At 38.2% G+C, this 54813-nt stretch overlaps 2 protein-coding genes and 1 long non-coding RNA gene across 5 annotated transcripts; 1 reads left to right on the top strand and 2 right to left on the bottom strand.

The window, feature by feature from the left end:
• The first annotated feature begins 11594 nt into the window (after positions 1-11594).
• On the top strand, positions 11595-40334 carry LOC309858489. Of its 2 annotated transcripts, XR_014308216.1 has the most exons (4): positions 11807-11948; positions 19215-19281; positions 39510-39634; positions 40158-40334. It is a non-coding gene; the product is annotated as an uncharacterized lncRNA (long non-coding RNA). The 2 variants fall into 2 exon arrangements; XR_014308217.1 differs by lacking the exons at positions 11807-11948; positions 40158-40334 and adding an exon at positions 11595-11718 and having other exon boundaries at positions 39510-39637.
• On the bottom strand, positions 36737-41611 carry LOC309858488 (uncharacterized protein). Of its 2 annotated transcripts, XM_082751167.1 has the most exons (4): positions 41151-41611; positions 40038-40228; positions 38147-38287; positions 36737-37057 (listed from the first exon to the last, which is right to left on the bottom strand). In XM_082751167.1, exons 1-3 carry the CDS (start codon positions 41468-41470, stop codon positions 38196-38198), a joined length of 603 nt encoding a protein of 200 aa, XP_082607293.1. In that variant the 5' UTR covers positions 41471-41611; the 3' UTR covers positions 36737-37057; positions 38147-38195. The 2 variants fall into 2 exon arrangements, with proteins under 2 accessions (XP_082607293.1, XP_082607294.1); XM_082751168.1 differs by lacking the exon at positions 38147-38287.
• Positions 41612-46625: 5014 nt separating this feature from the next.
• Positions 46626-53852, bottom strand: LOC309858487 (complement factor H-like; the record flags this gene model as incomplete). The annotated part of the gene is made up of 5 exons (XM_082751166.1): positions 46626-47030; positions 47451-47633; positions 51586-51759; positions 52753-52929; positions 53641-53852. Coding segments are annotated over 5 exons (946 nt in total), but the record flags the coding sequence as incomplete, so codon positions are not given.
• Between the last annotated feature and the right edge of the window lie 961 nt (positions 53853-54813).

Raw genomic sequence — 54813 nt, 5'->3', positions numbered from 1 at the left:
GTATATGAAGTAATTCCTTACACTGAAGGCACAGTGATTCTATATTTTCTCGTAAAAGTTTCAAAATGTTCCTTTCATGTTTATTTCTATCTAGAACTGTGTTTCTGTAGATAGTGTGAAAGAAAACCCAATATGATTTTTTCCAATATAGATAACCAATTTTCCTAACATAATTTATGTACAAGATATTCCTTTTCATATTGATGGCCAATGTCACTTTTAGTATATCATAGTTGCCTACATAAATGGTCATGTGCAGGACACTGAGTTTTAGTCCAGTAACTAATTTTTGTCTTCCCACTGGCAATACCATACTTATTTAATTATCATGACTTTCTGATAGATCTTGATATTAGATTAAACAATTTCTCCACTTTATTCTGGAATATTTTAGAATCTTTTCTCCTCCAATAATTTGAATCTGCTTGTAGGTTAGGATATTTACTGAAACTACACTTAACATGTAGGTCAATTTACATTTTTTTTTCATTTCCACAAATATTATATAAATCCTTTTGGTTTTCTTTAAATTCTTCCAATAAAATTTATTTTATTATATAGGTCTTCAACCACTTTTTAAAATATTTATGCATTGCAAATTTATGTAATTTTTAAAATTACATTTTCTAAATCTGCTAATTGGCACAGATTTTAAAAAATTATTTATTATTTTTTATTTAAATTCAATTACTTAACATATAATGTTTTATTTATTTCAAGGTTACAGGTCTGGTGATTTATCAGTCTTATATAATCCCCAGTGCTCATTACAACACATACTCTCCCCAGTGTCTATCACCCAGTTACCGTATCCGTCTATCCCATCGCCTCCAGCAACCCTCAGGTTGTTTCATATGATTAAGAGTCTCTAGGTTTGTCTCCCTCTCTGGCTTCATCTTGTTTCAGTTTTTCCTCTCTTCTCCTGTGATACTCTGCCTTGTTTCTTAAATTCCACATATTAGTGAGATCATATGATAATTATTTCTCTGATTGACATATTTCACTTAGCATAATACATATCATTGGAAATGGCAAGATTTCATTTTTTTTTTTTTATGGCTGCATTATTCCACTGTGTATATATATATCACCTCTTCTTTATCCATTCATCTGTCGATGGACATTTAGGCTCTTTCCATAGTTTGGCTACTGTAGACATTGCTGTTATAAACATTGGGGTGCATGTGCCCCTTCAGATTACTCTGTTTGTAACCTTTGGCTAAATATCTAGTACTGACTTGTTGGGTCATATGGTAGTTTTATTTTTTACTTTTTGAAGAATCTCCATACTGTTTTCTAGAGCTTGTATTCCCACCAACAGTGTAGGATGGTTCCCCTTTCTCCACAACCTTAACAACATCAGCTGTTGCTTGATTTGTTAATTTTAGCCATTCTGACTTGCATGAGGTGGTATATCATTGTGGTTTTGAATTGTACTTCCCTGATGCCGAGTGATGTTGAACACTTTTTCATGTGCCTGTTGGTCATTTGGATGTCTCCTTTGGAGAAATGTTGGTTCACGTCTTCTGCCCATTTCTTGATTGGATTATTTGTTCTTTAGATGTTGTGTTTGAAATGTTCTTTATAGATTTTGGATTCTAGTCTTTTATCTGATAGGCTATTTGCAAATATCTTCTCCCATTCTGTCAGTTGTTTTTTGGTTTTGTAGACTGTTCCCTTTGCTGTGTAAAAGCTTTTGATCTTGATGAAGTACCAATAGTTCATTTTTGCCTTTGCTACCCTTGTCTTTGGCAATTTGTCCAGGAAGAAGTTGCTGCAGCTGAGGTTGAAGAGATTGTTGTCTGTGTTCTCCTCAAGTATTTTGATGGAGTCCTGTCTCACATTTAAGACTTCCATCCACTTTGAGTCTATTTTTGTGTGTGGTGTAAGGAAATGGTCCAGTTTCATTCTTCTGCATGCAGCTGTACAATTTTCCCAACACCATTTGTGGAGTTTGGCTTTTTCCCACTGGAAATTCTTTTTTGCTTTATCATGCTTTTCCTGCTTTATCAAAGATTAATTGATAATTGAATTAATTAATAGGTTTTTTTTCCCCAGTGGACAGTCTTTCCTGCTTTATCATGCTTTTCCTGCTTTATCAAAGATTAATTGACAATTGAATTAATTAATAGGTTTTTTTTCCACTGGACATTCTTTCCTGCTTTACCATGCTTTTCCTGCCTTATCAAAGATTAATTGATAATTGAATTAATTAATAGGGTTGAGGGTGCATTTCTGGGTTCCCTATTCTGTTTCCTTGATCTATGTATCTGCTTTTATGCCAGTACCATACTGCCTTGATGATGACAGCTTTGTAACAGAGCTTGGAGTCTGAAATTATAATGCCACCAACTTTGGCTTTCTTTTCAAGCATTCCTCTTGCTCTTTGGGGTCTTTTCTGGTTCCATACAAATTTTAAGATTATTTGTCCCATTTCTTGAAAAAAGTTGTTGGTATTTTGATAGGGATTGCATTAAATGTGTAGATTGTTTTAGGTAGCATAGACATTTTCACAATATTTGTTCTTCTAATCCATGAGCATAAAATGTTTTTCCATTTATTTGTGTCTTCCTCAATTTCTTCATGAGTGTTCTCTAGTTTTCTGAGTATAGATTCTTTGCCTCTTTAGTTAAGCTTCTTTCTAGGTATCCTATGGTTTTGAGTTCAATTGTAAATGGGATTGACTCCTTAATTTCTCTTCCTTCTATGTTCCTGCTGATGTATAGAAATGCAACTGATTTCTGTGCATTTATTTAACATCTTGACACTTTACTGAGTTCCTGTCTGAGTTCTAGCAGTTTGGAGTGGAGTCTTTTGGGTTTTCCACATAAAGTATCATGTCACCTACAAAGATTGAGAGTTTGAATTTAGCAGATTTAGAGGTCTTTAATTTCTTTTTGTTTTCTGACTGCCCAGTCTAGGAGTTCTAGTACTATGTTGAATTGCAGTGGACGTCCCTGCCATGTACCTGAACTTAGATGAAAAGCTCTGTTTTTCCCCATTGTGAATGATATTTGCTGTGGGTTTTTCATAGATGCTTTGATGATATTGAGGTATGTACCCTCTATACCTACACTTTGAAGAGTTTTGATCAAGAAACATCGCTGTACTTTATCAAATGCTTCTTCAGCATCTATTGAGAGTATCATAGGGTTCTTGTTCTTTTTTTTATTAATGTGTTGCATGGCACTGATTGATTTGTGGATGTTGAACCAACCTTGAAGCACTGGAATAAATTCTACTTGGTCATGGTGAATAATCCTTTTAATGTACTGTTGGATCCTATTGGCTAGTATTTTGGTGAGAATTTTTGCATCCATGTTCATAAAGGATATTGATCTGTAATTCTCCTTTTTGATGGGTTCTTTATCTGGTTTGGGGATCAAGGCAACGTTGGCCTAATAAAAAGAGTTTGGCAGTTTTCCTTCCCTTTCTATTTTTTTTTATTTTTAATTTTTTATTTTTTATAAACATATATTTTTATCCCCAGGGGTACAGGTCTGTGAATCACCAGGTTTACACACTTCACAGTACTCACCAAAGCACATACCCTCCCCAATGTCCATAATCCCACCCCCTTCTCCCAAACCCCCTCCCCCCAGCAACCCTCAGTTTGTTATGTGAGATTAAGAGTCACTTATGGTTTGTCTCCCTCCCAATCCCACTTGTTTCATTTATTCTTCTCTTACCCACTTAAGCCCCCATGTTGCATCACCACTTCCTCATATCAGGGAGATCATATGATAGTTGTCTTTCTCTGCTTGACTTATTTCACTAAGCATGATACGCTCTAGTTCCATCCATGTTGTCGCAAATGGCAAGATTTCATTTCTTTTGATAGCTGCATAGTATTCCATTGTGTATATATACCAATCTTCTTGATCCATTCATCTGTTGATGGACATCTAGGTTCTTTCCATAGTTTGGCTATTGTGGACATTGCTGCTATAAACATTCGGGTGCACGTGCCCCTTTGGATCACTACGTTTGTATCTTTAGGGTAAATACCCAATAGTGCAATTGCTGGGTCATAGGGCAGTTCTATTTTCAACATTTTGAGAAACCTCCATGCTGTTTTCCAGAGTGGCTGCACCAGCTTGCATTCCCACCAACAGTGTAGGAGGGTTCCCCTTTCTCCACATCCTCGCCAGCATCTGTCATTTCCTGACTTGTTGATTTTAGCCATTCTGACTGGTGTGACGTGATATCTCATTGTGGTTTTGATTTGTATTTCCCTGATGCCGAGTGATATGGAGCACTTTTTCATGTGTCTGTTGGCCATCTGGATGTCTTCTTTGCAGAAATGTCTGTTCATGTCCTCTGCCCATTTCTTGATTGGATTATTTGTTCTTTGGGTGTTGAGTTTGCTAAGTTCTTTATAGATTCTGGACACTAGTCCTTTATCTGATATGTCGTTTGCAAATATCTTCTCCCATTCTGTCAGTTGTCTTTTGATTTTGTTAACTGTTTCCTTTGCTGTGCAAAAGCTTTTGATCTTGATGAAATCCCAACAGTTCATTTTTTCCCTTGCTTCCCTTGCCTTTTGCGTTGTTCCTAGGAAGATGTTGCTGCGGCAGAGGTCGAAGAGGTTGCTGCCTGTGTTCTCAAGGATTTTGATGGATTCCTTTTGCACATTGAGGTCCTTCATCCATTTTGAGTCTATTTTTGTGTGTGGTGTAAGGAAATGGTCCAATTTCATTTTTCTGCATGTGGCTGTCCAATTTTCCCAGCACCATTTATTGAAGAGGCTGTCTTTTTTCCATTGGACATTCTTTCCTGCTTTGTCTAAGATGAGTTGACCATAGATTTGAGGGTCTATTTCTGGGCTCTCTATTCTGTTCCATTGATCTATGTGTCTGTTTTTGTGCCAGTACCATGCTGTCTTGATGATGACAGCTTTGTAATAGAGCTTGAAGTCCGGAATTGTGATGCCACCAACGTGGGCTTTCTTTTTCAATATCCCTTTGGCTATTCGAGGTCTTTTCTGGTTCCATATAAATTTTAGCATTATCTGTTCCATTTCTTTGAAAAAGATGGATGGTACTTTGATAGGAATTGCATTAAATGTGTAGATTGCTTTAGGTAGCATAGACATTTTCACAATATTTATTCTTCCAATCCAGGAGCATGGAACATTTTTCCATTTCTTTGTATCTTCCTCAATTTCTTTCATGAGTACTTTATAGTTTTCTGAGTATAGATTCTGTGTCTCTTTGGTTAGGTTTATTCCTAGGTATCTTATGGTTTTGGATGCAATTGTAAATGGGATTGACTCCTTAATATCTCTTTCTTCTGTCTTGCTGTTGGTGTAGAGAAATGCAACTGATTTCTGTGCATTGATTTTATATCCTGACACTTTACTGAATTCCTGTATAAGTTCTAGCAGTTTTGGAGTGGAGTCTTTTGGGTTTTCCACATATAGTATCATATCATCTGCGAAGAGTGATAATTTGACTTCTTCTTTGCCGATTTGGATGCCTTTAATTTCCTTTTGTTGTCTGATTGCTGAGGCTAGGACCTCTAGTACTATGTTGAATAGCAGTGGTGATAATGGACATCCCTGCCGTGTTCCTGACCTTAGTGGAAAAGCTTTCAGTTTTTCTCCATTGAGAATGATATTTGCGGTGGGTTTTTCATAGATGGCTTTGATGATATTGAGGTATGTGCCCTCTATCCCTACACTTTGAAGAGTTTTGATCAGGAAGGGATGCTGTACTTTGTCAAATGCTTTTTCAGCATCTATTGAGAGTATAATGTGTTTCTTGTTCTTTCTTTTATTGATGTGTTGTATCACATTGACTGATTTGCGGATGTTGAACCAACCTTGCAGCCCTGGAATAAATCCCACTTGGTCGTGGTGAATAATCGTTTTAATGTACTGTTGAATCCTATTGGCTAGTATTTTGTTGAGTATTTTCGCATCTGTGTTCATCAAGGATATTGGTCTATAGCTCTCTTTTTTGATGGGATCCTTGTCTGGTTTTGGGATCAAGGTGATGCTGGCCTCATAAAATGAGTTTGGAAGTTTTCCTTCCATTTCGAATTTTTCGAACAGTTTCAGGAGAATAGGAATTAGTTATTCTTTAAATGTTTGGTAGGATTCCCCCGGGAAGCCATCTGGCCCTGGGCTTTTGTTTGTTCGAAGATTTTTAATGACTGTTTCAATCTCCATACTGGTTATGGGTCTGTTCAGGCTTTCTATTTCTTCCTGGTTCAGTTGTGGTAGTTTATATGTTTCTAGGAATGCATCCATTTCTTCCAGATTGTCAAATTTATTGGCGTAGAGTTGCTCATAGTATGTTCTTATAATAGTTTGTATTTCTTTGGTGTTAGTTGTGATCTCTCCTCTTTCATTCATGATTTTATTTATTTGGGTCCTTTCCCTTTCTATTTTTTAAAGAGTTCAGGAGAATAGGTAATAATTCTTCTTTAAATGGTTGGTAGAATTCCTTTGGGAAGACATCTGGCTCTGGGCTCTTGTTGGGACATTTTCGATGACTGCTTCAATCTCCTTACTGGTTATGGGTCTGTTCAGGTTTTCTATTTCTTCCTGATCCAGTTATGGTAGTTTATACATCTCTAGAAATGCATCTGTTTCTTCCAGATTGTCAAATTTGCTGGCGTATAGTTGCTCATAATATGTTCTTATAATTGTATTTCCTTGGTGTTGGCTGTGATCTCTCCTCTTTCATTCATTTTATCTATTTGGGTCCTTTCTCTTTTCTTTTTGGTAAATCTGGCCAGGGGATTATCAATCTTATTAATTCTGTCAAAGAACCAGCTCCTGGTTTTGTTGATGTGTTCTACTGTTCTTTGGGTTTCTATTTCATTGATTTCTTCTCTGATCTATATTATTTTTCTTCTCCTGCTGGGTTTAGGTTTTCTTTGTTCTTTCTCCATCTCCTTTGGGTGTAGGGTTAGGTTGTGCATTTGAGACCTTTCTTTTTTCTTGAGAAAGGCTTGTATTGCTATATATTTACCTCTCAGGACTGCCTTTGCTGTGTCCCACAGACTTTGAACAGTTGTGTTTTTATTTTCATTTGTTTCCATGACTTTTTTTCAATTCTTCTTTAATTTCCTGGTTGACCCATTCATTCTTTAGTAGGATGTTCTTTAGCCTTAATGTATTTGGGTTCTTTCCAAAATTCCTCTTGTGATTGAGAAATGGTTTCAAAGCATTGTCATCTGAAAACATGCAGGGAATGATCCCAGTCTTTTGGTACAGGTTGAGACCTCATTTGGACCCAGGATGTGATTGGTTCTGGAGAATGTTCCATGTGAACTAGAGAAGAATGTGTATTCTGTTATTTCCGGATGGAATGTTCTGAATATATCTGTGATGTTCATCTGGTCCAGTGTGTCATTTAAAGCCTTTATTTCCTTGTTGATCTTTTGCTGGGATGCTCTGTCCATTTCAGTGAGGGGAGGGTGTTAAAGTCCCCTACTTTTATTGTAATATTGTTGATGTTTATGTCCTTGTAACATTTAGAACCTTGCCTCTTCTATATAATACTATCAATAAATATTGAATAAATGATCAATATTTATTGAGTTGACTTTTAGGCTTGGGCTTCTTTCATAAATATGAAATGAATTCATCTCATATAGTCGTTTAAAATTGCTTTTGTTTGTAAATTCATATTTTCATCTCAGAGACAAAACTCCATGATCAATGTGAAGGATTGTTTTTTTTCTTCCTACAGGGTATGGATTTCTTCAGAATAGGAAGTACATGCATTACAGAGATTTAGAGACACCAAAAGAATTGACTATCAAGTAGCTTAGTTTCTTTTATTTCTACAAGGGGTGAAAGGCCTTAGAATTTCACGAGACACTAAAATTAATGATACATCCTAATTAAGTAAACGTTTGAGTTCTTTTCCTGATTGGAGTCCTGTACAAAACACAAGGAGAAAATGATAAAATTGTTTCGTATCCATCTTTCCATGAAAATAAAAATCCACTCCCTGTTAGTCTCTTGTGGGCTTGTTTTTGTTTTTGTTTTTAAGGTTTTAAAAAAATATATTTTATTTATTTATTTGACAGAGATCACAAGTAGGCAGAGAGGCAGGCAGAGAGAGAGAGAGAGAGGAAGTAGGCTCCCTGCTGAGCAGAGAGCCCGATGCGGGGCTCAGTCCCAGGACCCTGAGATCATGACCTGAGCCGAAGGCAGAGGCTTAACCCACTGAGCCACCCAGGCGCCCCTTGTGGTCTTGTTTTGATCTCACCTTTCTTTTAATATTTTGCTAATTTTCACTGGTAGAAATTCTGCACTTACTGTTATTGTGCTTAGTATGTATTCTTCATACCATCTCATTTTTATACAATCTTCAAATGCAATGATCGTTATTTACTTACAGCTATTTCAATATTTGTTACACCCAAATCAGCATGAATTTGATGCTAATATGTAAGACTCTATGCGAAGTGGTACATACCAAATGAATAAAACTATGCAATATTATATGTTCTCAAATTGTTAGTTTATTTTGGATACTAGTACTATTGTCTGCTTGTCCCCACCCTGGTTCCTATTCACTCTCTATGTGAAAAAAACCTGATTTCTAATTCTGAATCTTCTACTTACTTTGTGACTTTGGGCAAATTAATGAAGCTCTTTGAGACTGTTGCTTCTTATGTGGAATGTTTGTAACCAAATTGTCCAAGTGATATGGAGAAAATCTATTTTAAAAGACAGGCCTACATAGGTTCTTCAAAACATTCTGTGAATTAGGGCACCTGGGTGGTTCAATTTGTTAAGTGACCGACTCTTGATTTTGGCCCGGGTTATGAGCTCAGGGTTGTGAGATCATCAGAGATCAGGGTCAGACTCCGTCACTGTGTAGGACTCAGAGAGGACGCGAGAGCCTCACCGCCTGTCACCCGCTCCCCCGGGAACCGTCCTCGGAGCCTCCCAAGCTCTAGCTTCTAAAACAAGGCATTTGGAGCTGAGGTTTCGGATGGAAGGGAATGGCCTCGAGTCGCGGGCTGCAGCATTCTCCGAGAAAACCCAACCTGGGAGGCTCCTGCTGCCGCCGCTGCAGCTCGTAACTGCGGTTCCGCGCCCCCTTGCCTGAGCCTTGGCGCAGCGCCCCCGAAAGCGCCCGGCGACTTCGGCCTCATCCGCATCTTCAGCCCTTTGTCCCCCACCGCCTCCCCCACCCCCCATGCAAATCGCTGATGATTTGGTCATCCTAAAGTGACCCTAGTGGTTTATTTGGGGGGGGTTGGCTGTGCTGGGCTTCCTTACTACGCCTCCCTCAGTCGCTGCGGGTGAGAGAGTTCAAGGGAAATCCTAGTGAAACACACTGATGGAATACTATTAATCCTAATAATCATGTTCCCAGCGCAGGTAACTCTTAACGAACTGAGAGTGGGAAGATCAGAGCAGGATTTCAAAAGCAGTGCCCTCTTGAATTCTCACTGGATCCTTCCCAGCAGCCTCAATCATTCTTGCTGCTGTATCTTTCAGGATGACTAGAGCCTTGCTCACTAGTTCTCTCTTTATCTCTTGTCTACAACACATCCTTTTACTTCTCTTTGCAGATTTATCTGTATTTCAACTTAATTTCTCTGGGGTTACACAGCTTCTATTTCCCCCCACGGTGTGGGCTTGTACAGTCAGTAAATTTCACTTTGCCTAAGGATCATTACAAATAAGCCCCCCCCCCCAAAATAAAAGGCACCTCTCGCACATTTTTTTCTTTTCCTTGGGGGTTCATGGCTTTCTGTGTAACTGGTTTTTAGGTGGTTATATGCCACCAGGAACTGCTGATTTTTTCAAAGTTCCACCACCCTGCAGCTCATCACTATTTTGATTTGGAAGATCATGGAATATCTGTTTGCATCCTGGATATATTTTTCTCACAGTTATTTTGCTTCCTGAAATGTCCTCTGGTAAGTTATTCTCCTTATATTTTATTAGAAATTTCTTGCTAGTGTCATTTTTAATAAGCTTTGCTTCAGCAATATCTCATTTTTAAGATATTTTTGTTACCTTCAGAACTCAAAGATCTACACAACCGTTCATTAATTAGTATATTAGTTGCAATTGTGCTACTAAGATAGAGCCCACGTAATGAATTATCCCATCACCTTTTACATTATTTATTTCTGTCCTCCTTTATATAACAAGTTATAGGAAACATTAACCATCCCTCCCCATCCCATCAGTGCTTCTTGGCACACATTCCTGTGCCATTTGAAAGGTCAAATTTTATATGTTTATCTAACAGTAAGCTTAAAGAAACCTTGCGACAGTTTCAGCATTTGAGAAGGTTCACTAGTCTCTTATCTTCACAAGGTTGTTCAGGCCAGCATTTGTTCATTGGAAGTAATTGCATGACTGAAGGAAGATTTTTGTAAATGTATTTTTATGGGTTTAGCAGGACATTAAGCACTAGAAGCCACTTGATGGTAAGAAGAGTGGGAGTTTAAACGCACCACTTTTTTCTTACAATAACCCAGATCACACAGGAACACATTGTTTTGGACATTGTATTTCAATTCAGGCATCATATTTAGTACACTTCTGATTTTGTGAATTTAGCTGGTGAACAGCTAATTGGACACAGAGTGCTCATTTCAGAGGACGAGGGCTATCGGAAGGAAGTACTGATTATCTTGGTTCCAATAAACTGGAAATCAGGGACAGATTTTGTATGAAAAATTTAATTGCCTCACTCTTCACACTTGTTTAACTCCCAGACTCAACTTTTAATAGGTATGCTAATATGTCAATATTAATATGTCAATATTAATATTTTGCTTTTATGAACATTTTTTAATGGGTTTACCTGACAGTTATGATTATCACTTCCCCTTTAAGTATATGTATGTTGAAGAACACTTAAGTCTCAGCTTTTACTTCACATACTGACAAGGGCATGGCATTAATTAAATGTCAAGGCTACGCGTATTGTAATCTCAAATGCATACTAAGGTTTTAGGGTTTCCTCTGTGACACTCCCTCCCCTGCCAGCCCCCATACGAACAAATTCCTGGTTTCTACATTTTCTTTTTATTGGGATGGATGGAGGTGAGAACGTATTGTTTAAACTTTCCTTCCTTATGTCTTTTATTCCTTCATCCTCCTTTTCTTTTTTCCTTTTCTCCCTCTTTTTAATTTCTCAGAAAGAACTATCCCTGTCCTCATTGATGGCTGACGCGGAGACCTAATTAATTATTATTATTTTTTTTAATTCAAAAGCCCATTTAGTTTCCAGACACAAAAGTACTCCAGCTGCAGCGTCACCCCAGCCCCCAGTCTCAGTATTCAAGGGCTTCCCCCCTCGGCTCCCACCACCAGCCCATCAGAGCAGGGCTGAGACTGTGGTCCGCACCACTAGGCGCCCCTCACCTGTCCCTAGTTTCTACAGACAGGTGTCTCTCCTTCCTAGTCTGGTCGTCCTGCCTGACAAGTGCCATCAGTTGCCGCGACTCTAGTTTCAGAAATGAGGGCTTGGCATAATTCACCAATTCAAGATTCCTCTGAGGACTGGTGCTATTGCGCAGGGGTGGAAGGGGGTGGGGGATAAACATGCGCGCGCGCGCACACACACACACACACACACACACACTCACACACACACACACACATACACACACACACACACACACACACACACACACACACACAGAAAACGCAACTTTCAGTGCAGTCAGATCTTTCCTTCTTAACCTAGTCTACTCCAGTCAAGCCCAGCCCTACGCTGTTAGGTAAGTGCGCTCTGCTGTATGGAGCCTGAAACTCCAGCTTGTGAGGGAGACAGTTGGTCAGCGAGGCTGCGCCGCCAAGGACGCTTTCAGCAGAGGGCTAGCAACCGGCGACCGAGCCTGGCGATTTCTCCGCAGCTCTACCTGGGGAGGTGGGGTGGGGGAAACACAGCTGGATTTCAACTTGGAGCTGGAGCTTGGAATACAAGGTTGAAGTTCAAACAAAGAGTGAGGTTGGGAACCCTTTGGCTTATATGAGACGCACTTTCAAGTTGGCTTTTTATTCTTCTGTTTCCCATTTTCTGGAGGTGGGGGGAGAAGCAGGAGGAGCTGAGACCCGAGCGCTCCCCTCGGTGTCCACCCGAGAGGGGGTGGCGCTTCTTGGCCGCGGGTTCCTGCCGGTTCCGCAGCCAAGCAGTGCAAAGTTTAGGTCTCTGATGGCTGTGCTCCCAGCCCCTAAGAGTTGAACCAGAGAGTGTTTTATTCTGCACCAGGTCGAGAACGTGATCAGCCTTGTAGAGCAGGGACCTCCTTCTAATGGGAATCCGTTTGGGAATCGCTGGGGAGGCTTTACCTCCAAAGATGCCCCTTTCGAGCTGTGTGAGATGCCAGCCAGAGGCTTGAAAAGAGGAAGAGGAGACTGGGGTTGCAAGAGAACCCTAGTATTGCTTACAAATATCCTAGCCAGTCAGATGCATGTAAGCAAAGAAGAAAGCATCAGGGTATAAAACCGTCTCAACCGCTTGGAAGACAGATTCAGAATTTTGGGACTTTTGCATGATGTTTAGATTTGTTTGTCATCCTGCAGTTAAGCAGGTAAAGAATGAATGTCTTTAACCTGTATGTGACCCATCCTGGGATAATTTTTTGCTGTTTCAAGTAATGGGATACATGTATTTTCAGATGGTTCTACTATGATGCATACATTCTTAGTATTCGCGTTGGAGAAGAACTTGAATCTATTTAAATATTTAACCTGCATTCATATCAATGTTTAACAATGTTACAAAAATCATAAACTGGGCAAGGGTGAGAGGAAGAAATGAGAGGGTACAGAGTTGGAGGAAGGGGTGCATAACCCTAATGTAGTTGCAGAAATGCAGAAATGCCTTGAAATACTACTCCTTGTTAAAATCACAGACCTTAATACAGTTGGGGAATTTTAAAGGGCATCTTGAACTAGCACATTAACTCTGATCTGAGAGAAACGTTTAGTGGGTTATATTATTTTTAATAATATATTTAGTGGGTATATATTTTACATATATGTAATATATATAATATATATTTGTATTTGTGGGTATATATTATCCATATATATATATTAGTGGGTATATAATTTTAGTGGGTTATATTATTTTCGCCTTAAAAAAAATTCTTGGGGTGGTGTAGAGAGCAAAATGGAGTCTCTCATGTCAAGCAGGAACCTGTGTCAAGCAATGACGCAAGCAGTTAATGTACTACAGCTAGGAGATCTCCAATGCTATGGATATACAATGGGGACCCATGTCAGCTGACACCCCAGAACTGATAAGGAGCAGAAGCAGAGGAGGTCTGCAGCGACCCAACACAGTTTCAATCCCTTTAAAAAGGGAAGGATTTGGACAGGAATCTGTCAAACTCTTTAGACCTGACCCCTCTATGTCTGACCCCTTAAAAAAGCCAACTGCCCCTGAAGGTTCTGCCTCATGGATCTCCGAACAGAACCGAGAGCCTTCCCTGTTTGAACATCAGAAGGTACTTGAGGAAATGATAAAAAAATGTGCTCATTTTGAAAAATAAGTCTTAGAATCATATTATTATACAGAAATTGTATGTGAATATTCTAAAAAGTGTTACCTTTGACAAGAGAATAGATATGAGTGCAATAACTGGATTACACATTAAGAAAATTCCTGTTGAAGTACAATTTCACTTTAAAATGCTCATGATTGGGGCACCGGGGTGGCTCAGTGGGTTAAAATCTCTGCCTTCGGCTCAGGTCACGATCCCAGGGTCCTGGGATTGAGCCTTGCATCGGGCTCTCTGCTCAGCAGGGAGCCTGCTTCCTCCTCTCTCTCTCCCTCTGGCTGCCTCTCTATGTACTTGTACCTACTTTTATTAATAAACAAATAAAATCTTTAAAAAAATAAAATGCTCATGATGTTCATCACAAATTATCATTTTTCCTAGCATTACCAGATCTAATAATATTTTAATACATACTATTAATGGTCTTAAAATGCTGATGTTCATATAACCACATGTCCATACTTTAGTGAATTTCTCTTTTTTCCTTTTTTAAATATATAAATAGCACTATATATATATACATATATATAATAAGTTTATAAAAAAGTGTATATGTATATTGGAAGCCTCTTTACTTTTATTATGAAATCTATATTTACAAGGACATATAATATGGTTCCCTAGTTACAACTCATGGATCTATCTCTGCCTTCATATACATAATTATAATATGTTCTTTCATTGTTTACTGTTTAATGTTTGCTCCGTTTTCATAAGAAAACATGCTCTCTGTGTGCAAGACCCATGCTGGTTTTATTCAGTGATCACCACAGCTGAGTGTCTGACACATAGTAGGAGTTCCAAAAATACTTTCCACAACTTTGACTAAATGAGTAACTTGAAAAAATTTTAAAACCTTTGAACTTGCCAACATTCATAAGAAACCACAATATTTTTTGAACAATATAAAGAATATAATTAGATGGAAATACTGAGTTTTTAATGATCTTTGAAAGGCTAATGATAATGCTATATAAAATACATAGAAAGGAAAATAAATATACTAACATTTTTAATGCTGTTGGATTACAACTATATTTTCACAATTATTGGTATTTTTTACAAGATTTTATTTATTTATTTGACAGAGAGAGACACACACAGTGAAAGATGGAGCAGAAGCAAAGGGAGAGGCAGAGGGAGAAGCAGGTTTCCCCTGAGCAGGGAGCCTGACGTGGGGCTTGATCCCAGGACCCTGGTATCGTGACCTGAGCTGAAGGCAGATATTTAATGACTGAGCCACCCAGGTGCCCCCAAAATTATTTTTAAAGGCCTGAATGCATGTGCCAAAATGGTAGGTGTGGTTTATTTTAACCTGTGGAGTAATATGGGATTATTTTCTTATGTATTAATACTTGTGTAAGTTCCAATGGAGTTAGCATACATTGTTACTCAACAGAAGGAAAAAAAAATAGAATATAAACACTAAATTTTATTTTGTCATTTACGGTTGTTCATAAAATTGAATAACTTCTTGCTCAGAATTCAGCTTTAACTCTGTATAAATGCACGGAATGCCCAGCAATCCCTGCACCCACGGGTGGAAGATTATTCCCGACTTTGCTGTGAAAGACAGGAGGCGGGGGGCGGGGTCAACAGTCAGAGACAAAGACCCTTTCCTCTTCTTTGCTCCCACCTTTACTCATGCTTCTGGATAATCACAAATCTTTATTACTCTGTTTCTCAAGCAAGTGATGTGTAGCAAGGGGTCTTACAGAAAACAGAAGAGTCTGTATACGGGAAAGACACAAGGTGGGGTTCACTTGTTCTATGCTGCTAAACATAGCTTTAGGGGACAATGCCTACATCTCTTAGATCACATGGCAGCTGTCTGGGCTAAGAAAGCTGCAGGGGAGGCAACTTCCTGCAGGCATCCTCAGGTAGAGGGTTGCCAGGCCTGACATTCGAAAGGCCTATGCCCTTCTCTGAAACTGTCCATCTCCTGCAGCAGCCTCTGTGTTACAATTCAGCAAGCCAGGTACTATGGACGATTTCATACTCTACATTAACCCCAACAATAAAGATATTTTACAGCCCCTACACATAAATCCATATATCCTCCAAAAGGTTAAAAATCCCTTTTTCTAGAAACTTTGGATGAGGGAGCAGAAGGCCAGCTGAGGGTAAAGCAGAAGTTGGCACTCTACACCACACCCTCATGTGATGTGTGTGACATTCCTCAGGCATTCCAGACTGGTTAAGGGAAAAACAAATGGTTTCTAGAGATCACTGTGATAAAGATCACTGTCCCACAGGACTGGAGTGTCCCTCAGTTTGCAAATGTCTTCGTGATTTACAAGGAAAAAGCTTTCTTACCAGAGACCCATGTTTCCTGGAGCCCTAACGTCACCCTCCCCTTCAAGAAATTGAGGGAGGCTGAGGCAGAAGGAAATGTAAATAAGATTGAAATTCATTTGAACCTGTAGCCCATGGACAAGGATGTGTGAAAGGAGGAATATAACATTCCTCCGGGAAACTCCCAACTGTCTTCATGTTAGTGCCTCATTAGAGGGAAAAAGAGCCTTGGCTTGACGATCACTAAGCCTCCAGTATCCCGAGAGTCATAGGACATAGGACAGTCCTTTGGACACCCCCTTTGTTCTCACCTCCCCAACTCCCAAATATCTAACCAGCCACACCTCACAGCAGCCACTCTTTCTGCCCATGGGTCCTGTCCCTGTGCCTTAATAAAACCACCATTTTGCACCAAAAATGTCTCAAGAATTCTTTCTTGGTTGTTGGCTCTAGACCTCACCCCACCAAACCTCACCAGTATTCCAAAACTTCATCACTTTGATATTCTTGGATATAATTATATATTTCCTTAGATCATATCTGGTATATAGTTACTGCAGTTTTTTAAAAATAATAAAACATTTGAATATTTCTATCTTAAATCAGTCATTAATTCATGCTTATTGTTATTTGACTACTATTAATTGTATTTTACTGTTTGCTAGAGAACATTCTGGTTTCTGGAATTACCGCAATGGGAAAAAATAAAGATAAAAATGTCTTACCTTATGGAAACTATGATCTAATAGAGGGCATATGTTTAACAAATGAATGGGTATGTACATGTGTTGGATGTGATAGGTATTATGAAGAAAAAACACAGCAGGGAAGATGGACAGGGTATGTCTTTGTGTGCTGGAGTCAGGGTTTGAAAGCTACGGGGAAAACAGAAACAAACACATCAAGAGGTCATGTAGAAATCAAAGAAGTTTTATGTCATACCTCCAATCTGTTCTTCATAGAAACCCCATAGTAAACTTTGTGAAATTACTTTTATTAATCCGGCAACCCATCAAAGGTAAAAATATAGCTTTGCCTCCAGTGCTTACACGATTTTGTCTATGTTAGTTATTCAGGTGTGTTCCTCACATAGCTTGTCCTTTGGGTGCGGCCAGGCTTGACTCTTTTGTCTTATGTTCATTCTAATGTAGATTCTGCTCAGACATTTCTTTGTCTAATTGCATCATTATGGATTGTTTTCCGGTGATTGTGACCCATTATTTTTATAGGAATGACATCAGGGAAACATTACAATTCTAGTCATTTCTCATAAGAATTTAAAAAACAAAGTTAAAAAGTTAATCATGTTGGGCGCCTGGGTGGCTCAGTGGGTTAAGCCGCTGCCTTCGGCTCAGGTCATGATCTCAGGGTTCTGGGATGGAGTCCCGCATCGGGCTCTCTGCTCCGCAGGGAGCCTGCTTCCTCCTCTCTCTCTCTCTGCCTGCCTCTCTGCCTACTTGTGATCTCTGTCTGTCAAATAAATAAATAAAATAAATAAAAAAAAAGTTAATCATGTTTTAAAAATTATGAAAGCACTGTATGGAGTTGTGATAGGCATAATGTATGGAAACATGAAATGGTGCAGAACAGCCTCTGAGAATCATAAAGGATATGAAGAAAGTTTTATGTGAGGATCAATAGAGAATATTAGAAAGTTTGGAGATAAAAAATTTTATATTGATTACAGATTATATGTTGGGCTCCCCGCTGAGGGGAGGAGGCGCCTGGGCCAGCCGGAGGCCTCTCCTTGGGGCTAAGCGGGATGGCGAGTGTCACGAACCCGGAACGCACCCACAGAAGACACCGGGCTCGGGGGGATCTGTCGAAGCAGGATCTCACTTTATTGTGCGGGGGCACACCTTATATAGAGCAGCAGAAGGGAAGTGAGGACAGAGGGGGAAGAGCCAATAAGATTATGCCAAGTAGCAGTTGCTGGGTAAGGCGTGTTGGGCGAGAGGAGGAAGTGCCATAGGTTTCAGGAACCGAAACTGTGAAATTGGCGCCTTGTTGGCCAGAAGAGAGGGCAAGCCAGCGCCATCTTTAATCTGGGTCGCACCCTGTGGAGGCACCTCTAGTTATGTGCCTTACAATTATAGACAGCGATTTCAGGTCTCTTAAAATCCCAATCATTAACATATGCTCTTTATGTTGTGTGGGGTCTAAATAGACAAAAATGATATTTATGTACATAATCACATATATAACTAATTTCAAGAAATGGAGTGAAGGTTTATGTCAGAGGGAATGACATTTACTTTTCATAAAATATATCTTGTGACAGTGCTTTACCATGCCTGGAGAATCCCATTTAGTCTGACTGATATATAGTGATACATTTCTACATAAGAATGAATAAATTAATGTTGAGATTCAATTCATCTTCCTATCCTTTTTTTAAAGTTTGCATCTTCAATAGTTCATGGGTCACAGATGGACTAAGGAACCTGCTGAAAGGCAGGGTTTCCCAAGAAGCTTAGTTGCTTTTTAAACCACTTCAAATAGCAGTAAGAAAAACATCTTGCCCAAGTAATCTCTACTGTTCTTCATGAATCAGCTAGTCATTTTTACATTTCAGTTGCATCTAGCATGTAAAATAAGACATTTGTGACTTTGGGAAAAAGACCATTATTGTGAATACATATGAAAAATCTAGTGATTAGTCATTTATTGGATTAGAGTATGAATAATTTTATTTCTAATGACAATTAGAGCTAAGTTAAAGGCTTGTGCACTTGTCAATAGAACAGCTAGTACCAAGATGATATCTGCATCATTCTTTTCATACTAAGTGAGAATCATGCAACTATTATATTTGCTAGAGTCATAAGGGCAGGAAACTAACACCTCTGCACTCGAGAGGTTTCAGTGAATAAGCTTGTTCTGACCTCTTTCTGGTACCTAAAACAGAAACATTTAGATAATTGGAAGGGCTGAAATCTCACTGGAAGCACCGTATTTTGCTCACATCCTCATTCAGACTCGGCAATCTATACAACTCAGCTGTCTTTGCTGGATCTTTGAACAAGATAGCTGATGCTACCCGAATAAGTGACAGGCTTCAGGATGTTTCACTTTCAAAGAATAATAAGACTTGGTCAAGGTTTGATGACATTTTCTAAAATCAGAGGACTAAGCTCATTTTTCTAAACTGAAATTTATCAAAACCTAACACTTCACTAAAGATACGTGAACAATTCATAGCTTAATTACACACAGTCTGGTGTTGAGAGTGTAACTTGTTTCTATAAAATGTGACATTTTTTATAAATGAAAGAATTGGTCAATTTGGCTAATTCAGGGTTACAAATAGAATGATTGTTAAATATTTGATTTTATTCTATTCTTATGATGAAGTGGGAAGTCTGATCTAACTGCATTACTAATAGAGTTTTCTGTTTTTGGATCCTCTCTAGGTCCGACAATCTCCAGCCTTTCTCACACCTGTCATATACACCTGTTCAGGATGTACATTCAGGGATGGTAAGGCAAGAGGGTAACATATTGAGACAATTGGAGACATTTGAAGAGCTTCCATGGTTGAGACATTACCACCTGCAGGAACCACCTGTGTGCTTATTGAATCAAATTTAAGATTCATATATAGATATAATTTTACAAGTCTACTTTGGCCCATAAATTTGGTTTGCTTGCAAACATATTATACAAACACAGCTGATATTTGTAAAACCACTGAAGAGAAACAACTTATTCTAAAAAACAAAATGCTTTCAAATGGCATTTGCATATTGACCTAGAAATATATATTTTTCTAAATAAGGAATGTTTTATTCTTATAGTTGGCAGAGGCCTATATACCAGTAACTTACATTAACTTACTGTTGTTCTCCTTACAGATTCTTAGGAACCTAAAATATGTGAGTGTGTGTGTATGTGTGTGTGTCTTTGTGTGTGTGTGAATGTATATGTACATGTAATCTTTAAGACTAGGAACCATACAAAGAAAATATATAAAAAACTAGGGGAGGGGGTAGGGTTTGCCATCTTTGTTCACTTGGCATCAGATACCAAAACTTGACAAAAACTACTTCTATAAGTAGTTTAAGTATCCATTTATTTACAATAAAATATTTTTAGAACTATGCTTAGGTGGAATATTAATGGATAAATGTATTATTTGCCTTCAAACTCAATTATAAATATTACTCAACAAAATTTTTTTATAAGAGTGACCAGTGATTTGCACTTAAAATTCATATAGATTTTTACATTTTGTCCTTGTGAAACAAAAATAATGAAAAGAAATGTACCAGATTTGGTTTTCTAAACTCTATTACTTAAATAAGAAATTAGTGAGTAGGCAACAACTTTATTTTTGTTTTTAAAAATGGATTTCAGAGTTCTGAGATTAAAGTTTTCTAAATATAATGATGTCAAACATTCAGTTTTTCATGTAATTAGAATTTTCTAATATTTGAAGTTTAAGGAAGGAATATTGATTTTAAGATTTGCTTTCTCTTTTAGACAAGCTAAACAGCCTTTAGCTTGCAAGTGGATACTCACATGGAACATGTAGAATTATTTTAATTTTCCATGGAAGTTCTTTAATATCAGGGGCACAAATATTTCAGAAAGGATGATTTATATGGAAAAACAATTCATATTAATTAACTTTTAGAAGATTTTATTTATTTGAGAAAGAGTGTAAGCTAGCTGGTGGGAGTGGGGCATGGGGCAGAGAAAGAGGGAGAGGAAGGAGAGAGACTCTTCAACAGACTCCATGCAAGTGTAGAGCCTGATGTAGGGTTCAGTCTCAGGACTCTGAGATCATGACTTGAGCCAAAACCATGATTAACCCACTGAGCCACTCATGTGCCCCCAAAGACTTATTTATTTGAAAGAGAGAGAGAGAGAGAGAGAAAGAGAGAGGGAGAGGGAAGTGGGGGATGGGGCCATAAGATTTAAATTTTTTTAGAAAAAGTAAACTTAGAGGCACATTTTCTGAGGGATCCATCATGCATTGCTTTATGTTTGACAGCAATATAATGAGTATGTTGAGGGCACCATTTGTTTTTAAATCATAACCAGTTTTATTTATTTATTTATTTACTTACTTACTTATTTATTTTGAGAGAGAGAGAGAGAGAACTGGTGGGAGTGTAGGGGGAGGGGCTGAGGGTGAGAGAGAATCCCAAGCAGGCTGCATGCCCATCTCAGAGCCCCATGAGGGGCTTAATCTCAGGACCCTGAGATCATGACCTGAGCTGAAATCAAGAGTCCGATGCTTGGGGCGCCTGCGTGGCTCAGTCGTTAAGTGTCTGCCTTTGGCTTAGGTCATAATCCCTGGGGTCCTGGGATCCAGCCCCACATCAGGATCCCTGTTCAGTGGGAACCCTGTTTCTCCTTCTCCCACTCCCCCTGCTCTGTTTCCTCCTTGCTGTGTCGCTCTGTCCAAAAAAAAAAAAAAAAAAAAAAATCTTAAAAAAAAGAAGAGTCTGATGCTTATCCAACTGAGCCACCCAGGTGCCCCAATCATAGCCAGGATTTGAAGCCATAGCATATGAAGGGTCACATGGAGGCTGAAACTTCTATTAGGTTTGAGTCCTGCAAGTTGAAGAAGCAAAAGGTGAGGCCGGCAGTTGGAAGGCAGTTGAAAGCCTTATAGGGGCTCATGATAAGTCTTCACTATTCTTTTTTATTTTAAGATTTTATTTATTTGACAAAGACAGAGAGCACAAGCAGGGGGAACAGCAGAAAGAGAAGCAGGCTCTCTGGTTAGCAAGGAGCCCAATGTGGGGCTCGATCCCAGGATCTTAGCACTGTGATCTGAGCCGAAAGTAGATGTTAACCAACAGAGCCACCCAGGCGTCCCTTATTTTTATTTTAATATGAGAACAAGAAATTTAGGTTCTCCTGAATCTAATGGCCCACTAAAAATGTTAAAAAAAAAAAAAAAGAAGAAAACAAAAACAGAGAATATCTTTGTGAATGACCTCATACAAAGCACAGTTAGATATTTTCCTGAGATTAATAGAGAGGAAAATAATACTTCCAGGAATAGATGAGTGTCAATATACTAATTTCAAGGACCTCCATTCATAGCCCTGTTCCATCTGCACCACTGAGAAGACACAAATGAATATTGTATCTATTCTGAGTTGTCAGTTTGCCAAACACATGTGATGAAAGCACTTGAGGAAATTTAGAACGAGGCTGGGTCTACATGACCGCAGTGATTGAAATGACTGCAGCGTCTGCTCTTCCCAGATTGGATTGGGAAACTCACAGGGCTGGAACCTCAAGGCCCATAACCAGGGCACTTTTATTTGGATCGCACACTGTAAACAGACCTATTAGAACTGTTGGCTTTGGCCAATTCGGTGGCTGGTGACTTCATGAAAGGAAATTTATCATGAAAGGGAATTTTTAATATTTGAGAGCAGGTGAATTTCATTAGAAGGACATTTCAATTGTCAGACAGAGGTCAACTTTGAATGGTGTGATCTGAAGGGACAAAAGGTCAATAAAAAACAGTTTAATAAATATATACTTTTCTTCAGTATTTGCCAAAGGTAAACTGTCCTTTTCTCAGGAAGATTAAGCAATTAGTGTCCCATTCCCCTCTTCTCTAAATAAATTCATTCTTGGCTCAGTGTGATCTTTTGTAGAACTTTGTAGTTTTGTAAGACTTAAAAGCTGGCCAGCTTACCTCCCGGTGAGAGTCGGTTGGATCCTTGGGCAGGAGTCCGATGATCTCGGTGGAACCTCCAAATATAAGACCGGCGGATCCCCTTACCCAAGAATTCAACACTGCCACAGGATGCAAACAGCAAGAGGTTCTTTATTGTAGCGCGGGCGCCTGCGGAGCTGCTGACCACCGGCAGGCGCCCGCGCTACAATAAAGAACCTCTTGCTGTTTGCATCCTGTGGCAGTGTTGAATTCTTGGGTAAGGGGATCCGCGGGTCTTACAGTTTGGACTTTTTTCAATTTGTTACACTACTAAGCTGAAGTCTGAGTGTGTTAAGACTTCGTAAATGAACACACATTTCTAATTTCCTCAACAGCTGTTGAATATGCATTTGGAACCAAAAACAATGTTTTCATTTGTGATGGTGTCTTAGGAGGGAGAATATAAATCCCAGGTGTGTAGACAAGGAAAGCTGTGACAGGATTTCTAAGTATGAACTAATTAAGAAAAGTTGGGAGGATTAAAAAAAATTTCAAGATTCTTTAGAGGTATGCACATGCATCTTGGGATATTTTTGTGTTTTTTTTTCAATTTTATATTTCATGTCAATTAAAAGGCAAAATGTTATTGAAAGAATCATGGTAATGAAAGTAGATTTCCTTAAGTAGACAAAAATACTATATTTTAAAACAAAAGAGCTAATATTAAAAGAAAAAGTATTACCACATGTTCTTTGCAAGGTGTGACTGACTTTATGCAATATGTGTATCTATGTTTTGTATAAGCACATACAATTTTCTGCCACTACCCATTATTTGTGTCTTTTTTTTTAAAAAGATTTTATTTATTTATTTGACAGAGAGAAATCACAAGTAGATGGAGAGGCAGGCAGAGAGAGAGAGAGAGGGAAGCAGGCTCCCTGCCGAGAAGAGAGCCCGATGCGGGACTTGATCCCAGGACCCTGAGATCATGACCTGAGCCGAAGGCAGTGGCTTAACCCACTGAGCCACCCAGGCGCCCTATTTATGTCTTTTTACTTTCAAATTTGCACATCATAAACTTTACCTAGAGGAATTAAGCTTAATATAAAACTTTTTAACAAGGAAATTACCGTATAGAATCTGAAGAAGTTATTTTACAAATTATCTTTAAGAAAAGGAAAAGAATATTGAAATAATCCTGGAAATAAGTACTGATCCATATGCCTAAGACCAACAAGATATCAGTGTGTGGTGAATGAAGTTGAGTTAGAACATGAATGAGTATTAGCTGATAGATTTAATGAAGAAGTACTTTTCACTACCACTCATTTACATTATTTGATAATGAATATTTTTATATGATTTAGGGTAATGGAAAACTCAAGGTCATTTGAGATATATCTCTAAATACATAGAGAATTACCAATTAAAATTTTAAAGATTCTGTAAAGTTAAGAGATAGCAAGTCTAAGGATAGAAGTAAGAAACTCAAATATGTGCTTATATTTTCTTCAAATTTATTACCCTTTAAAAAAGTAAAGTTGCCATATCTTATAATAAAAATAATATGAGTATTGTTCCGGAAGCTCAAGTCTGTCTTAGCACATAATAGTAAGTAGCGATGCCAGTGGTCTGGGCTCCCTGAAAGCCTGTGCTGCCACAGATACTGCGATCACCAATGCCTTTTTGATGGAGAAAATATTAAGGAAGCAGAGGATAGTGAAAATGAAGAAACTGGACTAACATAACTAAAGGGTTTTAAGATAATAAATGTAGGGGGGCCTGGGTGGCTCAGTTAAGTGTCTGACTCCTGATTTTGGCTCAGGAAATGTTCTCAGGGTGGGCTCTTGAGCCCGTGGAGGGCTCCAGTCTGCTTGAGATTCTCTCCCTCTCTCTCTTTGCCCCACACCCCCACTCACGCTTGCTCTTTCATTCTCAAATAAATAAATATTTAAAAAAAAAAACCGGTAAATGTAGAAACTAAAATTTGCTTTATAATGACCAAGACTAGATAGGAAACATGACCTCATGGGCTCTGGGGAAGAGAGTATTTGTGGAAGAGTTGAGACTTGAACACTAGCCATGACACTACTAATTATCAGTGTGAACGTGAACAAATTGTCAAATATTTTTGAGGCTCCTATTTTTCATTGATAAGAAAATGGGGACAACTGGACTTATCAACCTAACTTCATTGGTTTATAATATCATAATGAGGAAGATTAAACACACTTTTTGTGACAGTGGTGTAATAGAAAGAGCTTAGACTTCAATGCCCGGCTTCTCTATTTTATTAATTATGCAACCATGTATGGGTTGTTTTTTCTCTATGTGATCAGTTTTGCTATATGTAAAGTAGGCGAACTATAACAACTATCCTTAAGAATTGTCAGCATCTTGGAAGCAGTGAATCTACAACGTCAGACGTGCACCTTACATCTAGATTTAAGTGTATGTCACTTGATAAGATTCCTTCTTGATTTGGTTTGGAGATGTTTTAATTGATCATAAATGAGCGAATACTCCTCATCTTATTGTTTCCTTGCCTGAAATTGCTGTCCTGGTACATCTTTCCCTCTTAAATGGAAATATCTTTCTGAGGAATCCCATTCAGTCTCACCCATAATGTTAAATACAATGTTTGCTGATACAGATATATTACATTTGTTTCTTCAGTCCAGATTTCTCTTCAGAAATACATCCTGATTCTAATATCCATCTACTTTTCTGACATCTTATTTTGGATATTAAATGGTTCTCTCAAAACCAGTATGTGGGAAACGGGCTCTTGATATTCCTTCAAAAATTCAGCCTTCTCCCATTTCCTCACCATCACTCAGCTACTTGTTCAAGTTTAAAATCTATGGATTATTTCCAATACCCCCTTTTCCCTCATCAACCACACTCGGTCCATGAGCACTTCTGATTTCTAGTCCATCCCCTTGCCTGCATGCCATACTTCAGCCTTAGCCAAAGACACTGTAATATTTGATCTGAACCATTGTTCCAAGCATCTGGCAGGGCTCAGACAATTTGCTCACAGTAGGCAGCCAGATTTCTCAGCAATGTAAATTAGATTACATCCATCCTTTGAACAGAAACATTCAGTGATTTTTTCCCCATTGTTTTCAGAACAAATTCTAAATCCCTTCCCATGACTCATGCACCTCCTCTCTCCATTTCTCTGATATTTCTTGTAGAATTCTTCACCTTCTCACTACCGTCTAGACACCTTGTCCCCAAGCACCCTTCCCAAGCCTTTCCACTGTTTATCTGCTTCGGAGTGTGTTTCTTGGCCTTTCTCACGACCCCCTCATTCTCACCGTACAAGTCAGAACTGCAATGCCGCTTTCTCAGAAAAGCATTTCTTGGCTGCTCTATCCAAGTTGGATTTTCTTATTACTTTTTATTTCAGAATTATTTTGCGTTTTTTTCTTCATAGCACTAATCTCAAGCTACTTGTTTTGCTATTGTATTTCTCCACTGATTTATTGTTTTTAGTCTGCTACTCTTACTAGAAGGTAATTTCTACAAAGGAAATGTCTCAATGTGACTTTTGTGCAGCTATATTCCCATTGCCAGGAAGAGTGGCTAGCACACAGCAGCTCCTCAATAACTATTTGTTCAATGAAGAGTTGAGTGGGAGTAGGCAACCACACATGACACAGGCAAAATTCTAAAACAAGGCAAAACATGATGGAGGAGACAGTTGTATGTACAAGTTAGAATGTGACACACATGGGATGGAAACACTAGTGTGTGTGAAATAACATGGAGAAAAGCAGAAGGAGCAGATAATTTGGGCTGGGAATGACTTGACAAAACAAAGGGAGATAAGTTTACCTGACTCTTAAATGAATAGAGAGAACTTCTCCAGGATAGCAAGGAAAGTAAGAATATCAGAGTAAGAGAAAACAGTTTTCATATTTGTAAATGTAGGCAAGCATCTGGTGGGTTGGGGACCTCCAAGAAATCCAAAGTGGTTAGCATCACAGGACATGGGGACAAGATGAGGAAGTTGCTTCTCACGAACTAAAAATATTCTCAAGCAGAATGATCTCTTTTGATGTATCAAAATTTTTTAAGATTTTTAAAAATTTCTGATTGCCTAAGAGTTGAACTTGAGCTATAATAGATTTTACAGGAAGTGTGAGAAGGGTAAGTAAAAGAACATCTCTTCAAATAGATATTCTAAACTTTTTTTCTTGGTACTCAAATCAGCAAATGGTGACTTCGCTTTCATCATGTAAATGAATGAATCTCACAAAAATTTTTTATAACTTTAGATACAATGTGTTCATCAGCTGAATATATTTTATTGGGTGTGTGTGCTTTGGGGTTTGGGGGGGTCAGGTGCAGAGGGAGCGTGAGTCTCAAACAGACTCTGCCTGAGCACAAAGCCCCACACAGGGCTCAAAATCACGACCCTGCGATCATGACCTGAGCCGAAACCAAGTGTGTGACCCTTAACCAACGAAGGAACCCAGGCGCCCCTTGGGTGGGTGTGTTTTAATCATGTGCTAAATCTGGAAGTAGATACTCCAAGATTGGTACTGTGGTTCTGTCAGAAGTTCCAATCTTTTGCTGTACTGTTCTCAGCAAGCTGGCTCTTGTAGTCAAACTTGTGTTTGTCAGGAACTGTGAGGTCTGATACTTCACCCTGCTTGCAAAATAAGTACAGTGGGCCTTTGAATGTTTAAACTGTGTGGGTCCACTTACATACGGATTTTTTTTTTCAGTAAATATTATACAGTACTGTAGTTTCTCTTCTATATGGTTTTTTAAATAACATTCTTTTCTCTAGCTTGATTGTGAGAATACAGTATCACATACAAAACATGGGTTAATTCTGTTTGTGTTATCAGTAAGTCTTTTTGGTCAACAGTAGGCTATTAGTAGTTCAGTTTTTGGGGAGAGTCCAAAGTTGTATGTGGATTTTTGGCTGCGTGGGTGTCAGTGCCCCAAACCCCTGCATTGTTCAAGGGTTAACTGTAGTTACCCCACCACAGCTCCCAGCTGCTGGCAGAAGACACTGAACTCCTGGATCAGAGACAGAGGAATTTATTGGTCTTAGCATAGCAGGTGGCATGAACTTCACACTCACAGTGGTTCTCTCTGTCCTGCAAACCCTCAGAGCTTCTCTGGAGTAGGTCAGACAGATGCTCTGCACACACTCAGGTTGTGTCACAGTCAAGTAACCCCAAGGTAGGAAATCCCAAATCTTATAAGTAGACCGGCAGCAAACATGCCCAACCTTTGTACTGGAGGAGGGCTTTGGCTTTGCTATCCAAGTCAGAAAACAAATATGCCCTCTTGTCCAATGGAAATATTGTTTCTAAGTTTCAAAACAGTTTGCCATGCAAACATTTTTGAAAAAATAATCCAAAATGAAAGCTGTCACAGTAGGAATTGAAACACCATGGAGAATTTGCTCCTAACAGTCTGGTGTTGCAAGAAGTCTACCTTAGCTCCAAAATCGTGTCTTCGCACAGGTCTGTTCAAGGCAGAAAGGACAGAGCAATGTAAAAAGAGCCTTTTTCCTGTACCTTTTTTTCTTTTTTTTTTCCTATTTGCAATGCTAGTCTTTTCTGGGGAGATACCAGGAGATTTTTATTAAGACTCTTTGACCAGAACTGGATCACATATTTACTTCTAGAGTAAAACCTATCAAGCAGGAAGGGAATTTCTATGCTGGACTTAGCTCAATTGAGATGCATCCTTTAAAACCGGGTATAAGGCCTTCTTCCATTGAGAAGATGCCGCCTGCTAAGTACATCAACTGTGTTCTTTTGGTAAGGAAGCAGCAGGAAGAAGGAGGAAGAAGGGAAAATAATTCTTGGGCGATAATAATAATAATAATAATAAAAAATGGATCACACTTGTAACATTTACCATGAGCCAGACATCAATCTGAGGACTTACATTATAGTAATTAGTGTTATACCCATAACATAAGTTATGTTACACCCCTAATGGTCTTGTAAGGTAGGTTTTATTTTTATCCTGACTCTACGTGTGAGGAAAAATTGAGACATAGTAACTTACAAAGTCATGCAGGTAGTATGCGGTGAGGCTTGGATTTAAATTTTAGTAATCTGGCTCCAGAATCCAGGGATTTAAATACAACACTATGCAATTACCTTCTGAACTGCAATAAAATAAAAATAAAAGCCCACATCTGCACATTGCATAAATATGCACTAGCTTTGTAGACAGTCAAAAAACCTGGTAAAAATCTTGAAGTGGAAATCAGCTTAACACATTCAAAACATGATTATAGGAGCAGTTAATGGCATGAGGTTGGATAAGTAGACAGGAGCCAAATCACACAAAGGCTTGAAAGCTTAGATAAGGAAATTTAGATTTTATATTTTAAATGATGAGCAGCTATTTGGGGAACTTTTTTTTTTTTAAAAAAAGATTTTATTTATTTATTTGAGAGAGAGAGACTGTGAGAAAGAGCATGAGAGAGGAGAAGGTCAGAGGGAGAAGCAGACTACCCATGCAGCTGGGAGCTTGATGTGGTTCTCAATCATGGGACTCTGGGATCATGACCTGAGCTGAAGGCAGTTGTTCAAACCAAATGAGCCACCCAAGGTGCCCTTGGGGAACGTTTTTGATGACAGATGATATGATTTTTTAAAAATGCGCTTTGTCAGTTTACTTTTTTTATAATTATGGTAAAAATATATGTTCATAACAAAAACTGTCATTTTAACAATGTTTAAGTATAAACTTCCATGGCATTAATTAAATTCACAATGCTGTGTAAGCATTACTATTAATATAGGTTTTGAAAATTTTTATCAGCCCAAACAGAAACTCTGTACCGATTAGGTAGTAACTCCTAGTTCCACCCTCCTCCCAGAACCTGGCAACCTCTAATACACTTCCTGTCTCTATTAGTTTGCTTTTTTAGAAAAAAGACATTTCATATAAATATTTTTATATGAATCACACACTTTTTAAAATTTTTGTGTCTGGCTTATTTCGCTTAACATAGTGTTTTTAAATTCATCATGTTGTGGCATGTATCAGAACTTCATTCCTTTTTGTGACTGGATAATATTCACTGTACACATATGTATTTTGTTTATCTGTTCATCTATTAATGGACACTTGGGTTGTTGCCGCCGTTTGATTGGTGTGAATGGTGTTACAATAAATACTGACATATAATCATCTGCTTGCGTCACTGCTTTTGGTTCTTTTAGGTATAGACCTGGGAGTTGAAATGGTGAGTCATTTGGTAATTCTATGTGTACAGTTTTGAGGAACTGTCAAACTTCTTTCCACAGCACCTGTGTCATTTTCAATATCCACCAGCAATGTCCAAGAGTTCCAATTTTTTTGAGGCACCTGGGGGGCTCAGCTGACCGTCCCACCCTTGATTTTGGTTCAGATCATGATGTTGGGGTCCTGGGATCCAGCCCAGAATTGGGTGCACTTAGGGAGGAGTCTGCTTGTCCCTCTCCCTCTGCTCCTTCCCACTTCCCCTCAAATAAATAAAATAAAAAAAAGAGAGTTCCAATTTTTCCATATTTACCAACAGTTGTTTCTTTCTCACTCCCCTTCCTTCCTTTTCAAAAATTCTAACCATTCTTGCAAGCATGAAGTAGTATTGAATTGTGGTTTTGATTTGTATTTCCTGAACGAGCAATACTGTTGCATATCTGTCATGTGCTTATTGGCCATTTGTGCATCATCTTTGTAGAAATGTCTATTCATGTCCTTGGCTCATTTTTCAAATTGTTTGTATTGTTTTTGTTGAGTGTAGGAATTTTAATATTTTTGAACCTTGAAACCTATTTAGTAATACACTTTATAAATAACATTTTCCCATTTTGTGTTTTGTTTTTTCACTCTCTCGATTGTGTGCTTTGATAAACAAAATGTTTTTAATATTATTTAATGATGTCCAAATATCTATTTATTGTTGCTGCTTTTCCTGTACTTTGGAGGCATATTTAAGACACTATTGCTAAATCCGAGGTCATCCAGATTTGCCCCAAAGTTTTCTTCTAAGACTTTAGAGTGTTCTACAATTTAGACCTCTGATATATTTTGAGTTGATTTATGTATCTGGTGTAAAGTAAGGGTCCAATCTCACTCCTTTGCGTGTGGATATACAATTTTCCCAGGATTATTTGTTGAAAATAATGTTCTTACTCCATTGAATGGTCCTGGAACTTTTGTGGAAAATCAATTGGCCATAGTTTGGAGAGTTTATTTCTAGGCTCTCAATTTTATTCCATTGGTCTACTTGACTATCCTATGCCAGTACCATACTCTTTTAATTATTATAGCTTTATAATACATTTTTAGATTAGGAAGTGAGAGACTTCCAACTTCGTTATCCTTTTTTGAGATTGTTTTGACTGTTCAACTCTCTGGAGATTGCATATGAATTGTGGTTTGCCACACCACCAATTGTGGTTTTAGGATTGGCTTTTACATTTCTGAAAGTTTGCTCTTGGGAAATTGGTAGGTATACATTGAATCTCTGTATTGTAGTGGGTAGTGTTGTCATTTTAACAATATTAAATATTCTAATCCAGAAACACGAGGTGTCTTTCCATTTACTTAGGTCTTCTTTAATTTCTTTCAGTAACAATTAATACTTTTCAGTGCACAAGTCTTATGCCACGTAAGTTAAATTAATTTCTAATTATTTTAACCTTTTTGATTTTATTGTAAATGGAATTGTTTTCTTAATATTATTTTTGAGTTATTCATTGTTAGTGTATAGAAATACAACTGATTTTTGTGTGTTGATTTTGAGTCTTGTACTTTGCTGAATTTTTTTATTTTTTATTTTCAGCGTAACAGTATTCATTATTTTTGCACCTCACCCAGTGCTCCATGCAATCCGTGCCCTCTATAATACCCACCACCTGGTACCCCGACCTCCCACCTCCCGCCCCTTCAAAACCCTCAGATTGTTTTTCAGAGTCCATAGTCTCTCATGGTTCACCTCCCCTTCCAATTTCCCACAACTCCCTTCTCCTCTCTATCTCCCCATGTCCTCCATGCTATTTGTTATGCTCCACAAATAAGTGAAACCATATGATAATTGGCTCTCTCTGCTTGACTGATTTCACTCAGCATAATCTCTTCCAGTCCCGTCCATGTTGCTACAAAAGTTGGGTATTCATCCTTTCTGATGGAGGCATAATACTCCATAGTGTATATGCACCACATCTTCCTCATCCATTCATCCATTGAAGGGCTTCTTGGTTCTTTCCACAGTTTGGCGACCGTGGCTATTGCTGCTATAAACAATGGCTGAATTTCTTTATTAGCTTTAACAGTTTGTGTGTCTGTGTATTCATTATGCTTTTTTTCTACATAAGATCATTTCACCTACAAATAGAGATAGTTTTACTTTTTCCTTTCCAGTTTGAAAGCCATTTATTTCATTATCAAGCCTAAGAGCTCTGGTTAGAACTTCCAGTACTATGTGAAATAGGGTGGTGAGTGCAGGAGTCCTTGTCTTGTTCCCAAACTTAGGGAAAGGCTTTCAATCTTTCACCATTGAGTATTACGTTAATTTGAGTTTTTTAAATGCTCACTTTTATTGCTGCCTGGAGAATGGACTGCTGGGAGTAGAAGCAGGTGTACTAATTAGAAAGAAATTGCAGTGTTCATTGCTATGGTGGAACAGATGAAAAAAAGTGGGGCGATTCGGGATACGTTTGGATATTGGATGACGGGACTTCCATCATGACAGGGTGGTGGTGTGGCAAAGACATTGGATGTGCACTGTCCCATACAACATCTATTAGTCACACGTAGCTACTGACAATTATAAGTACTTAAAATTAAATGAAAATCTAGTTCTTTCTTGTATTAATCAAGTATGTCATACTTTAGTATTCTATTATATCCCCAGAACTTATTCATCTTATAACTGGAGGTTTATGCCTTTTGACCATTTTCATCCTTTCTCCCCATGTAGCTATCATCTCAGAGAATGGAGACAGAACCAATCTATAATTACAGAAAATTCTATGGGCAGCACTATCCTAAATCCTGCCTGTGTGTTGGTCTCTGCTTTTCTTCCCTTTCCAGGGATAAGAAAGAGAAAATAGAAAAGGAAACGAACATTAACATTTAGAGAGAGAAATGTACTTTTCTAATTGTAACATACTTAAATCAACTAGCATTGAGGCAAGTTAGATGCATTTGTTCATGTCAGAAGTTCAACAGAATACATTTGTTATACATGAATATTCATGACAGTATTTTGGGGCAGACAATATAGTCTAATGTTTAAGAAATTATGCTATGAAGCCACGCTTCTTATTAGTAGTCTACCTCAAAACAGATTAAGGAATATTTATAATCATCTGTTTCTTCATAGATATTATGGGGATATGATATTTTAAGTATGTATTGCTATGAGTAAGGAAAAAAGTTTATAACACATTTTTTTTTAGCACATCTGAAATGCTTACTGAATCAGAGAGATATTTATGAAAACAGGTTACAAATAGATGAGCAGATAGATGATACCATGATTTCATTACACAGCTCTAATTATATATATATATATATATATATATATATCCTTAACTTATTTGAATTTATTTTAGTGTGTAATGAAGTATCATTTGAACCCCATTATTTTTCAAATAACTACCCAGTTTGTCACAACACCATTGATTTTAAAATTCCAAGACACCCTGATGTATTTGCAATGCTACCTCTAGGATATAGTACATTTCTTCTTCTTCTTCCTTTTTTTAAAGATGTACTTACTTTAGAGAGAGAGAGAGAGAGCATGAACAAGCAGGGCAGAGTGAGAGGGAGAGGGAATTTCAAGCAGATCTCATGCTAAGCACAGAGCCTGACGCTGGGCTCAATCTCAGAACCCAGAGATTACCATAGGATATAGTAAATTTTTATACAGATGTGGGTCTATTTCTGAAACTTCAGTTTATTTTGTTGGTCAGTGTATCGAGAAGTCACTACATTTTAAATTGAGTTGTTTTTTAATTAAGGCCTAATCTAATCACTCTTGCCATCATTGTCACTCTTCTTTTCAAAGTTTTCTTGGGTATGCATGCCTATTTGCTTTTCCCATATAGCATGTCCATGACACCTTTATGAAACTGTCTTTCTATGGTATATATTTCCATGTATTTCATTTTATGTTTGTGATTAAGAATGCTGAAAATATTTTCTCAGGTAGGTTTTTCTCAACTTTTGTGATTTTTCTAAGCTTTTATTTTTGCTGAAAATAGAAGTAAGGTCTTCTTTTACCTTATATCTTCAATTGGTCATTGTGTGCATTGATGAAGGCTACTGATTTCTGTATTTTAATTCCATACCACACTACCAACTGAATTACTTTGTTGTCTGTAGAATCTTTTCATTGAAGTCTAGTGGTATTGCTGGATTTAAATCATATCATCTACAAATACTCATATTTTTAGTGTTCTTCTTCTGGTGTTTATACTTCTAATTTCTCTCTTTTGACCAGTTACATGAGTGAGAACATCTAGTGCTGTGTTAGACAGTAGGGCTGATTATAGTACTTTCATCTTCTTGACTTAGCAATAAAGCTTTCAGTATTAGCTCGTGATGCTGACTTTTCAAATATATATGATACACACGATATATAAGATACATCTAGGTGTACATATATATGTATTTCATATTTCTATGTATTTTACATATGTGTGTACAATACACATCCATACACACAGACACAGACACACAATTCTCATTCTTCCTGCTAATAATCTCTAGGAAATCACCACAAAAATCTATATTAACAAATATTGAACCATTGCTCCTAGGGGTATCATGTGTACATGTATTTTGTGTGTGTGTGTGTGTAGATAGAGATATACCTCACATATAATCTTAATTCCTAAAGCATTTCATCTTGATAGATTATACTTGCTTTGTTTTACAAAAAAAAAAAAAAAAAAAAAAAAAAAAAAAAAAAAAGTAGGTTTAGAAGTAGTAAGTGACCATCCCAATAACAGTACCAGAGTTGACATTCAAACCCTACCTAACTGGCAATACAGCCTGTGTCTTGTACTACACAGTGCTGCCCCCTGCTGTTTCTATCCCGTGGTCATCTCCGTAGAATTGCTGAAAAGGACAAGGTGGAGCAGCCCCTTGTTGGACCCCAGTACGGGATGTACACATATGGACCACTCTGATTTTTCACTGCTCTGTGTGTGTACGTGCCCTGGAATGATGGCTAAAAAGCCCCAGGTATTATTTTTAGGGTTACAAATAGATTTTAGCCAGTAGGTGAAACTGCAGATACAGAATTGGCAAATAATAAGGACCATGGGTATCAGCATTTATAAGTTACGTTAGAGAATTCCTCATCAATTTCTATTTTGTTCAATGTCTTTTTAACCAGTAATTAGTGTTGTAGAGGTCACTTAAAAATAAACTCTTAAAAATGTATATTTCTTATTTATCAATAATACAAATATTCCTATAAATGTGAAAGCTGACTTGGGACAAAGTACCAAGTAACAAAAAGTGTCCAATTATTTTATCTTGTCTTTTCTCATTATACCCACAGATTCTCTAACAAGATATTTTACTGTGTAGAGTTTGCAAGATACACTGGCTATGAATCTTCACGCTTCTTTCATTGGACAGCATTTTATCCCTCTTTTTCCTAGTTATTTTCCTTCTGTTCTTCATAGGTCAACCCAAATTTCTTCAAAGAACTTTCTTTCATCTCTCAAATTTTGAATTTCTGCCCATTTCATTCTCTTTCATAGTCCTCTTTGTGGCATGTATTATATTTTTACTAGAAATACTAATTTCATAGAATTTGTTTAATATCCATACCCCCAGATAAATGTAAGCTTCATGAGGGCAGGGATTCTGTCCGGTGAGTTCACCTTGTATTTCAGCAGTGAGCATAGTCCAGGCAGAGAAGACAAGCACGTAATGCCTCCATGAACTGACACGTAAATGAACAGGTGGATGGATGAGCACAAAGCCTTTTACAGACAATTAAAGATACGTCATTCATGAGTGGTCGTGTCTGATTTTTATGGGACGGGCAGCCTCAGGCTCTGCTGTGGAGCTACTTCGTTCTCAGGAGTTAGGCAGGAGTCTGGCGTGTTTGAGACTTTCTTCATAAATCAATATTCACTGAAGCTGATAACCCACCAAATCAGAAATGACTATTTGTGATTCGGATCTCATGGTGATTTAATGTCTCAGAGGGCTGCTTTGGTTGTGGCGAAGTAAACAGTCCATTCTCCCATGTCACTTTTGATTTTAACTGAAGTGGAAGTACTTGTGGGCAAACTGATTCCAGGTCAGATTTGAGGGTTATCAGCTCATAGCGCCTCCAGCTAGTCTTTTTGGGTGATTCTATTCACCAGCAAATTAATTTTCTAGAAACTCTCATAGCTCTATCATTCCTTCCTTTCTTCTTTCAATTCTTTTTTTGATTTGTCTGGATTGGGAACCCAATTCTAGCTTTTAGTGTTTTCTATAAAGGATATTTGCAAAGGCAGTTTTTCAAGCATATTGTATTAATTATATCTGTATCTATATCTATAGTTATAGATATATATATTTAAGGATGGTATTTATTTATTTGAGAGAAAGAGTGCGAGAGAGAACCCAATGTGGGATTTGATCCCAGGACCCTGGGATCATGACCAGAGCTGAAGGCAGATGCTCAACTGACTGAGCCACACATGTGCCCCCAAATATGCTATATTTAATATATGTTATCATTTACAATTATAACTGTTACAAAATATAATGGTTACATTTGATCTGTGTTTTCACACAGCAAGGGTCTTGTGTTTTTCTGGTTCTCAGCTTTTTGGTTGTCCCATTTCTCTCTCCTTTCTGCGCCACACTAGCTCTATCTCACCCTCTAATCTTTTGCACAGAATGCAGACTGATAATACTAACGTCTTCCCAGACAGATCACTGTCTCAAGTAAAATTTCCAAAATATTTGGATAGGACCATATATGCAAGTATTATGTTAACCATGATATAAAGATTCCTGATTCCTGAAAAAAGCAAGTTAAGATTCATGCTTGTGAGAGACATCTAAAAGAGAAGCCGGGGGGGGGGGGGGTCACAGAATACCCATACAAAATTAAAACAGGAAAAAAACCAAAACTTGGATCATTAGGTTCTTTGACTGACAAGTGAGTGGGAAGGTGCTTCATTTCCCAGAATCTGCCCGAATACCATTAAAGTTGACCTTGAAATTGCTTGAACATTTTATCAGAAATGCTAATTTCTTCTGAGAAGAAGGTTATGAATTACATTTCAAGCAAAAAGGAACTACAGATATGGGACATCATTTATTCTTCATAAATCTTCATTTTCTTCTGTAGACACCCCCAATACAGTATCTTATAATTTCATTCATCATTTTGTCCCATTCACCAAGTCATATATTGACACCAAAAGTGTTTCCATTAAAGGCTGTAGCTCACCATTCACCGGGACATACACAGTTGAAATCTCAGAATCATTCTAAGACAATTTTTTGTCCCTTTGTCTTCGACACCTGTATCATGTCCATGCCTGTCCCCTCGCATGTTCATCTTGTTTCATGCATTCACTTCACTCTGACCACTTCGGCTCTCCCCAGGCTCTCTTCAGGTACCTGCCAGGGAAGAGCAGCAGCCTTATACATGGTCGTGGTAACTCCCGCAAATCTATCCTCTAATCTGCAGCCAGAGCAACCTTGCAAAAATCAAATCTGACCCCTGCACCCTCCCTTGTAACCACACAGAGATATCTCCATGATCCACATAATAAAGCCCATGTTTCCTTAAAAAGCTTCAGAAGATTCACAAAATCCTATCTACCTCTTCTATATCCAGTTTATTTTAGATTCATGTTTTATGATCTCTATGAATGTAGTAGCTTCTACTGCTACCTAACCAGTTACCAAAGTTAGTTGCATAAAACAGCAGAGACTGTCTATGGGTCAGGAATCTGGGTCCTCTGGTCAACTTGTCACAAGATTGAAACTGAGGTGTTGGTTGGCCTGTGTGTTTCTTCTGCAGGTAGGTGTCCTCTCTCAAGCTCACAGGGCTGCTGACAGTATTCAGTTTCTTGCAATGGTAGCACTGAGGTCTCGTTCTCTTGCTGGCTTGTGGCCAGGGATGGCTCTGAGCTCTTTCAGGCTCTTCTCAGTTCCCTCCCTGGGGACCTCTTCCACAGGTCCTCTCACACCTCAGTCTCTCTTCAGGAAGGCCCTGGATCCTGCTGAGGGCTTCTCTGGTTAGTCAGATATGCCCAGATGAACTCAAAATCAATTGACTAATCACCTCATCATAGCACTGATATCTCATCACATTTACATTTCTTTCTGGAACTAAGAGAATAAAGTGAAAATCTTAGAGAGGTCGTCTTGGACTCCTGCCCATCACAGGTACCAACCACTGTGGAGTTGGTGCCAATACTCATGTTTGTGCTTATGCTATTTCTTCTAATGAAACATTCCTTCCTAACTTTTGGTCCTGGTTATCCTTGTTCACCATTTGAGATTTTGCTTAGGCATAATATTCAACAGAATTTGTACTTTCCCTGAATTCATGACCTCACCTAAGTTTTCCTCTGATAAGCTGTGATAGTGATGCTATGTGTGTATGTCTCCTAGCATGAGTCCTATTCACCTAAGACTGTGTTAACTGGTTTGTTTCCCAAGGGCAGATTATTAGGTACTGACGCCACCATAACAAATTACCATAGACAGACATTTAGGTTTTCAGTATTCTGGAAACCAGCCGTTCAGGTCAGGATGCCAACATGGTCAGTTTCTGAAGAGATTTCTCTTCCTCGATGCTACAGGTTTCCTTCAACCTACTGTGTATTCTCATGACCTCTTCTATTTGAGCAGAGAGAGAAAGAGAGCGCTTTGGTGCCTCTTCTGAATGAGCGCACTAATCCCATCAGGAGGACACCAACCTTCATGATCTCATCTAACCCAAGTTACATTTTATAAAGGACCTGTCCCCAACATACAGGCACATTAGAGGGTAGAGTTTCAATATATGAACTTGGGGGACACAAACATTGAGTCCATAGCAGGTAGGGATGGTGACTTCTTCCCCTTTGTAATACAAATGCATAATAGCCTTTCAACAATATTTTTAACTGAACGGGTCTCGTACGGCCAAACTCAGCATATTTGATGTCTTTTGTCATTGATTACCTCTATCATCCAATTAGTTATCACTTCTTATGCTTTAATATTGCTTTGTACCCTTGTAAATAATTTAATGCCTCAAGGTCCAGGTTTATTAACTAATTAGTATACAAAAGTAAATCCAATATTCCTTAACCTGATCTGGCTTCTGAGGTCCAGAGAGAGATGAAAATACTGAGATAAATGTCTTCCTTTTAACTGCAACATTATATCCTAAATCCAAAATAGAAAGACATAAATGTTCTATGATAGGGGATTGGTCATGCTAATTACATGTTAACAATAGTAAATAATGTATTCATTGAAATGATATTATAGAAAATGCTAGTATCAGATAATAATCATGCTGGATTATTATGTACAAAATCAATTTAAACAAACTATGTGTTGTTATTGTATTACTTGTTTTCCTATCTAATTCCCTGGCCCCTTCACATAAACTGTATGATCCTTCAGGAAAAGGGCTGTGTTTTATATATCATTATGTCTCTGGAACTGAACAGATTACTGACAGACAGTAACACTGAAAAATGCTTATTACTTTGACTGAGTTGGCTGAAACCAAGAGGGAGAGATATAAAATGTGAACATATTCTTAGTAACACAGAGATACACATACTACCATGTATTAGTGTGAAACAGTAAATGTCAAATACGTCACATACATTTTGAAGCAAAATTAAAACTATCAGTGCAGTTATAAAAATAAATCCACCTTTGGAGATGGAAAGCATTAAACTATTTCCTATGCCCCTTCTAAGTATAGACAGCAAGTTTTCTCATTTTAAAATATTTCTTTACTGGTGCAGTTATAATATTATTTCAGTTTTATTAAATAGGCTAAATGTATTGCTTTTTAAAATTCTTTGACTGTTTTCCTTACTCCACTGCACTGCTGCAGCCAAGCTGGGGGAAGAAGAGCCCCAAGTGACAAAGACAGAAAGCAAAGGATCCTGAGAGCCAGGTAGAGCCTAAGAAAAAATCCCGGTGAGATATCTGCACTGAAGGACATCACTGGACAGCTGGGTATGTAGTTCCATTTACCCAGCTTCCTTCCTATTCAGTTTCTTAAGGAAATCCTGCTACTGATAATTTTAAAAATATTTTTTACATATCCTGAAATTTCACCCTTTTTGAGACCTCTCCTCCATCCCTACTTAACTCACTACGAACTATTATTCCTTCTTCTCAGAACATCCCTTGCCAACTACCCTCTTCCTGAGTTAAATATTTTATTCTCCCTCCTATAGCAGTTTTTGATCCTCAAAGACCCAATTCTAGGGACACTGGGTCCAAAAAGATCCGTAGGGATGACATTGGGAGATTCTGTACTTCACGTTTTAAGTAAGGCAGGTTAATGAAAGAAAGGAGGAGAAACAGAGGTTAGGCAAGGATTACAGTAACGGTCCTCTCCATCCTACTGGCATACCTGTTGGGTATAGATTTTTCTCCAGTTCAAACAGGATGGGGTTACCAGCACACACATACACAGTCACCGCATCCCCCCTGTGAGCATATAACTTCACAACGTTGAGCTCTTCCTTTCCAGGTACTAAGGCAGAGACCTGATCTGTTCCAAGAGTGGGGAAAGCAGTCGCCACATCAGCCTGAAGCTTTCTCCTGCAGAAAGCAAACCAACAGGTGGCATGAATCCTGCCTGGATGGATTTTAATAAATTCAAAGGACTCTGGAGGACCTACTATAAAATCACAGGGGCCAAGGAAAACTGGTTTATGATGCCCTATATATGGTATATGATGCTCTACTCTTCCAAAACATCCTATCCTCTTTCTCATTCAATGTCTCATCTAGTTTCACATATTCTTGGGGGAAGTCTTTCCCTTTCACAAAGGAGGAAAACTGAGATCTAGTGAGTAACCAAGTTAGACTGACTAGAAACTCAGCCTTACCTTCCAGACTCCATGCCTTGCCCTCCGCCCACTCCTTTCTCTTATCTGCCTCGCAAGTCTGTCAGCTTATGGTCAAAAAGCTATAGGAAGGTACCAGGAGTGACAACTAGGGAACACTGGTCCCCAACTTCGCAACGTGGTACCAGCATCAGCAACACTGTGCACAGACACAGCAACACTGTGTAACAGACGCAGTTCTTAAAACGCGTCCCTTGGTTCTCTCCCACCTCACCCTCCATCCGTCTCTCCTGCGAGAAGCAGATCCCTTTTCTCCTGCAGTCGTAGTTTTCGGTGTCCCATCGGATTTTTCCTAAGGGACTCGAAGCGCTGTGGAGGGCGGGCCCTGTCACTGTTCGTGTTTGCACCGCCCACACCTTATCTAGCCGCAGTCAGGAAGCGCTGGCTGGATTACGTTTTCCTTTACTAGCCTGGGAGACACTCTAGGCCTGTGCTCCGTCTTCGCCCTCAAAACGTGCCTAACCCCCCCTGGCTCTCCGGGGTCCCATCCTGGCTGGACTTTCCCCGGCGTCCACCCCGGGCGGCGGACCCAGCTCAGAGAGGGCTGTGGGCCAGCCCGCACTGGGAGATGTCTGGGTGCCTGGTGGGCGGAGCGGGCCCCTTCTCTCCCTCACCTGTCCGACCCCTTGATGGCCGTGTTGGACTTGACCCGAAAGGCCTTGGCAAACATGTCTGCTGGAGTGACCTGGGGGGGGCAAGACGCGCACAGAAGCCGGGGGCTGTCAGGAAAACCAGAACGCGGCGACTTCCCGCCTCGCAGCCCTGTGCGCAGCCATGTTGCGGCCCAGCTGGAAAATAGGCTCGGCTGGAAACCCGGCCCACTCAGCTTCGCAGCTATTGGCGCTGCGGGGACCTCGGCCGCCCCTAGTGGCAACCCCGGGAACTGAGCCTGGGAGGGTGGGGCCTGGAGAAGGCAGGCGGATTCCCGCTCCATCGGCGTCCCTTGGGCTGGGCTCTACGCCCGGGCGAATTGCTGGCGCCTGCGGGTCTCTAGTGATGGCAGTGGCGACCAGGATGACTTAGCTTCTGCTCCGTTGGTGTTGCGTTCCGCCAGACCTCGCCAGCTCCTGTTCCATTCAGTTTCAGTTCCACAAAATTAATGGAGCTCTTGTGTTTTATTAGGTTTTCAGGTCTCTCGAATAATTTTCTTGAGGGCTTTTATTAAAGTCTTTACATTTTATTACACGCTAGAGGTCTCAGGATTTTCTCATTGTTTTAATTTACGTGGCGTGACAGTAACTAACAGAGAATCCACCCTTGTCCCTGGTTTGCCCCGCATGTTTTGAGCAGAAAACTACAAATGATCTTCAAGTCTATTTTAAAATATTTTTGGCCACTTTTAGATACATTTTTCAAAGCTTTATTGCTTTTTGTGTTCAGGCGTTATTTGGAGAGGGGAGTTTCCAAAACTAATAAAACAACATTGCTTATTTAAAAAAAAAAAATCTGTGAGGCAGATTAGTTTCAAATTATGGTTTGGCTTCTCCCTATCAATGTCACGTGCCAACGGCTTTTCTTACTGAAACTCTTGCATTCTCTGGAAGATGTGGCGGTAATACTTACCTCATAGGGTTTACATTAGAAACGACTGAGTTAATGTATGTGATAGGTTATACCGTCCTTTGCAAATTTCCAGTAATATATGTAAAAACTCTAGAACAGCGTTGAGAGAGAGTGATGGTTTCCTGGTAGGGGGCTGCTGTGCACACCTGGGGTCTTGGCCCCTACTAAATCAAATTTTGCATATGAAAAGTTAAGGGCAGAGTATCCATCCACCAAGAAAAAAAAAATCATAATTATTTCTTTGGATGACACAATTACACAAAGAAAAATTCCACATTGGCTGTGCAAAGATAAGGCCTTCCACAGTGTCTGCCCACCACCACCATTCTTGGAAGGACCCTGAATCCCACCTAGGGGCCCTCCTGCAACTTGGGCTCCTCCTACACTTTGGAACTACCAGACCTTTATTTTGAAGCATCCCAGCCCCGAGGCCAAAGTTGGAGGACCCCAGAAGAGGACCATGCCCCAGAACCTTCTCCCTTTGGGCCCAACTCCAGCAACACTTGGGTGAGGGATGATGCCAGACTGTGTTGTTGACTAGGTCCATTGCAGCACAGCTACTTAGGCAGCCTCTGCCCAGGCAAATGACGAAGGTTATTCAAGGGGATATTAGAAATAGATACTAAAAATAAATAAACCATAAGTAAATACAAAAATGGCAATGTACAAAGGTGTAACACAATCTCCCTTCTCTATAAAAAAATGAGATTAATGAACACTGGAAAGATGTCAGAAACCAATAAAAATATAACTTTATGAAATGAGGGAACAGATATGATGAAAGTAAGATTACTCTGCATACTTCTCATATTACATTGACTTTTGAAGCATGCAGATGTTTGGGGCGCCTGGTGCCTCAGTTGCTTAAGTCTGTGAATCTTGGTTTTCAGCTCAGATGATACTCTCTGGGTGGTGAATTCGGGTCCCACATCACAATGGAGCTTGGTGTGGAGTCTGCTTGAGTTTCTCTCTCTCTCTCTGCCCCTCCGTCCTTCCTCTCTCTCTGAAATAAATTAAAAAAATCTTTTTAAAAATGTAAATTTTTTTATATATATATTTTTTAAAAGTTTATCTCAAAAGAGAGAAGTGAGATCTACAATTGAAAAAAATGCTAATGCAAATAATTGTAAAACTCTATTAATTTGGTCAGTGAACCAATCAGAAGTAAGGATTATTTCAAGTCATTTTTTAAAAAAGATTTTATAATTTATTTGACAGAGAGAGGGAGATCACAAGTAGGCAGAGAGGCAGGCAGAGAGAGAGGGAAGCAGGTTTCCCACTGAGCAGAGAGCCTGATACAGGGTTCAGTCCCAGGACCCTGAGATCATGATTCATTTTAAAAATCACTGTTTTGTAACCAACAATGAAAATGATTAATTATATGCTATATTGATTACAGGTTAAGTGTTATAAATAGATTCCACAAGCATTAGGTGAAAAGTTTTGGAGAAATAGTATATATATACACTAATATATAAACTTGCCAATTGTAACTTGCCAATTGTAAAGATAACTTGCCAATTGTAACAATGTTCCTTTCAATGTGAGAAAACTGGCTGTCGCTTTTATTTTAGATTTAGATAAATTGACTCTATTGGAAACAGCCAGTTTCTCATTCTAAGAATGCCACTGGATTTGATGCAAAATGAAGTAATATCACGTTAAAGTATTTTTACCTTAATTATAACTTTATTTTTATCTAAAATTTTCATGGTTTTGTAAAAGTTAAAAATGTTCCCAGTCAACTTATTTCAACTAATAATGTTGTTTGAAATGTATGAACATAAAAATTGTATTTCAGACTCTTGTGGTTGAATGATTCCAAAACCCCCTTGAGCAGCAAAATCATGAGGATGTCATTAGACTTAAAGATCATTATCAAAAAGGTCCTCATAATTCTCCACATATACAATCTTACTTTAATATATTCTTAATTTTAATTTTAAAATGATTTATTTACATATTTAAGTAACCTTTACAGCCAACATGGGGCTCAAATTCACGACCCTGAGATTGAGGGCACAATCCATTAGTTGAGCCAGCCAGGCACCCAAATAAAATAACCATCTTTATTGTAGTTCAAAGCTGATACAAAGACAGAAAACATGGAAAATATAGGTGAGCATTAAGGACTTAAACACCAACTCTTTTTTTTTTTTTTAATTTGTATTTATTTATTTATTTATTTATTTTTCTCATTTTATTTATTTTTTTAAATTTATTTTCAGCATTATTTATTATTTTTTCACCACACCCAGTGCTCCATGCAATTCGTGTCCTCTATAATACCCACCACCTGGTACCCCAACCTCCCACCCCTCTACCACTTCAAACACCTCAGATTGTTTTTTAGAGTCCATAGTATCTCATGGTTCACCTCCCCTTCCAATTTCCCCCAACTCCCTTCTCCTCTCTAACTCCCCATGTCCTCCATGCTATTTGTTATGCTCCACAAATAAGTGAAACCATATGACAACTGACTCTCTCTGCTTGACTTATTTCACTCAGCATGATCTCTTCCAGTCCCATCCATGTTGCTACAGAAGTTGGGTTTTCGTCCTTTCTGATGGAGGCATAATACTCCATAGTGTATATGGACCACATCTTTCTTATCCATTCATCTGTTGAAGGGCATCTTGGTTCTTTCCACAGTTTGGCAACCATGCCATTGCTGCTATAAACATTGGGGTACAGATGGCCCTTCTTTTCACAACATCTATATCTTTGGGGTAAATAACCAGGAGTGCAATTGCAGGGTCATAGGGAAGTTCTATTTTTAATTTCTTGAGGAATCTCCACACTGTTCTCCAAAGAGGCTGCACCAACTTGCATTCCCACCAACAGTGGAAGAGGGTTCCCCTTTCACAGCATCCCCTCCAACACGTTTCCTGTCTTGTTAATTTTGGCCATTCTAATGGTGTAAGGTGTATTTGTTTTTAAAATTTCTTTTCAGTGTTCCAGAATTTGTTTATGCACCAAACCCAGTGCCATGCAATAGCTGCCTTCCATAATACCCACCACCAGGCTCACTCAACCCCCCACCCCTCTCCCCTTCCAAACCCTCAGTTTGTTTCTCAGAGTCCACAGTCTCTCCCACTTCTAGTTGCCCCAACTCACTTCTCCTATCCATTTCCCAATGTCCTCCATGTTATTACTCATGCTCCACAAATAAGTGAAACCATATGATAATTCTCTCTCTGCTTGACTTATTTCACTTGCATAATCTCCTCCAGTCCCATCCATGTTGCTACAAAAGTTGGGTATTCATTCTTTCTGATGGAGGCATAATACTCCATAGTGTATATGGACCATATCTTCTTTTTTTTTTTTTTAAGTTTGGCGACTGTGGCCATTGCTGCTATGAACATTCAGGTACAGATGGCCTTTCTTTTCACTACATCAGTCTCTTCGGGGTAAATACCCAGTAGTGCATTTGCAGAGTCATAGGGAAGTTCTATTTTTAATTTCTTAAGGAATCTCCACACTGTTTTCCAAAGTGGCTGCACCAACTTGCATTCCCACCAATAGTGGAAGAGGGTTCCCCTTTCTCCACATCCTATCCAACACATGTTGTTTACTGTTTTGTTAATTATGGCCATTCTAACTGTGTAAGGTGGTATCTCAGTGTGGTTTTGATTTGAATCTTCCTGATGGCTAGTGATGATGAAATTTTTCATGTGTCTGTTAGCCATCTGTGTCTTCTTTGAAGAAGTGTATGTTCATGTCTTCTGATCATTTTTTGACGTGATTATCTGTTTTATATATGTTGAGTTTGAGGAATTCTTAATAGATCTTGGATATCAGACCTTTGTATGTCTTCACTGGAGAAGTGTCTGTTCATGTCTTCTGCCCATTTTTGACATGATTATCTGTTTTGTGTGCGTTGAATTTGAGGAGTTCTTTATAGATCTTGGACATCAGTCCTTTGTCTGTACTGTCACTTGCGAATATTTTCTCCCATTACGTGGTTAACCACCAACTCTTAGCCCCAACATTTCTGAATTCAACTATAGTTATTATAAATATTTTATTGTACTCCCTAGCAATCATTGTTCTATAAACATTTATGTGGAATCAAATTATACTCTGTGTGTGTGTGCGTGTCTATACTTGATATAGGATTTTTTGGGTCACTTTTCACCTTATAGTATGTGAATGATATACCCAATTAGATTCTAATTTCTCTTTATGATTTGTTCAAATTTTTATGAGTGCTAGATAGCCATTTTGTAGATCTTGCATTTCATCATTTTGTAGATAAGCAAAAGTAGATAATAACTACTTACATCTTATTACTAGTGTAGGTATGAGATAGTTAGGCTTTTATGTATTTTTGAAGTGAAATTACCTTAAAGATGGAAAAAAGCATTTTCTCCCATTTCCTCTGAACAGAGAGTCTCAGATAAGTCCCAGAAGTTATGGAAGAAGCTTTGAGTAAGTTAGAGGGAAAGATGGGTAGAAGTAGGCACTGGAGTGATTGGATCTAGTTTCTTGCCACAAGTATTTTATGAGTAGAGCACAAAGCATTTTGGTTGGCCAAGTTTTAATGAGGTGCTTTAAAGAAGTGATTTCTCCATCCCTCTGATTATCATCACATTCAATACAAATTGTGATTTATGAATATAAGAGTTACACAATATTTGAAAAAATAAACTGAGAATTGGATTGATAATGAAAAATTCTGAGTAAATGTACATATTTTAATTTTAGGACTGCAACTTAATCATTGTTTTATCCACATTCAGGATATAACAGTTTCCCATCCTGACATATGGCTCGGAATGTATGTGCTGGTGTCTTTCTACGATATCCATGAAGACAGTCAAATTCAATCACATCCCCTGTTGCAGAATAATGCATTTTTGTATCATGGGTCCATCGAAATCTTATATTCTGTCTTCTCATCATTTCTGCTGATAATGTACAGGGCTCTGATATAAAAAAAAAAGAACATAAAACATTGAAAACAGAATTTCAGACATTCAAGTAGAATCTTTTGCACAGGTCCAGGGTTTCATTTTCAAAACTTTTTCAAACCAATCCATTGGAAGACCACCGTGTCCATTTTAAACACTTTAAATGATGAATGATGTAAAATGAGATATTATTTTTAAGCTGTGATAATTAAATGTTATAATCAAAGATTCATAGAATCTATGAAATCAAGTTCTTTCATTAAAGGATCTTTTGCTTGAACAAGAGGGTTTTTCCCAACTTTATTTCACTACACATTAGTATTTGGTAGTCAGCATGCAATGAATGTTTGTTAACCCATGACAAGTCTATTAATAACAGCAAAGCGTCTATTATACTGATTTTCCCAGGATCCATGAGAATAGTGAAATATTTACCTAAGCATTTTGGTGGTGTTGACCACTTTCCATTTCTGCATGTTACGGTCCTGGGTCCCTGAAGTACATAGAAGTCAAGACATTTGTACTGTACTGACGATCCCGGAGCATATACTGCTAGTGGGAATGAGGTAATGTCTCCATTGTCAATAGATGGAGGAGACACACATTTGCCACTAGGTTCTAAAAAAAAAATTGATTTATTGAAAGACCAAAGAAAAACAGGTTAAAATAAAGCAAATAAAAAAAGCAATATCAAGACTTGTGATTTCTGCTGATAGATATGATTGATTTAAGGCATTTTATTTTATTTTTTTTAAAAAAGATTTTATGCATTTATTGAGAGAGAGAGAGTTCTGAGAGTCAGGGAGACAGAAAGAGTACAAGCCAAGTAGAGGGAGGCTGAGGGAGAATCAGCCTCCCTTCTGAGCAGGGAGCCTGATGTGGGGCTCCATCCCAGGACCCCAAGATCATGACCTGAGTAGAAGGCATACCCTTAAACAATAAACAATGGTTAAGATGCAGTCCTAACATTAAGATATGTCACATTACATATGTTATAGAAATATGTAACATTAAAATAACCAACTGAGTCACCCAGGTACCCCCACTGAAGAAATTTTAATCACTTAAACTGAGAATCACACTTTTAAGCCTTTCCTTTTATCCCTCATGAGAGCATACATAAAGCATTAGCAAGTATGTCTGCTTTACCATATTCTGGTGTTAAAAAGTGTTTTTCCTACTGAATCAATACTGGGCAGATGGATAGCTAATAGGAACAAAGAAACTTTCTTTTTATATACAACATACTGCAGTTTCTATTGGATCTCTAGTCCTTGTTTATTGATTGTCATTTCTATTACAAAAGGAACATCAACTTTGTTAATTAAAGTGAAAGAATTACACATTTGTATAATGGGAAAGGGAATTGCTGGCTTGATGTTCTGGACAGGATGAGGTAGAAAACTTTGTGCTTATTCCTTCTGCTCAGTATCACTAAAAATTCTGAACATATTATAAAGACCAACAAAAGAGATTGTGGAGGATGCAGAGAAGACGTCGATCTGATCTGAGACCTTGGTATTCAAGGAGTCATACTGCAGTGAGTTGTTTGGGTTTTCATGTTGTCGCCTATGGATCCTGGACTGGGCACTGAAGAAGACTGGAACCAGAGATGATATCAAGTTTAGGGGAAAAAAGTCCCAAGGATTGTCTGCTGTCTTTAGCAAAGGCTCAGGAAAGGAGTATTCTAGCAAAACAGATTTTTTTTTTTTTTTTACAATACTTGAATTACTTGAATTACTACTGAAGAAACCTCGACCAACCCTCTCCCCACATTGATGAGAGGTCAAGGGTGGAGCCTTGACTTCCAGACACAGTCAGGGAACAAGACACCTCACTAGTTTCCACGGTGTCAGTGGAGGCCAAGTGGAGGCCTGGACTTGCACTCTGCAGTAATGGAGGACTGATAAATAAGAGATTTCAATAAAATCCAGAGTCTTAAAATACAACACCCAAAATTCTAAAATACAATTGAAAATCATTCATCACAGCAAGGACCTGGAGAAATCTCAAGAGAGAAAAGATAATCAACAGATCACAATACTGAGATGACAGAGATATTGGAATTATTTGATGATGGTTTTTAAAAATCTAGTGGGAATTACAGAACTAAAATTCCACTACAAGTGGAATTAAAAAAATCCTCACTAAATGGACTCAATTATGGATTATGGATGACAGAAGGCTAAATAAACTTGACTATAGAATATAAATGACTCACTTTGAAAATAGATTGAAAACAAAACCAAAAAAACTTTCTAAAATAGGGACTGAAATTTCCCAAAAATTTACAAGGCATAAACATTCATATTGAAAAAGCCAAACAGTATCAATCCCCCAAAATTTATGCCAACATACACCATAATTAAACTGAGGAAAAGTAATGGAAAAGAAAAAAAATCTCAAAAGCAGCTACATAGAAACTATGCAAAATATTAAGGGAGAAAGAATTCAAATGTCAATGTGGTCCTCATCTGTGACCTTCAAAGCAGAAAGGGGTGACAACATTTTTCAAGTGCTAGAAGACAAGAACTGTCAGCCCTGAATGCTATATCCTGTCATAGTATCATTTGAAGTTTAAGGGAGAGAAGAAGATATTCTGAGACAAAGGAAAACAGAGCATTTATTTCCAGCAGATCTGTCTTTAAAGAATTGCTAAAGTCGGTGGCGCCTGGGTGGCTCAGTGGGTTAAGCCACTGCCTTTGGCTCGGGTCATGATCTCAGAGTCCTGGGATCGAGCCCCGCATTGGGCTCTCTGCTCAGCAGGGAGCCTGCTTCCTCCTCTCTCTCTGCCTGCTTGTGATCTCTCTCTGTCAAATGGATAAATAAAATCTTTAAAAAAAAAAAAAGAATTGCTAAAGAAATACTTCAGATATCAGGAAAAAGATAACAGAGCAAGTATTGAGACTTCACTAAGGAAGAAAAAACAACAGACTGAAGAAATAAGGGTAAATATGATGGACTTTCTTTTTCCTAAGGGGTTTGTTAGGTTTGGTGTTTGTGCAACATTATATCACTTGATTTGGTGCTCAATATATATAGAAGAAATACTCCAGACACTTATGTTTGAACTGTGGGGAATGTATGGGTGCCTGGGAGGCTCAGTCAGTTGGTTAAGTGTCCACTCTTGACTTTAGCTCAGGTCATGATGTCAGGGTTGTGAAATTGAGCCCTGTGTGAGGCTCCATACTGGGCGTGGAGTCTGCTAAAGATTTTCTCTCTCCTCCCTCTACCACTCCAATCCTTCTCTCTCTCTCTTAATAAATAAGTAATAAATAAAATAAATAAAATAAAATAACATGTGGGGGTGGGTAAATGGACCCTAAGTGGAAGTAAGTTTTCCTCATTTCACTCGAAGTGGTAAAATGTCAAAACCAGGGGGAGAAGTGACAAGTTATATATGTGCATCTTAATACATTGAGCAACCACGGACAAAGCTCTGCAAAGAGATATGTGCCAAAACAATAAAGACATATCAAAAGGAGATTATTTTAAAATGTTCCAAATATCCACAGAATTGGCAAAAAAGGAAATGAGTGAGAAACAGAGGAAAGAAACAGAAGGCAAATAACAAAACCATTGACAGCCCTTAATCTATCAATAATTACTCCAAGTATAAATGGTTTAAATTCTTCAGTTAAAAGACTGAGCATGGCAGAGTGGACACAAAAACAAGAGCTGACTATATGGCAACTAAAAGAAACTAACTTCAATGTGAAAACATACGTGGGCTCAAAGTAAAAGACTGGAAACTATATATGCCAGGCAAAATTTGATTTGACAAACAAGCAGGTAAAATATCTCCTCCTATAATACTTCTATCTTCTTACAATATCTCCTCCTATAATATTTCCAAAACTCTAAATATTGGAGTGTGTTATGACCAGGTCCTTAGAGTTTTTTCCTGTATATATGAATTCTCTGGTTGACCTCAGCTAGAAACCTACCTTTTTACAGTCCACATGCTGAAGAAGCCCAAATTTATATCACATTCTATGCTCATGCTCCAGCTGCAGATTGATTGTGTGTCTCAAAGTGAAATAGCCCCCCTCCCCCAACATAGGTTTAGTACATTTATTCCTGAGGAAATAACTGAGCTTCTTAACACTTAAGATAGAGAATTTTCTGGGCGCCTGGGTGGCTCAGTTGATTAAATGTCTGCCTCTTGATTTCTGCTCTTGTCATACTCTCAGGGTCATAAGATAGAGTGTTGGGCTCCATGCTCAGTGTGGCGTCTGCTAAAGATTCTCTCTGTCCCTCCCCTTGTTCCTCCCTTCACTGCTTACACTCATGTGCTCTCTCTCTTAAAAAAAAAGAGAGAGAGAGAGAGTGAGAAGAGAGAGAGAGAGAGAATTTTTCATGACTCCAACTGTTCTAAAGTGGTAAAATCTTCCATAAAATAAATATATATTATCACTACACAGTCCACAAAAAGAAAAAAATTGGATTTTAAGCACCACCATTTTATTTGAGATGAAATAAAGATTCCATAAGAACTATGTCAAAATATTTATATATATTGTGACATATATATATTCTCTAAAACCCGAGGGGAAATAAGATACTTTACCTGCACACTGAGGTGGTTGTGACCAGTTCCCATTAAAACATGTCACTTCTATTTCCCCAAACAGTTCAAAAGGTTCGGTGCATTCATAACGTGCAGTCTGACCAGGTAGATACCTAGGCTTCTCATCTAGGATAATAGCATTTTCCACTTTGGGTGGATTCTCACAGGAAATATCTGAATAGAAAGAAAAAAAAAATAGCATCTCTAACGTAATGATCATTTAGAGTAGCAAATCAATGAACAGGATAAGGGAGATTTAAAATCAACACTTAATCTGTCATGAAAGAGTACCAATTTAGGAAATTTACATATAAGATAGAAGAAAAGGAGATAAATATCTTTTGGTAAGATTTAAGCTTGTGTGAAAATGAGAGTTTTTCTGGACATTTCCCATTTTTAGTAAAATCAATATTGCAAATTATATAAATTCAATATGAATTTGTAAACCACAAGAAAATAATAATAAAAAAATCATTTGATGTCAAGTTTTGGCTTGCAATCATCCCATTTATGAATGTGATTTTAGGCCCTTAGAAAAATAAACATGGTAGGCACTTCCTTAGACAATAAATGAAGAATTAACACACTTTAAAGAGTATTAGAGTTGAAGGGAGAAGATGATTAATTGAGGACCCAAACAGGAGATAAGGAAGAGAACAGAAAAATACATGTTTAATTTCTAAAAGCACTCTTCAATTATAATAATAATTATTTTTTTTGCAAATGCTTAAGGACATTTCAATGCGATTTCAAAGTGTAATTCACTGGTGAGATTCAGGTGGGTGTAAAGAAGAATAGGCCACAGCTACAGTTCCTAAACTGGAGCACACATTGAATCCCTTGGGAATTGTTGAGACACTTACAGGGTTGCAGCCCCAGAGCTTTTGACACGACAGGTCTGAGTGAGCCAGTGAATTACATCTGCATTTCTAACAATTGTCCAGAAGATGCTGATGGGGCTATTCCAGGGACCAGAGTTTGAGAACCACTGGGCTCAGACTAACCAATGAGTACACAGTTTCATTCCTTTATGTTAAAGCATAAACCTTCTTTGACCTGGCCTCAAACAATCATCTACATCCATTGTTTAAATGACATTAGAGGGAATTGTATCTTATATTACTTAAGACATTTTGATAAATAGATTCTAAAATTTTATCGAAGTACCTTTGCATTTTGGCTCTCCTATCCATTGGCCCTTAATGCACTGTATAAAATTGGGTCCATCCAATTGGTAAATCTTTGGACACACAAAAGTTACTTTTTCTTCTGACCTATATAAGTCCTTCTTCCGGCCTATGGGTATGGCAATACCAAAGTCAGGTAAGCCAAAACAATCCGTTTCTGAAAGAAAAGAACATGTACTTCTTTGGTAAATCTTTTAAAACACATAATGACCAATAACTAGAATGTAGAATAATAAGTACACATCAAACCAGTGGGCACTAACACAATTTTTCTAAGTTGAAAAACTGTGTTAGAAGGCTTTTGACTTAATTATATTGAATTGTCCTATGTTTATCAAAAGTAAAATATGGGGATGATGATAAGGGAAGTCTGAAAAGGTAGAAATACATGTAATGCTTGATATCACATTTCTTCCACTGAAATTCTTTTTTGCTCATATGAGCCACCTACATTATGTATGTATTTGTATTTTTGGTTTCTGTCAAAATCTGTTACTTTTAATTATAGCAAATATCTTAGAAAAGTATATACTTCTAAGGAGGTAACTGATAAACTAACACTACATTAAATAATGATGAGCTTGCTGAGCAGGGACCAGCTGTGATCCAGGCACAGAGAGGAGGAGTCTGTGGACGTGTATCAGAGGATGTCGAATGTGCACATGAAGTGACGTGAAAGTGAAATAATTTGGGCTCATGCTTTCACACGTTTATTATTAGTAGGGTTATTAATTTTCTACCAGACTACACAACTTTCTAGAGATATCTTGTTAAATTTTAGAATTACTGCCTGGTTTCATATTTGTACTATTTATGCTCTGAATTAAGAATATTGATCAACTTTAGAGTAAAATTAAATACACTGTACTTATGCATTCTGGTGGATGAGACCATTTTCCTCCTAAACACTTTATAGATGCAGATCCATAAGTCCCAAAACCTTCTTCACATTCGTATACTATTTCTTCTCCATACTGGTAAGTGTCTGATTTGTGAAGAGGAAGACTATGTGGAACCACAAATTCTGGTGGTGCACAAGGAAGCCCTAAAAAAAGAAAGAAAGAAAGAAAGAATGACTCCCTATTTCATTAACTCTGAAATTTCATTTTAGGTACTGGTTGCCATATTTGGCAGTTTAATTGGAAAAGAAGTGGTAACCCAGGAGCTACGATCATAGCACAGAGAAGGTGCACAAATGCTTCGTAAAACCACCACTCTGATGTGTGTCCGGCTGGCAACCTGAGCAAGAGCTGGAAACTAAAAAAAATCAGTATATTATCAGCTTCTTTCTAGATATGTTTCCTGAGGCAAGGGAAACTAAGGCACAAATAAGCTATTGGGACTACATCAAAATAAAAAGCTTCCGCACAGTGAAGGAAATAACAAAACTAGAAGGTAGCCTACAGAACAGGAAAAGATATTTGCCAATGACATATCTGATAAAGGGTTAGTATCCAAATATGGAAAGAACTTATAAAACTCAGCACCGAAAAAGTGAATGATCCAATTAAAAATGGGCAGAAGTCATGAACAGAAAGTCTTCCGAAGAAGAGTACAGATGGCCAACACACACGGAAAGATGCCCAATATCAGCCAGCATTAGGGAAATACAAATTAAAACCACAATGAAATACCACCTCACACCTCTCAGAATGGCTAAAATAAAAAAAAAAAAAACCACATAAGAAACAACAGGTGCTGGTAAGTATGTGGAGAGAGGGAAACCCTCTTGCACCGTTGGTGGGAATGCAAACTGGTGCAGCCACTCTGGAGACCAGTATGAAGATTCCTCAAAAAGTTAAAAATAGAGCTACCCTGTGAACCAGCATTTCCACCCCTAGGTATTTACCCAAAACAAACCAAAAAACTAATTCAAAGGGATACATGTACCCTGATATTTACAGCAGCATTATTTACAATAGCCAAGATATGGAAGTAGCCCAAATGACCATTGATAGATGAATGGATAAGGAAAAGGCAGTATGCATATTACTCAGCCATAAAAAAGAATGAAATATTGTCCGTTGCTATGACATGGGTG

Source organism: Mustela nivalis (assembly GCF_964662115.1).
Source record: "Mustela nivalis genome assembly, contig: HAP1_SCAFFOLD_2600, whole genome shotgun sequence".
In the NCBI taxonomy this organism is placed as follows: Eukaryota; Metazoa; Chordata; class Mammalia; order Carnivora; family Mustelidae; genus Mustela; species Mustela nivalis.
This window is presented reverse-complemented; position numbering and strand designations above follow the sequence as displayed.

What these genes read in the sequence shown, in the direction of transcription:
- LOC309858488 (XM_082751167.1), bottom strand. Translation starts at nt 41,470, where the DNA reads ATGGAGCGGGAATCCGCCTGCCTTCTCCAGGCCCCACCCTCCCAGGCT. An exon ending in GCCATCAAGGGGTCGGACAG is followed by an intron (nt 40,229 to 41,150) that starts GTGAGGGAGAGA and finishes TGCTTTCTGCAG; the next exon opens with GAGAAAGCTTCAGGCTGATG. An exon ending in GAAAAATCTATACCCAACAG is followed by an intron (nt 38,288 to 40,037) that starts GTATGCCAGTAG and finishes CTGCTCAAATAG; the next exon opens with AAGAGGTCATGAGAATACAC.